This window comes from Telopea speciosissima, chromosome 5 (assembly GCF_018873765.1).
Source record: "Telopea speciosissima isolate NSW1024214 ecotype Mountain lineage chromosome 5, Tspe_v1, whole genome shotgun sequence".
Lineage (NCBI taxonomy): Eukaryota > Viridiplantae > Streptophyta > Magnoliopsida > Proteales > Proteaceae > Telopea > Telopea speciosissima.
Genome location: NC_057920.1, coordinates 64251787 through 64323875, shown reverse-complemented (window position 1 = coordinate 64323875; position 72089 = coordinate 64251787). Strand labels below are relative to the sequence as shown.

At 38.4% G+C, this 72089-nt stretch overlaps 2 protein-coding genes across 2 annotated transcripts; both read left to right on the top strand.

The window, feature by feature from the left end:
- The first annotated feature begins 11982 nt into the window (after positions 1-11982).
- LOC122663393 (ABC transporter D family member 1-like) lies at positions 11983-50424 on the top strand. The gene is made up of 26 exons (XM_043859069.1): positions 11983-12178; positions 12553-12742; positions 14980-15262; positions 20909-21133; positions 21898-22095; positions 22310-22764; positions 32275-32413; positions 32500-32578; positions 35503-35741; positions 35869-36173; positions 36266-36377; positions 36487-36645; positions 36811-36910; positions 36991-37099; positions 37330-37420; positions 37563-37687; positions 37839-37988; positions 38101-38173; positions 44924-45104; positions 45217-45375; positions 47667-47828; positions 47913-48149; positions 49272-49432; positions 49544-49596; positions 49696-49774; positions 49871-50424. Exons 2-26 carry the CDS (start codon positions 12681-12683, stop codon positions 49955-49957), a joined length of 4023 nt encoding a protein of 1340 aa, XP_043715004.1. The 5' UTR covers positions 11983-12178; positions 12553-12680; the 3' UTR covers positions 49958-50424.
- Positions 50425-60518: 10094 nt separating this feature from the next.
- LOC122661586 (transmembrane 9 superfamily member 1-like) lies at positions 60519-71154 on the top strand. Its single transcript, XM_043857030.1, has 12 exons — positions 60519-60740; positions 65209-65401; positions 65498-65602; positions 65795-65812; positions 65907-66001; positions 66098-66250; positions 66544-66678; positions 66874-67040; positions 68257-68351; positions 68513-68886; positions 69925-70198; positions 70732-71154. The coding sequence occupies exons 1-12, from the start codon at positions 60654-60656 to the stop codon at positions 70797-70799; spliced, it is 1764 nt and encodes a 587-aa protein (XP_043712965.1). The 5' UTR covers positions 60519-60653; the 3' UTR covers positions 70800-71154.
- Positions 71155-72089: the final 935 nt, after the last annotated feature.

Genomic DNA, 72089 nt, shown 5'->3' with positions numbered 1-72089 from the left:
CTCCACATTCAAAGTTCACACAGCTGCCCCCTTTAAGGTTATAGTAATAGTTTGTTGGGCAGGAGTTCTCCATGAGGGACCTTGGCCCCTCCAGGATCCAGATCCTCTACTGCCAAGTTGTCTGATAGGACCGTGCTGTTGAGACATACGAGATGGGGAATGACTGCCTTACCCCTACTAGGCTCAGCAATAGAGGATCAAAATTGACCCATGCACATGTATGGCGGGGTCAATTGGAGCACACGTGGCAGCATCAATATGACGATCATTATCGCATTTCATTTGATGAAGGCAGAGTGATCATTTCACCTCCTCTCTGTGTCTGGCTGTAAGATGCACACTTTCCCCCAGAAAACTTTCTTCTTAATTTTTTGTTTCCTTTAAAAGGAAGTCTTAATTTTTTGTTTCTTTTAAAAAGAAGTTTGGCCAGCGTTTGTGCAAATTTCAATATATTGTTTTCACATAATAAAGTGGTGCTCGTTCTGACATTTTTTCTCCTGGATTCATATAAGTGATATCACTTTCTACGCCCTCATTGGCGTTAACTAGCAAATTCTAACCTACACTGGCATGTGGTTTCGTGAGAAACTCTCCTCCCTTTTTTTTTTTTTTTGGAGAATGTTCTTTATGCCGCAGAGCAGGCTGCACCCAGGCACATGGGCAGCCTGTGCAGGAGAACAGGGTGATCATTGCGCCCACCCCCATGTGCTTTGGCACAGCCTGCGCTGCGGCACAGAGAACAGCACCCATATTTTTCTGTAGGATAAAAAAAATTCAAAATTGATCATTGTTGCCCTTGTTTCCCTTTACATCCCTCACCTACTTCAAGTCTCACTCATGCTTACCAAATCAAACCACCCCAACATGAAAACCCTCTCAGATGATCACATCTCATAAGTCGACATGACAGAAAGCAAGCCCACAGAACCATGCTTTTCCTCATTCATACACCTAAGCTGTGAGTGGGACCCAGATGTTTAATAGGATTTATTGAAGCAGTAAAGCTGTACGACTGTGAATAGGATTGCCTCTCTACATTAAATATGGACTTTCGATCTTTACATAAATTACAAGTTTCAACTAGATTTCATTACTATTAAATGGAATTTTCTCATTTAATTTCTGCCATAGGGTTGTTAGTTTTTCCAATTCAAACTTTTACACCCAAAAAAAAAAAAAATTTATTAAGGGATTTTCTTATTAATTTCTCCTAACGTGTTAAATAATTTTAATTTTACTTTTTGTCCTTTTAATATAACAGTTTTTCTAGAGGGGTAAATCTTATCGCACATATATTTCAAAAATGTGCAATACAATAATAACACGATAATTTTTTTATATTAATATAATGTTAAATTAATTTTAAATTATACTTGAAATCTTTTTTGCACTTTATTTAAAGAGCTGAAAATAAGTGAATGAGCATTCAAAAGAAAATATTTCGGGATTTTTTTTTTTGGGTAAAAGTTCTCTGAGCCATTAGTACACAAGTATCTTTGTATCCATCTCTCTCCTCTTAAACACGAAAAACTTTGTTTCCCTCTCATGTACAATACTGTTTTATCACACCTCATTTGTACGTTCCTATATGCCACTTGCTCATAAAACATTCTCCCCTTTTTACTTTTTACCATTGACTTAATGGGATTTTTTTTCTTTTTTAATATTCCACTAAATAGGTTTCAAACCTTTCATGAACGAATGCTGATTTGTGCTTAAAGGGAAAGATGTTGTGGTCCATGATCCAAGTGTATGCCAAGAATAATCTTAATGGCGGCCGAATCAAATATAATGAGAATCAAGGACATCACTCCATATGGATCAGGTTTAACACCAGAAAGCATGACTCTATTACACAATAATCACACAAAATAAGAAGTAATAGTAAAGACAGATAAAACTCTTTTGAACTCAGCTTGAGAGAAAGAAATATTCGTCAAGAATGATTGAATCAAGTGCATCAAAGAAGAAGAATGTAGGTGTTCGGTCCAAAGGCCTGCAACATAGATAGGCATAGTGAAATTACAAAAAAGAAAAATATATCAATCCGTTTCACAACCACTTCTACACAAAACACACAATCCATTATCCTGCAATTGCCAAGGAAGTTTAGACTTATCTGGTACAACACCCGAGAACAATTTCCACAAAAACATTATAAACTTTAGATGTATCTTTAAAAACCAAATCAAACACCACAATTTAGTAAACTTAGGAGCACATGACTAATTAAAAAAAAAATATCTTAAGTAACACATTTGTACATATTTTTATCGAGAACTTAACAGATCTAGAAAAGAGACAGATCCAATAGTCAGATAGAGCATTTCTACACAAAGGAATCTGAAGAATAACATGAGCAACATAAGAAGGAAATATTGACATCATTAAAGAAACATTCCAACTGTTATTAATAATCAAATCTCTCACCTTGTAGATCGAATAGACTTCACTAACTAATATTGCTCTCAATCACTGCATGAGGCTGAAACCCAGATAGAGAAAGGCACCTACCCGAGGTGTTCAGACCAAACATTAAGGTATGGTAGAACCGAAAGCCCATAAACATCCAAACTCAGTAAATGACGACAAGCCATAGAACTTGGACCAATTTTTAGGTCAGAGTAAGGGTTTTAATTGATTCGATTTTGTTTTTCTGTTTTTTTGTTTCTCGGTTTTGATTTGACTCAGGAATAGGATATAATATGTACAAATCAAAATTTAATAATTTTCATATTTTCAAATCGAAAATGAATTAGTTTGGTTTTATTTGTTTCTATTCGACTTCTTGTATTCAATTTTATTTAGCTCTTATTCGATGCAATCCGGTTTAAATGGAATAACTTGTTGAAACGAATCAAATCTGGTGCCTTTATATGATTACAAAACCTTACAAAGATATCTACGGTCCTAAAAGTCGATTAACCTTTTGGGATTGGTGTGTGGTTTGTATGATTATATTTTCATAAAAATAAAAAAAGAAGGGGTGTATTGGTTTAGTCTACATCGGTTGTGTGAGTATGGTGTGTGTTGTGTATGTTCGTCATTCTATGGTCCTAAAAGTTGGTTAATCTTTTGGGATTTGTGTGTGGTTTGTGTGATTACACTTTCATAAAAAAAAAAAAACCTTACAAAGAAATCATTTAATACTCTTAAGAGTCTAAGGGGAGGGGATTTATACATGGCAACCCACCCATACACGAATCTTCAAATAGGGGGACGTTTTGGTCATTTCAACCCACGATAGTCTCCATTGCACGGTTATGTGTTGTACCGTGCAAATAACCTTTGGCGATACTCTAAATATCAAATATCTTGAAAAGAGCAAAAATGCATAACTGTAACGAGAAATTTGCCTAAACACATGGGCCTATCACTTAGGGGGCAGGGTGGTCATTGTGCCCACCCCCATGTGTCTAGGCGCAGCTTGCGCCCTAGCACGGAGAACATGCTCCCAATTTGTATTTTAGCCTTTTAGAATTTAGTACTGTTTTGGTTCGCTTTGGTTCAATTTAGATCACACTTCATTCGATTCGGTTCCATTTATTTTGACTATTTTTAACAGAAGACCAAAACTGAGTCAAATAAAATTTTGACTTCTAAAACCAAAATCAAATAAAAAATTTTCGATATCATTCCTTAATAAAGAGGATTTGTTGAAGTATTTCACACGAAAGACGGTTGCCCCTAGAGAATCAGGTTGAGTAACCATTCTCCAACCAAGTTTCGTGACAAGTGCCAAGTTGTTGACCTTCGACATGTCCTTAGAAACCAAACCCCCTTCTCTTCTGGGTTTGCATTACTCTAACTAATTTTGAGAAGGGCAAGAGATCATTGTCTCGTCGCATGGCCCCTGCACCAACATGGGGTCCATTAGGAACATGTACAATGACAACAATATGGATGAGATTTCTTTTATTTTAAAAGGGTGGGATGATAATTTCCCATATTCTTGTGTCTAGGCGCAGAATTCATCGATCAAGCAACCGCCTTTTTCCTTTTTAGAAATAAATGTCTACCCCTTGCATCAAATTCCCACCAAAAGTTGCTAATAATTGCATTGAGCTGATTGCAAATATTTTCCAATAGTAGACAAGTGGGCATTATAGTAAATTCGTAGAGAGGAGAGTAGAGCTGCAACAGGGTTGGGTTGGGCCGGGCTGACCTTGATTGGCCTTGATCACGGGAGAGGGGGGAAGGAAGATGCATGGGCTGGCCAAGCTGGGAAAGGGAGATGAATGGACTGGCCAAGCTAGGGAAGGGAGATGCATGGGCTGATTAGGCTGGGAAGAAGAAGAAGAACAACAACAACAACAAAAAGAAAAGAAAAAAGAACAAGAAGAAGAAGACAGGGTCAAGTTGGGCTGAGTCGAGGCCTCAACCCTGACTTGACCCGGCCCTGACTCAGGACGAAAAATTCCCAACCCTAACCCGTCCTCAGGGTCAAAGTATCTAAACCGAAACCCTATTCGAACTCAAGACGGGCCAGGGCAGGCTCGGGCCATCAGGGCCAAACTTGCACCCCTAGAGGAGAGCCTAGTTGATGAGAATGGACCGATCAACCACGTGAGAAAATGCACTTTGAGTTTTATCTCCATTTATTCAATAATAACTGTTTTTTTTATTGGATTTATAAAAAAAAAAAATGTTTTTTTTAAGTAAGGTTAAACAATGACTTTAGAGGATAAGGAATTCATGGTTTTAAAAAATCGGATTGGATCAATCGATTTGACTCGGAATATTCTGTAGCTTGATTCCAATTATGCATGCATTAAGCTTAACTGAGTTACGCTGAGTTCTGCTGAGCCCAATCGATTCTTGACCAATTCTAACCAAGATTGAAAGAGATTGATCCTGTGCTTGATTTCAAGTTTTAAATGTTGTCGAGATTTGGATCATTCAAGATGAAGATTGTTGTATTTTAAAGCAGTTTAAAGTGAATTTTAGATTCAAAACACCTCTTGTATTGTTTTGTTTTCCAATCCTCATATGGTGCATGCATTTTTCCAATCTCATGGTCGACCGGTCTAGATGGGCGGTGGACCAACAAGTGTTGGTCGATGTTTTCCAACAGTAATGTTTATCAGGAAATATGTCCATTATGTGACCGTCAGAGATTCCCGATCAACTGGCTTGCCTAGGTGGTCGACTAGCTTCAGTCAAGTTGTAATATTTAATGACAGGAATCACCTCTCTTGAGGAGTTTTGAATAGGTATGTGTAAGGGACACCTTCCCTCTATGGCTATATATATATATAGAGAGAGAGAGAGAGAGAGAGAGAGGGAGGGAGAGAGAGAGAGAGTTTGAAACCCTCTTTCTCCTTGTTTTAAGAAATCTTCTCTTTTTTGCTTTCTTTTAGTGAGTTTTTCATATGTTGTTGAGTACAACCATAGGAGTTTTGACGGGCCAGTGATTTACTATTTTGATTAGCCTTCTATAGTACTAGTATCTCAAACCACCTATTTACTGATATCATTTACTACATATATCAACCCAAACCATCGGCTTAACATCAAGTCAGTACATTTGTAAAATCTCAAAACCGAACAACTTCTTAATGGTTTTGGCCCAAAAATTTTGCCCCCACCTAATTGATCGAAATAAGACGTGAGAAACATTCAAAGATGAGAATAAAAAAATACGAAAATAGTAGACATCTTGTTGAAGGCCTTAAGAGGGAGTGATTGATCCATTGGGGCATCCATTGACCACGACCACGTAAATTGGAGATGTAACTTAACACACTTTCAAATTAGGTTTTGTCTAGTTGCAAGTAGAAGGAAGGAATGGAATGGAAGTATTTTTTTTTTTTTTTTAAAAGTAAAATAATTTTTGTAATCATGTTTATCTAAATCTACGTAAAATTCTTGTCATATTTGGTAATTTGATCCTATACAAATTTTTTTTTTTTGGGTAAAATTTGATCCTATACAATAGGGAATATAAATTATTAATGGCACAAGAGTCTAATTTTAAGGTCACGTCACCAATGATGCAAAGAAAAACATATTCTTTATAAAAAACACAAAGGGGAAAACACTTAATCAAAGTATGGTCAATGATTTGCTTGTCCGGATCAATAACTATCTAGAGGATAAATCAATTTATTGAGGAGATACAAAATTATCTTATTGACGAGACCAAATTATATAAGTGGACTGGCATGAAATCGGCTTCTATGTTTACCCAAAAAGAAATCGTCTTCTACCACCTCTTTAATTTTGGGATTGAGAATGAAATTTTGTCTCCATCGATTGTGGGTTGAATTGTCTCAAAATTAGTAAAACTAGCCTTGACTTGGTCCAACTTTTTTTTTTTGGATCATGAAAGGGCAGCAATAGCTACCCAAATAAATTTATTAAAAACAACTTTGAATGAGAGTGCCTGCGAGAGAATGCAGAAGAACCAAGACAATCAGGTGGCGAAAGCCACCACACCTTAGACAAATAAAATCTAGACGCACCCGTGGCCAACAGAGGGGTTTCCCTATTGAGGGAAAGAGGAACATACAAAAACCTAACCTATGAAAAATGATTCCTGAGATCTACAATGTCCTATGCTACAATTTTAAGGGAGAAGGTCCCCTACATTGCCTAAGTGCAGTTTCACACGAATGAGGGAATCTCTTTTGGAATCTGACAATAAAGGGAAGGGCATTTATGACATATCACCCCTCACATGAACAGTGATATGTGAGTGGGTGTGCAATTTCGTTTTTGGTCTGGCACTGTGCAAATCTTTTACTTACATTTTGAAGCCATGATTGTTTTTAATGGGTACTGATATTTATGTATCTATCCTATGAGATTAAATCAGACACTTTTGCCTCTCAAAATTTTGATTCTTTTTTGGAAAATGTCAGACATATAAAGAGGTTGCCCAACATGTGTCATCTTCTCTCCCCCCTTAGAAAAGATCCCCTTGCCCTCCTCTGTCTAAACCTTTGATTAGAATATGCTAATAACTTATTGAAAACTAATGGCATACACAACCCTCTCTCCCTTACCCTCAAAATTGTGGAAACAATGTTTCAATAAAAGCCAAGTATTGATATTGATGTCAGCCAATTTTACACCGATTCCTAAAACAATGCACATGCCAATAATTCTTAGAAACTAAGCTTGAAAATAGTGGCTGATCTTTGTCAGTGGGGTAGGATTGTCATTTTTGCTCTTATGTGAGGGATTGGAGGAAATTGGAGGAAGCAACGAATTTGAGGTAATAAAAATTCAGGGTCATGTAGTAAAGCAGTAGAAAGTATGTTGGTTGGAAATTACACAACCAGCTTATTTCTTTATTGCCTAATATACCCTTAGATTCGTTTTGCAGATTGCAATTGGACCGGTAATGGACTTTCCACATTACTCTTCGTAATTGTCTTTGGTTGGATTACTCTGTCATAATTCAAGGAGTAATTCAATTTCAACGCTCTTTCCTCGGGAAAATGGATATGTTCGAGGTAATCATTTATCTTTTTTGTTTCTATTAATACCCCTCATCTCTAGCTTCCAGTGTGCGTCCGGTATGCATCGGACGGCTGCCCAGGCTGGCACCCACCACAAGGCCAGTGCCCCGCCGTCTGATGCAGGGATTTTACAAGTTACCGGTCACACGTTCGGGCACTTGCACCTGCACCTACGTACGTGCGAACTGGACTCCTTTCTCAGTTTCCCCCTCTCTCTCTTATTTTACCCACATCTCACACCTTACGGAAATATTGCATTTCACACAACCCACGTGGCAAGCAGATCGATTGTTTTTTTTTTGTTTTTGTTTTTTTTTTATTAAAAATGATAAAAGTATAAAACCCCAAATGGAAAATAAGAAAGATTAAAAAAAGAGTTTCTTGGTTGCTATCGGTCCCCTGCCACACTGACACCGCTCTCGTCGTTTCTCCGATCAATTTCTCCACAAACCCTTCGTTCTCTTTGCTACGGATTCTTCTCCGTTTCACGTTGATACTTGTTCGGGGTACCTATTCAAGAAGAATCGTTTCGGAATGAATTTAGGGTTTTAAATTTGGTTCAGGTGGATTGGTGATCTATTTACCCCAGAAGGTCTGTAATTCAAATGATTGTTTGAATTTTATTTATTTATTTTTTTTTACTGTTGCTGTTGTTTGTTACCTCAATACCTACGTTTCTTAACCTGTTCGGTTCGGTGTTCATTCAGAGGAAGAGAAGAGGGAGAGAGAGCTTGTTATATTTCGTTTCTGCTGTTGTTTCGGCTTCCAATTGCTTCGCATCTTAGAAAAGTAAGTAATTTTCTGTCGTTCTATTCCGTTCTTTTATTTTAGCTTTGTTTTTCTTTTTATAATTTGAAAGGAAAACTGGGTATCGATTGTCTTAAGCTGAACTTTATTCCCACTTATCTCTTCATTTGATGATCGAACACTTGTGGTTCTTCTGGGGAGAACTCAGAATTCTGTTTTATGGGAAATCTTGTATAGCTCTCTCCCTTGAAGGCTATCGTATGGTGTTTTATTAGCTGTCTATGATTGTTTGTGTTTTTTGAATTTGATATTCTCTCGGCTACGCAGTGAGGGCCTGAGGGGTGAGGTTAAGGCGAATATATCTCTCACATGTATGTCCTAAATGAACAACCATTGGCGCAAAAAAAAAAATTTTTTTGGAGGGGGGAGGGTTGACTGTCGTTTGCGTGTTTATGTAATTTATGGCAATATTGTTGATCATGTAACGTTTTTTTTTTTTTTTTTTTTGGGGGGGGGGGTGGGGGTGGGGAGGGGGAGAGGGGAGGAGGTTGGAGCTTTGTTTTAGTACATTATCTGATAGGATTTACACTAGAGTTTGTATAACAGGTAAATTGGGTCTGAAATGGGTCTAGACCATATGAATGTAAAATCGACATGTTGATTAGCTTCACATTGCTGAGATTTCGTGTATAAATTCTACATGTTGATTTGCTTCACATTGGTGAAATTTTCTTGCCTATAGTCAATTTATTTAAGGTAGCAGGCCCATTTGGAACTCAGTGCAACTAAAGTTACCATAAGCAATCAATGTTGTGGTTGATATGGTTCTTGGACGTATTGTCTCTTCTGGGTTCTGACTACTATACTATTTCTCTCCTTTCTTCTCTTATTCCAATCGGTATTGTATTTTTATAATTACTTTTGGTTGGGTGATGGACTGAAGGTGGCTTACTTAATGTTCGGGGACTTCTAGGCCTTCCTTTTCTGCTAAGTAAAAAGGAACCTTTGCCACTATTGTTCTGGAAGTATTTTTTATTTTTCTCTTTTGAAGGTTTTATTGGATTTTTTTTTGGGTAAATAGCTTTTGAAATTTTATTGGATGGGTAGGAGCCGATGCTTTTTCATTTTTTATGACAAAAGATATATTAGTGAATAGAAGGCCAGGAGCTGTAAGGAGGTGCCACTGTACTTTACAATACCAAGCAATAGAGAGAGTTCTTAACTTTTTTGCAGTCCAAATTGGATGTGATGCTCACAAAATATGAATTTCATTCAAAGTAAATAGGACACCCAATTTGTTTGCATTTGTGTTCTTTTGACCATTGCACCATATTGGCTCACCTGACTTAAATCTTTTAAGCCGACCTAGGTGTGTGAGCCAAAGGCTGTATATTAGATAAATATTTTGTGTAGGCTAGTTGTGTTACATTGTCATGTTTAGATTGCACCTTCGGGCCTTTGGGCAAAGCTCTAGCTTTGTTGTTGTATTACTATGTATCTTTTTGCTGTCCTTTGTAGTTTGTACCTTTATGTTCTTCTCTTTCTATCAATAAAATTTGGTTGCTTAGCCAGAAGGGGAAAAAATGTTTAGATTGCACCTTGGGTTTGAATTTTGATAGAAATGGAGGTGGGTGCAGCCATAGTTCGAGAACTCGCGAGATCTCGCCGAGTTTCTCGGTTTTTGGAAAAGTTGAGACGAGATTGCCTGCGAGTCTCAAAAGTGCAATATCTCGGCGAGATCTTGGATCTCGGTTTTGACCCATTATTTTAACCCACCTACCACTTAAATACCATACCTAACTGGACAAAACTCGACATATCTCGGTGAGATCTTGGATCTCGGGTTGACCCAAAGTTGAGGCTTCGAGTTGGGAAAAAAAAAATGCACCAACTCGGCTAGATCTCGGCGAGATCTCGACTCGTCTCGGTTTTTCCAAGAGCCGAGTTGGTACCGAGACCCGAGTTTTAGTACCTTGGGTGCAGCTTGAGGCATATAGATTTTTCTTTGTAGATTGGTGCAAAATGGTTTTTCTTCTTTGTGTTGTGAAGAGCTACTTAGTGTGCTTTCTTAGCTGTTAATATGAATGCTAGTTTAGTTGTTGAGAATTTAAAAAGGAAATCCTACATCGAGAGGACACATTATAATCCAATCGAGATTCTGCTGGGGTTATTTGTGTTTACTTTATGAATGTGTTTGACTGCTTAAGGTGGAATGGTAACTGAGCAACATTTTTCGGTTGCTTGTTTCATGGTCTAACCCCCCATAATATACCATTGGTGAGGTCCATTCCAGATGGTTCTGTTTGTGGTATGTTCAGCAACATGGAGAGAGTGTACTGGGACAATCTTTAATGATAGCTCTTGATTCAGATTACATACAGTTCAAAATCTATAATTTATTTTTGGAAGTTTGATTTTGGACGTGACATAAACGTCCAGAAGGTGGATTATGTTGCAATTCTCTTTAATCTTCTGTGCAATATTCAGATTCATAGGAGATCTGAAGACCAGATGGTGTTTGTACTCGAGAACTCAGGCTAATTCTTGTTCATATCTCAGAATGATTTCTGCTTTAGAAGCCTCTCTGTTGGACATTTTCTAGGAGGCAGTTTGGGTTGAAGGGGTTATATCAAATACTGAGTTCTTTATGTGAATAGTAGTAGTGAGGCCATTTGCTTCCCTATGTATCCTTCATGTCTACAGGAGTGGAGATCGTAATTCACTTTTCATCTTTTTACTTGCTGGTGTTTTGCTTTTGAAGTTTGGGAATCTGTTTTAACTTATCTCTTGGTGAGGTTGGTTAGGCAAGCTATTTTCTGGGAAATGCCAGAGTTGATTGTTAAGAAATGCGTCATCAAAGTTCCAAGAGGACTTTGCCTCTATTTCCTTTAGCTATGTCTTCGTCCATTTAGTGGAAAAGGAATTGTAGAGCTTTCGAAAGCCACATGGAATGGTGCACTGGTTGGGTGCAAGGGCTAAAAATCTTGTATTTTTGGGGTACAGGAGATATGTAGAAGCTGCTGTAAATTACTGTAGTTGACTTCGGTATCACTAATGACTTGCATATGTAGTTAGGTGTTAATAGTTTGCACACCAGCCCCCACCCTTGAGGGTACCAAATGTAGAGCAGCAGTTTGGGAATAGACTGGGCACATGCTTAGTGCTTAGATTGCAGTACATTATTTCAAAATCTCAAATAAAGATGGTTTCTTGGTGTGGGAAGTTGGGGAAATGGGTCTGGAGAATCATATTTTGTTGGTGAAGAGTGTTTCCTGAGCTTGTCCTCTTGATGCAGGCAAATCACATAAATGGACTTATTTTAATAGAAATAAACCTTGGATTGAGTTGCATATGTGTTGGCCTTGTAGTCCAAGGGGTTTTCATTGTAATTGGTCACTTTAATGGGCCTATAATGAATAGGAGTTAGGAATACATGATTTACCTTATTAGGTGGATTAGGAGTTATTTTGTTAATAGAATTCTATTTGGTGTCCTAGAGAGGAAGTTGTACTTCTAGGGGCTGTTTTAAGTCCTTTATTGGTCAATTAAGTAGCTAGTTTGATTAGTAGTTGGCTTAGGTTATTTCTAGTCATGTTTCGAGTCAGATAGCCATCTAGGCATACAAGTTTGAATTATTTGGTAATGAAGTTTTGCTGTTTTCCTACTGTGTGGATTCAGTGGTAAAAATTAAATATTTTGAGTCATTATGTCATCTAATCAGCTCATTTCATTGCTTTTTGTAAGTGTTGGTTTTGACACACTCAGTTACAGGGTTTGAATAATGGATATGTTATCCTTGGTGTTTGTGCCAGACTATCTCTACATGTGATGGTTATGAAGAAAAGCAGTAGTTGCTGTTTAAAGTTTAGAAACCATTCAAACCAAAGCTGCAATTCTACAGCAGGATGCCATTATGCCATCTTATGCCTTTAACAGAACATGGTTAACACCATTTCACCTTGAAGGTATGTTTTCTATTTTTAAATGCTGTATAGACGCTTATACATTGTTATGGGTATTTGGTGCGGGCCATATGGTTAACGGTTTTGTTTTATTGTGTAATGAATACATCTCTAGAACAGCTAAACTGACCGGCTGTTGTTGTATTTATCTCTTTATTAGGATTTTAATGGAATTTTATTTTCTTAAATTTCATTATAAAGTCCTCATGTTTATTTTCCTTTTATATTCAAGTAAGTATAGGAAATATAAAAAGTTTGGTTTTATTATGTTTATAACTCCCCTTCCCACCATGCGTGTTTTATGGAATTTGCCTCTACATATATGGAAGCATTTAACTCTTTAATTTTTTCATTTTGTTCCTGTAATGCTGCTGTAGGATGAATTGGCGACAGCTATTGCAGTTCTACTGTTTAGGGTGTTAGCAATGTTTATCATATACTTGTCGAGAAGTAGTTTCTTCATTCATTGATATATTTTAGCTGGGGAGGATTCACCCTTCAAACCATGCCTTCTCTTCAGTTATTTCAGCTAACTGAGCATGGTCGAAATCTTTTGTCTTCGAGGAGGTACTACCTATTCTTCCGTCTTTGCCTTTTTTATTGGTAAATTGTATAAGGATTTGTACTACTAGTTTTCATTGTTGTGTGCTTGTCAAGGTTTCAAGAATTGGGATCAGATCTGCTGCATCACCCAATTTGGATTGGGATTGGCAGTTGCTGATCCAGTCGATACCAACCGATACCAGCTGATGGTTGAAATCAGTTAGGGATTGGTGGATGCCAATCCGGTATCTGATCCTGGTCTTTAAATCCTTTGTGCTTGTGTTTACAGTTAACTTAAATGACCAGTGGTACCAATTTTGTACTATTCATGTGTTGATTTGATGGTTTAACCTTGTCTTTCCCTTGATGTGGGATGAATACAAATGTCTAATCCTAGTTGCTGATGGAATAATTTGATTATTTTAGCGAAGCCTTTTCCTAACAATAAACACTCTTATAATTGGGGCCCCCACTATTTGGTTCTCATAGATTGTAAATTGAAGTAGAAGTAAATATTTTCCCATACACTTCTGGTTACTTCTGGTTATACGTCGAAACAATTGGGAGCCTAAGGAGAGAATAAAAGGCCGGTTGAGACAAAAGGTTATAAAGATCACATAAACATGCAAATTAATTTCTCGAGTTGAGAATTTTTTGAAATAAAACTCCTAATATTATTCAAATTGCAATTTTAATTACTCTAATGAGTTAAGTGCTTTCCTTAGCAAAGAAGAATACCAAACTAGAAATAAACTCTAACTTGAATCTCTAATTAAACAAGAAATTGCAAACTAGTAATCTTGTTGCAGCCTGAATTTCTGACAGTAAATTGGCTGTACTTTATTTTTTTAAGCAACTTGGATTGTGAGGTGATGCAATAATAAGAAGGATCGATGAACTGGTTGAGAACTGGCAAGTTATAAGCCACTAGATGAGGACCTTTTAGTTTGAAGATGAAGATGAAGATGGAGATGGATGATGGTGGTTGATGATGATGATAATTGATGGAGGTTGATAGTTTTGGCTGCTAGATTCCACTAGAGTCCCACCAAGGAGATCCACCTTGGATATGATTACTGAATCCACAGCCCACTTGAGTCCACAAGTTAAATCTCACAAGTCTTCAAAATCTGGTGTTCCAGAGAACAGCCCATGGTTTCATTATATAGAGGGGAGGCACTAAAAGCCATTGGGATACATCAACTTATATTAAATAGACTTTTGGATTTTCAACACCTAGAAACCAAAATCAAGACATAGGGAAATACAACCAAGAAAGTGACTTAAAAAAACTAAAGACTCTTAATGACCAATAACTAATACCCAGGAGCATGAACAACCTCATAACTCCACCTAGGAAACTGAAAAGACACATAGTAAGAGTAAATACTAGCCTAGGAAAATGAAAAGGCAGAACCACTGGGTTTAATTTACCCAGGCCAGCATAGGTGTCGACCTATGTGCTGGGCCTTTTAGGCCTGGTCCTTCGGACAAGAATCTGGCCTTGGCCTGGGCCTGGTAGGCTAGGCCTGGAGGGCTGGCTGAATGCCCTGCATCATGAGGTCTTAGTCTTGTTAAAAAAACAACTATGCGAGCTTCGAGATGGCACCCAAATCATGCTAGACTGAGTTGTTTTGACCATTCAAAATATCGGGTTATTTTCAATGAATGAACGTGAAAGATTTTCTGATTTATTATCTATAAATTTGTTCTTAATGCATCTTTTTCAGTATCAGGTTGCTGAGGTTGTTTCCATGGATGACTGTGGAGCCAATTATTTTTATTATTGTCACCATCTTCATTATTACCTAAGGAATTGTATGGAGCCAGTCATTGCTTTATCAATTTCATTATTTATACACTGGCATCCTGAAACCTTGGCTTCTTCAATCCTATTTAACAAGGACATGGACACAGATTCAACATGGTGATCAGATGGCATCGAATGTTATATATATGTATATATATTTGATCGATTACTGTGAATATTATATATTGGAAGGGGAGTAAAGATGTCAGTATCAGATACATGTCAAAAATTTGAAAATGGCATGTCCATGTGCTATCTCTCTCACACATTCACACAATCGCTCTTGTTTTTATGATTCCATGTCATTTGTTCTGTCTTTTGGCTCTTATATTAGCAGGATCTTCTCTTTTTCTTTCACCATAATTTTTTTTATTTATCTACCACAAATTTGGCAATTTGTCGTATTATCATATAAACTTCTCAACCCTTACATCACATTGCATGTCCACAGGAGAACCCTGGCATTGGCCACTAGTATCTTAGTTGCTGGTGGAACAGCAGCATACATGCGGTCACGGTTGCGGGGCCAAAGTGGAAAACCTTGCTCTTCTGATCATTACTCTGAACCTGCTAATAAAGAAAAATCAAGTGCGGGGGATGCAAATGATAAGGTTGTGAAGAAAACTAGGCTGAAGAAAGGAGGTCTGCGCTCACTTAAAGTTCTAACTGCAATCCTACTGTCTCGTATGGGCCAAAGGGGTGCAAGTGACCTTCTAGCTCTAGTGTCTATAGTGGTGAGCTTCTTGCCTTTCTAGCATATCTCAGAACTTATATTTTACATTTTTTCTCCGGACTTGATGCCATATTGCTCATAATGGATAAATTGTAACCCTATATTCTGATGATGAGACACAAAGTACCAAAGAAGACCTTCTATTCATGGGATCTCCCATCTTATTGTGATCTTCTTATACTCTTTAATAGGAGAATGTCTAGTTGGCAGTGTGCTTTTGTTTTACTGGTCCAGTAGAGTTGTTTAAAATTAGAATGTGTCTATTTCATATCTATCCCAAAAAAGGGGGGGGGGGGATTTACACGTACCTCCTAATATAGTCCTAGGTAGGTAGGAGACTTACTAGGAGCCAGACAACAGGATCAATCGCAAAAGGGGTTGCTGGTTCGAATGGACAGCACTAGGATTTAGGTTAATTTTAGGGTTTAGGATGGGAATTTGGGAATGGGTCTTATACGGCTTTAATATGCAGGTCTAGGGGGTTATTATGGGATAAAAATAATTGGATTTGGAAAGGTTTTAAAATTCTGCAATTCTGGACAGAATTAAGTTGCAGGTTTTGGGTTTTAATGGAGTGGAGGAATGGAGGGGATATAGTGGGGGTTATGTACTGAGTTTAAGGTTGAGTGTAGGGAGAGGTGTGGGGAATATAGGCTGGAAGTATGGTTCGAAATTGATGGCCAGATCTGTAGTTATGAGGGAGTCCTAGTTGAGGTAAGAGTTGCAGGTTTAATGGAGATTAGGGCTTGATGGATGGAGGGGAATGTGGATTAGGTCTAAGGGAAGATAAAGGCTGGTAGAAGAAGGTTTAAAAACAAATAGCAGGTTCAAACTTACTGGATTGCAGAGAACAATGGCAGCAGCTTGATAACTTGAAGAAACCTCCCGATCTTCACAATGCAAGGAGTCACAGGAGTCCACCTACCCTTCACCACCTTGAGATCCACAAGGATATACACTCACAAAGAGCAGCAGCAATGGCAACAAGCATAAAGCTAATTTTTATTAATCAAATTCGTATCTAATGTTGGCCTCCCTTACAAACTTATATAGAAGACTCAAAAATAGACTTAGACACTAAAAAGGAATGGCCTAACCCTATCCCTAACCTATTAGGTAACTTAAACTGATTAGGAATTTAGAATACTAAAGGAAATAGACTCAAAACATGGCTGGACTTATAGAGTCCTAATCCAACCCAACTTACATCACATGACCAATTAAGTTGTCACATGACCACTTAACCAAGTCACATGATCACTTAAATTAAACCAATTGGATGCAACCAATTTGAATCGGTTCAATTAAAAAACATAAAAATAAACTAAGTATTGGGCTAATCCCGTATGCAACCTATATACCCATATTTTAGTCTCATAAAAGTGGCCTATTACATTAGAAACCCATGGGATCAAAGGCCCAACATGTATGTAACCCAACCCTAGACTTATTCCCAATGAAACAAGCCCTATTTGGTGATGAATCTGCATCACCTCCCCTGAGGTAAGGCCTTATTACAGATCCACCCATGAGTTTTGGATATGTACGCGTACCACCCCTGCTTTCCAAAATAATTAACAACCCACTCCTTAACCTGGGACTAAAACGTTGGAATATATCATATATTGACCCAGTCCTTCCTGCTAAAATAAACCTCTTCTTCCATTATTTCCCTTATTTCTACTCTTGAAGATCACCGTTACCTGAGGAGATGACCGGAGGAGATGGCCTGAGTTGGGTCTCTCGGAGGTGCTGGATTTGTGGTGAAGATCGATCATAACAGAAAATCAAAACAGCAGAGGGGGTGGTTTCCGGGTGCTGGGGGAGGTGGTTCAGGCGTAGGTTCAGGTTCTATTGGTGGTGGGTGGTGGTAGTAAGATCACCACAGGTGTCGGCTCGGGTTCTGGTGCTGGGGCTGGCTCTGACTGGTTCAGGTGCCTGTGCAGGGGGTGGTTCAGGCATAGGATCAGGTGCAGGCGGAGGAACCTCATCAACAACAACCATATTGGGAGGATCGGCGGAGGTGGCGGTGGAATGGTGGATCGGGATTGGTGGGTTTGGATGGCTCCTAATGCTTTTTCTCAACGATCTTTGAAGCATTTACTCCACAGGAACTTGAAATCTTCTTTAGCTGGTGCGGATTCTTCGTTGAGTCTTCCATTGTTGAGAGATTCTGATTCAGAGTCTGTTTCTATTTCTTCTCGCCTTTTGCTTTCTTCTTCGTCTTCTTCTGGCCCTGACCACGAAGATCTCCCAAGGCTGTCCCTGGATTCGGATAAACTTAATCCAAGCCAAAAAAGCCAGCGACGGCGATAGCTGTCAGTTTCTCTGTCAGCGAGAACATTAGGCCATATGCGGGCAGTATCCACCGGTGAGAGTAGGACAGAGCCCGATTCGCAGAGCACCTGATTCAACCATCATTCCTGCTAGAGGGCTCTCCATCGACAGTCCTCGGATGAACTCTTCTGGTAAAATCATGTTCCTGAACTTGGAGAGGAGCTCAAGCAGTCCGAGCAGCTTCAATGGCGCCATGGCTGTCCGAGGATTAAGCACAGGAGTGGAAAGATCTTATTCTGCAAATGTCAGTCACCCCTGTTCTAAATGTTCCAGTTTGTTCACTTCATGGATTGTCAAAGTCTGGTTCTCTCTTTGGATTTGGGCAGCTGTTTTCTTCTCCTCAGAAGAGAGATGGATCATCCACCAAAAGCCATACCAACAGAACTCGCACTGACCGGAATTGATTTGGTGGACAGAACTCGCACTTGCAATTTTTTGTTTTTAAACTTACGTTGGTTTCTTCAGGTAACAAAGATCATGTGTTTTGGTTTGCTTTCGGAGGTTTCAGGTGATGATTCGTGTTTGCCAGCGAAGTCTTCCGTTGAGGGTTTGTTGAAGAAGCCCAAGAAGATCTATTTCACCAGTGTAGGAGGTCTCGGTGATAATGGGTGAGGGTTTCAGTTGCAGGTTGAGATGAAAGGATATATTTGTCATAAAATTACTAAAACACTCTTACCATTCGCAACCAACGGGAACAACTAACGGAATGGGTTTACTTATTAATTATTTTGGAAGGCAGGGGTGATACGGGTAAATATCCAAAACTCACTGGTGGATCTATAATTAGGCCTTACCTCAGGGGAGGTACGTCCCCTCCCCCCCCAAGAAAAAAAAAAAAAAAAAGAAAAAAAAAAAAAGAAAGGAAGAAAGAAGAATGTGTTTATTTCCTTCTTTAAGCCAGTTTTCAAGTGCTATAACTTCTTTGTTTGCAGTAATTTTGGTGTCTTTTGGATGGTTATTGAGAACCTTTCTATTAAGACCATGGTCTCACAATCCTGAGTTGATTTGGGAGGGTTGTGGTAGTCCTACTGTTATTCTGTTAAATTGTCAAGCTGTGGGGGCATCATATTTGTCAAGGCGTCACCTTGGTTGCCTTGTTGGTCTCACCTTGCGTCCAGGACTCCCTCCAAAGCCTTGGGTCGACTAGACACTGTGACAACTCTTGTAGTTACCTTCAAAAATAGACTTCAAACTGTTGAAGTTATCTTCAAAAATAGACTTCAAACTGTTGTAGTTATCTTCAAAAATAGACTTCAAACTCTTGAAGCGCACAGCTACAAATTTGCTGCTTCTCTTTGGTAGATCTGATTGCAAATATGTGATGAGTACATGAGTTTTAGTAAGCAGAATGTCATAACTCATGAATTTTACCATCAGACCTGATGAAAGAATGAAGTAACTATGGGAGGGGGGATTCATTGATCTTGCAAAGCACAATCTTCTATTAGACATGATTCTGCCACTGTGAATGAGACTGTCTGGAACTAAACGAAGAAGGTACAGATTCTCTCTATTGTTGCGGGCATCTCCTAGACAACTGGTGAATCTGTTCTGAAGTGGTTTAACTGGTAGAGCCAAGTAGCCAGCTTAACTTCAACTTTACCAAGCCTTATCCTGACTAAATGGAATCGGCTACATGAGTCGACTCCCAAACATTGAACTTCTATTTAAATTGTCTGTCAATCTTTCTGCCACTATAAAACATATCAGGAGCATTCTCAGATTTCTCTTTTGGGTATAGGAAGGTTTAAAATCACAAGGAGTCAAGTCATCAAATAACTCAATTCATCTATTACAAATACAAAATTTCTCAAGAATTCAATTATGGTACACAATAAAGACTCAATGATTCAAAATCTCCAAGACTCAGTTGTTGTGACTTGCGACTCTGGTAATACCACATAGAGTTACAGGGTGGGTTGAAGCTGACACAATCAGGCCATCAGTGCCTCTGTTGAGCTCCTTCTTCAATTCGTACTCCTGCCATGGCTATTAACTACTGAAGGAGTTCTCATAATCCCTAACTTATATGCAACCTAATCTTCACTATGTAGAAGAGAAGCCAATATTTTGTATTGACCTTGAGAATGTGGAGGCTCATAAACATAGTTGTCACGGTGTCTAGGTGACCCAAGGCGTTGGAGGGGGCCTAGATGCAATGCAACAGCTCATGACTGGGACCAACAAGAGCGATCATCTTTGTCGACATAAAAAGCAACAGTTAGGCCCACAACTTAGGCTTGAGGATAGCAGTACTATATGAAGACAACCCTCTATAACACGTTTTTTTTCAGGGGTCATGGAACTGGATCCTAAAAATGCGGTCAATAGAAAATGTGCCATTCAATATTGGTTGTTTATATTGATATTCATATAGCGTAAGGTGTCTCACTGGGTTGGTTATTTAAAGTTTTATTCATACAACTTACCATGCCCTCACTGAGTATGTTATTTATACTGATATTTACGTGATGATGATTATACTACATGATATAGCGTAAGGTGTCTCACTGGGTTGGTTATTTAAAGTTTTATTCATACAACTTACCATGCCCTCACTGAGTATGTTATTTATACTGATATTTACGTGATGATGATTATACTACATGAGCCACATGTAGCATATCCACTACCATATGCAGTCTTTGGTTGAACTCCTATCTCCAATGCACATGCTGAAGTGCTGAACTATAGGCTGTATATCCAACAACTGAAACTTTTGTTGTCCCCAGCCTCATATGTACCCGTTAGACCATACAAATTTTTATTTTTTTAATTAGTTGTTTTATTTATTTGTTATGATTTCTGTTTTAGTTCCATTACTAATACATGGAATTTATTTTAATTTGTTATTACATGATTCCCATTTTTGGTATCAATACTGTGTCATTTTATTTTTATGATTTTCTTATGTTAAATTAATGGTAAAGAAAAAGATTTCCACCCGGTCATTGTGGGGATTCTTTCCCATGCCCTCTCACATCCGTGATCATGTGGGCCCCCTATTGACAACTGATTCCTGCACCTGGATTGGCGTGACATTGGAGATTCCCCCACAGTGGTGGTATTGGAAACCCTCTCCCTTATTGTTATTAATATGATGTTTATGAATATTAATGGAATAATTTATTATATGGTAATCTAATAATCTGTCATGATAAAGTTTTTCATCCATCATGTTTATGCGATAGTTACTTTTCTCTGTTTGATGTCAATCCTTTTTTTTTTTTTTTGAGTATTCAATGATTTGGACATACAAATAGGCACGTTTTGTGAGTTTTCACAATGTTATCTGCTATATTGTTTGCAGGCATTGCGGACTGCTTTGAGCAATAGACTGGCAAAAGTGCAAGGATTCCTATTTCGTGCTGCTTTTCTTCGACGCGTTCCATCCTTTTTACGTCTCATCATTGAAAATATTATTTTGTGTTTTCTTCAATCAGCCTTGTTTTCCACGGCAAAGTACATAACAGGAACACTAAGTTTACGGTTCAGAAAAATACTTACTGAGCTTATTCATGTTCATTACTTTGAGGTAATTGGCCACAACATTGAATGTAGAGTCGTGTGCATTTTAATTTTAAATTATGTTTTAGTTCTCTTATTTAATTTCTGTCTCTTTCATTTTAGTGATTGAATGGGATTCACTTACTGTTCTCCTCTTATTTTACTTGATAAAATTATCTGCTGTTGCTCTTTTTTTTTTGTTTGGGTGGGGGGAGGAGGGAGAGTTAATTTGAACATATTTCCTGAAATCTTTTTTCTCTTTGATCTTGAATCGCAATTTAGTACTGGCTATTAAGTGAACAATTCATGTTTCTTTTCACTTTCAGTGATGGATTTTAGTATGGTGGTCGCTGTATGCCATAGAGAAACATCTTATGTTGCTCTTATTTTCTTTTTTTTTGATAAACCTGTTGGTATGTTTTCCTTCCCCCCCTTCCCCCCTCTTTCTGGCGACTGAGCAGATAAAGCATTTTATAATATTAGGGCCAGGCAGGCTTTAGAGGAAGGAGAAATAGTAGCACTTGTTTTAGGAATTTATTAGGTTGTAGGATATATAGAACATGGATTTAATGTCTGTAAATTAATAAATTTAGATTGTAGTAGCCAGAATGATCTTAAAATGTACACTCAGAGGTGAAGCTAAGATTAATGTGTTTTGAAGTGAAATCATGGATGAACACTCCCCCCAACAACTGGAGAGCAGAATTTATGGTAGTTGGTCCTTAATTCTAGCTGTTTTCTCTCATGTATTCAAGCTTGATGCATTGCTAATGAGTCTGTCTCTTGTTTCAGAACATGGCATACTACAAATTATCACATGTTGATGGTCGAGTAACCAATCCTGAACAACGAATTGCAAGTGATATACCAAGGTTCTGTTCAGAATTGAGTGACCTCGTACAGGAGGATCTCACAGCAGTTACTGATGGTTTACTTTATACATGGCGTCTGTGTTCCTATGCAAGCCCAAAATACGTTTTCTGGATATTGGTACTTCTCTCTGCATAGACTGCTCTAATCTTGTGCATTTTTTTGTTCTTCTTCCCATGGATTTTGTTGATGTTAAGATGTTTTGATGCATTTATTTTGTTTAGGATGTTAGGTTGTTTTATCTTTTTAATTTCTTATTTGATATTTTCATAATATATTGTCACATTTGTGGGACATTCGTTGGTCAAGCAACAATCACGTTTTGCTTCTTCAGGCTTATGTAACAGGTGTTGGAATTGTGATCGGAAACTTCTCTCCTTCATTTGGAAAACTAATGTCGAAAGAGCAACAGCTGGAAGGTGAGTATCGACAGCTTCATTCGCGGTTGAGGACTCATGCAGAAAGCATAGCATTTTATGGGGGAGAGAATAGAGAGGAATCTCATATCCAACAGAAGTTCAAGACTCTTGTTAAGCACATGAAGCTTGTTCTTCATGACCATTGGTGGTTTGGCATGATTCAAGACTTCCTGTTGAAGTATCTTGGTGCTACCGTAGCAGTTATCCTTATTATTGAACCCTTTTTCTCTGGCAATTTAAGGCCTGATACTTCAACTTTAGGACGGGCAGAGATGCTTAGCAATCTAAGATATCATACAAGTGTGATAGTATCCTTGTTTCAGTCCCTCGGAATTCTTTCTATAAGTTCAAGACGGCTAAATCGTCTCAGGTTATTACTTCATCCGTTGCTGTTTTGTTTTCTTATTTTACGTTAATCATATGTGTGTACATTTATGATAGTATCTCTACCTAAAGTGTAACCGTGACTATTTTAAAGAGACAAATTTAAATATGATCAATCCTTTCCTACATTCTCACTGTTTTTGATAAAAAAATTAATATAGTGACTACTTAAGAACTGTCTGTCGTAATTAATTAGTTCTCACATTCTGATCCTTTAATAAATTTTAATAATCTTCAAATTTCAAGTATGTTTCTTGTTTTAATTACTAATATCTGCAAGTCTCTCTTTCTTCATTCCTTAACGGCAGAACTAGAAGTTTCCATCTGTAGTACCTGCATTATATCGAACCGTATTATATCATTGAACTTGCAAAACCCTGGAAAGATTTGTGAGAGGTATGGTCAGGCTGGGTGTTGGGGCTGAAACTGGCTTTTAATAATTTGAAGATTTAGATGTAGATGAGGCCATAACTTCTAGGGACCAATTATTGGCCATATATAGCAAACATATTTCACAACCTCAAGAGAGAGAGAGAGACTAGCAGTGGCGCCTCAAGCAGCAGAAACTGCAACAAATTAGTTCTCTTTTTAATAACCAAAATCTGAGTTTACTCTCTTTCAAAGACCAACTCCTAATAAGATTCACAACTTAATAAAAAACTACAGCTCCTTATAAGATTCACAATTTAATAAAGACAATAGTTGATGTTAATTTCAATATTTTGTAACTCCAATGAGTTTCACACTTATTTCCGAATAAAAGATTAACAAGTCAACAATGTAATGTAATTTAAGCCTTTGTATTAACTATAAACTCCTAAAATGAGAAGTTGCTCAAACCTTAACATGCTATCAGGAACTGGCTGCCACTTTCTGGAAGCAGTTCGGACTCACGAGATCTTGGTCTGGTGGGGAAGATAACTGCAAAAGCTTTTAAACAACACAAAGATCATGCTTAAAGGTTGTGTTAGTTATATGTCAACCTTTCTTCTTTCTTAGTTGTGTTTATTATTTCGTTTTAGTCCCACATTGATTTTGTAATCTTTTTTATTCATTCATTATGATTATAAATAGAAGAGCTTGGTGATCACATTGATTATCCAAGTCTTACCCTAATTCAGTCCTCTCTACATGGTATTAGAGCAGAATTCGAATTAGGGCCACCCATCATTAAATCTCGATCTCTCTTCTCTCTCCATCTCTCTCGGATTTCTCCTCTCCTTTCTCTCTCTTCTTCCTTGTTCTCTATTGTCACAATAGGGCAGCACAGCACTGATGAGGTGATCATACGATCCAGTTGCTGCCCCCATTACCTCATGAATGATATTTAATTCTTCTCGATAAGAACCAGCCATTGCAGCCTGCGGAAATTGGAGGTTCAGTTTTTTTTTGGGATTGCTTCTACTACTCATACAAGGAATCAACTCCACTTTTGAAGACCACAACCTGCTGGCAGTATTCCCTATTGGTTCAAGTTCTTATCTCAGTTTTTACAGCACTGTTTCAAGACCTCCTAGGATCGATCTTCATCAAATCAGGGTTTTTGAACAATTGTCGATCTAGGGGATTGGGCTCTCTATTAGTTCTGATTTTTTGCATGCTTCTTCTCCACTTATAAGGAGTCATTCGAATGCTATTTGGGCCTCCACAGTTCTGGTTTTTTGTGAAGACTCCTTGAGATCCATTTCACCATCATCAGGGTTTTTTTTCAAAACCCTGACAACTATCGATCTTAGGGATTGCTGCTGATTATTGGATCTTTTTTTTTAGGGTTATTTCCTCCATTATAAGGGCTATATTGACTTCAGTTGGGGTTATAATTCTGCAGTTTGGTGCCTTCTTATTCCCTTCATCGATCTCAACAAATCAGGGGTTTTTTCAAAACCCTGACCAATATCGATATAGGGATCCTACCTTGCTGCTGTTTCTGCTTTTTTAGGGGCTCATTCAGCCTAGTATTTGAAGACATTAGTGGACTTCTCTGCTGCCAGTATGGGTGATTCAGCCAACTCCACAACTACTTCGGATCATGATGGCAATAACAAGACAGAATATCACAGTTTTCCACTTAACCCTATTAAACTGGATGGCTCAAATTACCTTCTATAGTCCAGATCAGCCTCCTTTGCCATTGCTGGCCGTGGTCTCACCGACCATATTGATGGCACTAGTGTGAAACCCAGTGATAAAGGCCCTGCTCAGACTAAGTGGCTTGCCAATAATGGTGTTCTCATGCCATACCTAATAGGCTCTATGACTTCAGAGTTACAGCATAATTTTCTTCTTCTAGATACTGCCGACCAGATTTGAGATGCTTGCAAGGAAACCTACAAGCAGCTTGGCAATGATGCCCAAGTTTATGAACTTCGACAGAAGGTACTTCACACTACTCAGGGAGATTTTTCTGTTTCCAAATACTGTGCTACTCTCTGCAGTCTATGGCAATAGTTGGACCACTTCTCTGATTTTTACCCTACTACAGTTGATGACATTGCTTCCTATAGGAAGCATGTGGATAAGATTAGGGTCTATGATTTTCTAGCTGGTTTGAATGTGGAATATGATCCCATTTGTGTTCAAGTGTTGGGCCATAAGCCTTTTCCCACACTTGAACAATCTTATGCATTGGTTTCATCTGAGGAGAACCGTAGGGCTTCCATGTTTCATCCTCCTATTACTGACAGATCTGCTCTCAAGGCTGCTGCTACTCCCACTCCTGCACCTAGTTATACTGCTTCTCTTGGTGATTCTACTACAGGGACTGCTGTTTGTGAGCACTGTCACAAACCATATCACACCAAGGAGAAGTGTTGGAAACTTCATGGGAAACCAGTTGACTTTGAAGCAAAAAGGGCTGCTAAGACCAAGACAAAGATAAAGACCAAGGCTCATCAGACTGAGACTATTACTACAGCCCCTACTACTGACACTGGTCTATCCCAGGATGATCTACAGGCATTCCTACGTATGCTGAGGTCTTCCGTTGCTACTGCCTCCACTACATCTGCTACTGCCAATTCTTCCGGTCATTCAGGTTCACACTTTGCCTTGTTAGGTATTCCATTTGGAGGTCATTGTGCTTCTGTAGCCTCCCATCCTTGGATCATAGATTCTGGGGCTACAGATCATATGACCGGTTCCTCTAGTTTGTTTCATAGATATTCTCCTACTTCTGAGAAGGACAAGGTCAAGGTAGCTAATGGTTCCCTTTCATCTATTTTTGGAAAGGGAATCATCAACTGCACTTCCTCTCTTCCATTAACTTCTGTTTTATACATTCCTAATTTTACTACTAACCTTCTTTCCATTAATAGTATTACTCGTGATCTTAACTGCAAAGTTTCTTTCTTTCCTTCTCATTGTGTGTTTCAGGATCTGGCCTCTGGGAAGACGATTGGATTGGGTAAAATGCACGGTGGGCTGTACCTGCTTGATGATGGTCGCTTCTCTCCACCACCATTGCCTCCTCCCCTACACCAGAACTCCATGGTCTCTTCTGAACTCTACCAGTGGCACTCTAGGTTAGGTCACCCCCCTTTAGGAATTTTAGCACATTTATTTCCTAGTTTGGTCACCCTACATACTAAGGATGACTTTTTTTGTGAGGCATGTGTTCTGGCCAAATAGACACGTTCAAATTATCCTATTTCAAGTAAAAGAAGTTCTTCTTGTTTTCAGTTAGTGCATTCTGATGTTTGGGGCCCTAATCGTAAACCCTCTATTTCTGGCCATCGGTGGTTTGTATCTTTCATTGATTGTCATTCTAGGAACACATGGGTCTATCTCTTGCACTCAAAAAATCAAGTTTTTTTATACTTTCAACACTTTCATAAAATGGTCCAAACTCAGTTCCAGGCTACTCTCAAAATATTGAGAAGTGATAATGGAACAGAGTATAAAGAATCACAATTTAAAAAATATTTGGCTGACCATGGAATCATTCATCAGACTAGTTGTGTTGATACCCCTGCCCATAATGGTGTGGCAGAAAGGAAAAACCGCCACTTGTTAGAAATGGCCAGAGCATTAATGTTTGCGAGGAATGTCCAGTCTCAATATTGGGGGGATGCGGTTATCACGGCAGCCTATCTCATCAATAAGCTGCCATCTCGGGTCCTTCACTCCCGTAGCTTCTCTGATATTTTGATTGGTAATTCCTCCTTTATTGTTCCACCCAAGGTGTTTGGTTGTGTGTGTTATGCTAGAGATACCAAATCTCCAGGCAAACTTGAACCTCGGGGGCTACGTTGTATTTTCTTGGGTTATTCTCCAACCCAGAAAGGCTATAAATGCTACCATCCCCCTTCCCGCCGTACCGTGGTTAGTATGGATGTTATTTTCCATGAGTCCATTTCTTATTATTCTTCGCCACCTCTTCAGGGGGAGAGTGCTGGTAAAGATGTGGCTTTTGAAATTCTTTTACCTGAGGGGCCTCTGGCTGCTGCCCAGTCATCTTTACCACCCTCGGCTGTTGTCCAGCCCCCTTTACCACCCACGGATGCTTCCCATCCAACTTTGGATGCTGCCCATCCTACTTTGGAGATTGCCTAAGAACCTCTGGCTGTTCCTCCCTCACCTAATGGGAATCCTTTATAGGGGGAGACCATAAAAAATAGTTTTGTTAATATTCCTATTCAGGGGGAGCTGACTCCAGTCCAGAGAACTATTGGTGAATTTTAGAAGAGAATTGACAACTCCAACATGATCACCTATACAAGGGGCAGATCCACCAGAGGGCAGTTGCATCCCACTATAGCACCAGTACCCATCCAATTGTCGGCTCCAGACATAGATCCTACATCTCCTGGTAATCCATCTCCTTTCGACCTACCTATTGCACTTCGCAAAGGTACTAGGACTTGCACTTTACATACCATATCTCATTTTATTTCTTATAACTCTCTTTCTCCCTCTTTTCGTGCATTTGTATCTTCTCTTTCCTCTATCTCAATTCCTAGAAATTGGCAGGAAGCATCTACAGATGGAAAGTGGAAGGCAGCAATGTTGGAAGAAATGAGAGCACTACACAAAAATAATACGTGGGATCTTGTGGCTCTTCCTCCAGAGAAAAAACCAGTGGGATGTAGATGGGTCTTCGTGGTTAAACAAAAAGCTGATGGCTCGGTGGATAGGTATAAGGCACGTCTGGTTGCAAAGGGGTTCACTCAGACTTATGGAGTTGACTATCAGGAGACCTTTGCACCAGTGGCAAAGCTCAACACCGTCAGGGTGTTATTATCTTGTGCTGCAAATCTTGGGTAGGATCTTCAGCAGTTAGATGTCAAAAATGCCTTCATCCATGGAGAGCTTGAGGAGGAGGTATATATGGACATTCCACCAGGTTTTTCTGATGACAGGACTAAGGGCAGGGTTTGTAAGTTGAAGCGTGCCCTTTATGGTTTGAAGTAGTCACCTAGGGCCTGGTTTGGCAGATTTCATAAGGTTATGATTTCAGCAGGTTACAAGCAGAGCAATGCTGATCACACTTTGTTTATCAGACGGCTTGGTAACAAGGTTACTCTTCTCATAGTCTATGTGGATGATATTGTGGTCACGGGTAATGATGATGCTGCTATCAGGGATTTGAAAATTCTTCTTGGCCGTGAGTTTGAGGTCAAAGATCTTGGTCCCCTAAAATATTTTCTAGGGATAGAAGTTGCTCGATCTTCAAAGGGCATCTTTCTTTCTCAAAGAAAATATGTCCTTGATCTATTGACTGAGACATGGCTACTTGGCTGTCATCCTTCAGATACTCCTATGAAAGCTACTACAAAACTTAGGGAGAAAGAGGGTGAGCTTGTTGACAAGGGTGCTTATCAGCGGTTAGTGGGCAAACTAATCTACCTTTTTCACACACACCCTGACATTGCAGTTGCTGTAAGTTTGGTGAGTCAGTTCATGCATGATCTCTATTCCTCTCATATGGGTGCAGTCTGTCGTATTTTGAGGTATTTGAAGTCTGCTCCGGGAAAGGGAATCCTTCTATCTCCCAATGGTTACTTGAAGATTGAAGCCTATACTGATGCCGATTGGGCTGGTTCTCCTGACAGAAAACCTATCTCTGGCTACTGTTCCTTTGTGGGTGGGAACCTTGTCACATGGCGTAGCAAAAAGCAGAATGTTGTGGCAAGGTCTAGTGCTGAAGCCGAGTTCTGCGCAATGGCACAAGGAATTTGTGAACTTCTGTGGCTTAGAGGATTATTGCAGGATATTGGTGTTGCTGTCCATCTTCCAATGATGCTTTATTGTGACAATAAAGTAGCCATTAACATTGCTTATAACCCTGTCCAGCATGATCGTACTAAACATGTGGAGGTTGACCGACATTTCATCAAGGAGAAGCTTGAAGCTGGCCTCGTTTGTGTTCCGTTTGTGAAGTCTACTGATCAGCTAGCTGATGTGTTCACTAAGGGATTGAGTAGCAAGCTGTTTCATCCTATCTTAGTCAAGATGGGCATGCATGATATATATGCTCCAACTTGAGGGGGAGTGTTAGTTATATGTCCAGAATACCGTAGGGGTATTCTGGACCTTTTTTCTTTCTTAGTTGTGTTTATTATTTCGTTTTAGTCCCACATTGATTTTGTAATCTTTTTTTATTCATTCATTATGATTATAAATAGAAGTGCTTGGTGATCACATTGATTATCCAAGTCTTACCCTAATTCAGTCCTCTCTATAGGTTGACTCTGATTTGCACAAGTTATTGCAAAAATGTGGAAGTAATACAAATAAACTCAAGGAAAAAAGAGAAAGTGTCCCCCCGCCACATTTGACATTTGCTAGTAAATCTTGAAACAGAAAAGAAACAGTTTGGAAAATCCAACTTAGAAGCAATAAGCTCTTAAGAATTCTTGTCCAAGACAATTTCTAGAAGTAAGTACTTTCAATGGATTATGTGTGTTTGAAAGAACATAGTTACCAACCAAACCTAAAAAAAGATGGTTAGGAGTGTGACAGTGTGTCTGCAGTCAAATGCGTATCATTTTATTAACTGAATAATACCTCTTGCTTTTATCCTCATTGGACGTAGGACTAAGGTCTACAAACCTTATCCAGCTATAGGTGAGCCTATCATACTTTAAGACTATGAATCTAGCAATTTCAAGCAATTTTCACAACTCTAATGGGGAAAAGAAACCCATATACACCAAGGACCAAACACTATTCAGACAAGTTGAAATTGCAGTATAAGAAACTGCAGTTGATTAGGTTCCAATAATAAAAGTAGTTTTCAGATTGGTCCTCTATATATCAGCCAACAAGGTCAACAATAGGTCTGAAATGTATAGTTCAGGAATAACCCTGAAAACAGAAGCCATTTGGAAAATTCGAATGAAATCCTAATCAGCTGAAAAGTGCCAGATTCATCACCGTTTTGAAATATATATTGATATATTGAAGAAGGTAAGAGAATTATATTAATGAGAAAATAAAAGCTGTCTGGATAGTTAGAAAGCTACACTTTGCATAGCTTGCAGGAGCCCTCTACAAAAAGGAAACCCCTTAACAATATAAGGAAACACCCTCCCTTAAAATTATCCACTCATTCACATATTATCTCAACTATCCCATTTACAGAACATATCAACATTTCGACACCATTCTTTGAGCGGTCTTCACTACCTGGTCAGCTGGCTCCTCCTCCAGCTCAAATATTCTTGCATTTTGTTCTCATCAAATGACCAAATGCTGCAGGTTATTGTAAAAGGAATCCTCTTCATGGCCACCCTTCCTATAGGGCCATCCTGCCACTCCAACACAACCCAAAGAATTGAATTTGGAAATGCCCATGCCGCTTTTGTCACTGCTAGAAGCTCCCCACATAACATCGATGCAAAGTGGCACCCAATGTAGATGCCCTCCTGCTTCTCACCTTACAATGTGAACATAGCTTTATCTCCTTCCTATCTCTCTCAAGTTGTATGTCGTAAGATTCTTATCCAAAACCAGCGTCCACAATGAAGAAACATATCCAATGTAGCACCAATCTGTTCCAAATAATCCCATGAGGAAATGGATTCCTTCCAATGCAGCATTTCAAAGAGAGATTTCATCAAAAAGCTATCATTCCTTTCCCCACCCACAGCGTACACCCTTTCATGGGCTCTAATGCATGCCTTTTCCGACGGTTACATCAATCTAATCACTTTTTCCAACTCCCAATCAGTTAAGTTTCTTCTAAAATGAAGCGTCAACGCTTCTATCCACCACCTTTCACATATGTTTCTCCACCAATGCCTCTTGGGTCCAAGTAATAGAGAACAAGTCCAGAAACATTTCTTTTGATGGCCCACCACCACACCAAAGTCGTGCCAAAATTTGATACTCCCAACGGTATATCTTACCCCCTTCTTAAATTCTCCCGTAATACTCCAAATTACTTTCCACACCCACCCCATATGTCCCCCTTACCTCCCTCGTTTCTCAACCTCCCAAACCGTACTTAGCACTAATTACTTCCACAGTACTCCTTTCTCTCCTATCCGCAGCGACTTATCAATAAAGCCACATTCATAGAATTCACTAGTCTCGCCTCCAATCCTCCATTTTGCCTCGGCAGCACACTGTCTCCAGTGCGCTGGTCATCTTTTCCATACCACAAAATCTCACTGAAGCTTCTCCTTACTATTTACCACCGTCAATGGGACCTTGAATAAAGATAGAAAGCAAATGGGGATATCCGAAAACACACTTTTAATGATAACTTTACAAATTTTGGCTTTCGAAGTAGATAGCCTACTCTCCAACACCAGATTCCATAATGGCTTGGATAGAGGGTTTTCCCCAAATGGTTGGCCCAAATATACTAAGGCAGAGACCCCACCCTAGATCCCAGCATCCATGCCAATTCCTCCATATTGTTAACCACTGCCATCTCGAAAAATATTTTTTTGAAGGCCCAAACACTAAACTGGAAATTATCAAAAGTTCTGCTGATTCAGATTTACTGTGATTCTCAGAGTCGATCATAATGAGTCAATCTAAAACCATTTTAAATCACAACCAATTGGCAATGGGTTCAACATTATAAATCTGTACTGGTAATAGTAGCAATGTCTAAACTATTGAAGATTTGAAGTACAGTCAGAACAATGACTCTCCTGTTTTCCTCTTTGGTCTGTTCCAATTTTTTTTATCTACTTTACAAATAAATTCATTTTTCTTAAATAAATTCATCATATTAGTCTAGAAAGGAAGTAGATCTTTAATGATTTAAATACTACTTAAAATTTGGAATTTTTTTTGGGGGGGGGGGGGCAGTGTGGGATGGAGGAAGTATATTCAGAGGCTCAGCTATAGTGCGTTTTCATGTTGTAATTTTCAGTTTTATCCTTTCTCTAATGTTTTAGAGTTTTGTGGCCATAATTTAATAAATATTTTTGTTGGTCACAATTTAATAATGAATCTTTTATGTTCTAGTTTGTGCTATATGCTGACTTCCATATATATATATATAATTTTTTTTTTCTTTTTTCTTTTTCCTGGTTTACAGTGGCTATGCTGACCGCATTCATGAACTAATGGCCATTTCAAGAGAGCTAAGTGCTGTTCATGATAAATCTTCTGTTCAAAGAAATGGAAGTAGGAATTATTTTAGCGAAGCTAACTATATTGAGTTTGCTAATGTCAAGGTACTTGAAATTCACTTTACAGTTCTTTCTTGTTTTTGGATAACATTTTGGTCCTCTATATTCTGATAGTAAATTGGGTTTTCCAGGTAGTTACACCCACAGGTAATGTCCTTGTGAAAGATTTGACTCTTAGAGTTGAATCAGGGACTAATCTTTTGATTACAGGTAATGTCCTTGCCTTGTGTAAACTCTACATTACATTTTTTGCATTCTTATTGTAGATATTTATATTGGTTTATTCTTTGAACTATTGCCTTTTTTTTTGATAAGTGCCTTCTGCGTGGTTTTCTCCACAGTTTTGATTTTCTACAAATTTTGTCCCTATTTCTCTGAAATCAGAAAGCAGATCTAGTTTGAAATAACAGACGGTTCTTTGTTTTACACTCTGTTGGTATTGATAAAGTTTATAGCATTTGCAGTGGCAAATTCTCTCAAATTCTGAAGGAGCTCTACTGTTAATACAATAAAATTTTGAAATTCCTACATTTTATATTGGAACTAACTAATGTGTTACTGCCAATTCCGTGCTTAAATTTCAAAGAACAAAATAGACTGATTTATATCTTTGTTTGGTTGTAATAGAATATTGGCTGTGGATAATTTATTGTATTTTTAAAAAAAAATTATTAGAGCTGAATAGACACACACTTATAGTGTTTTTACTGTTGATATGCTAGGTACAATCCTTTTGAGGCTAATAAATTAAAATATTCTTATGTCATTGGGGGTATAAAGAAAGACTCGTAAAAGCTAATAGATGGCAATCTATCGAAAAAGTAAGGGGAATGATATGGGTCACCATTGTTGATGCTCCTTCGCCTAAGGACCTTTATGTTTTACCCATAGACTTGTTCTTTGGTTTTGTTTCTTCTTTTTTCTTTTGTTGGGGTGGGGTGGGGTGGGGGTTTATATTGGTAAATAGCTAATCCATAATTTTTTTTCCCATAAAAAATCCAGTAAAGAGAGAGAGAGAGAGAGAGAGATTTTGGATGATCTTCTATAAGGGAACAGTTTCAGATAAAAGCTACTCTGAATCTCTCCTTCTGCTTTCACTGTCCATGAGAGCATTCAGAGGTTTTGGATGAAGATAACGAATGTGAGGCTGTGTTTCTCATTGATGGTCTATAAAATCCAAGATTCAAGAACTCGGTTTCGGTACAGGTTTCATCCAGCCAAAAAACCGAGTTGGGCCGAGATCTCGGCGAGTTGGTGTAAATTTTTTTTTGAACTCGAAGGCTGGTTTTGGTGAGTTTAGACCTATTTTGGGCTTGAAACTTGGTACTCAGCCTATTTTAGGCCATTTAAATATAATGACACTATCAGATTTTACAAAAACAAAGTCGAAATACGAGTTTCACTTCGGACCCTAGGTTGATAGGCGGTGGCGTATTAATAGGCCCTATTCTACATATAATTTAGTAATTGAAAGTAATCAAATCATACAATTAATAGAAAACAACTTAAATAAACATTGCAAATGTAAAAGTGTACAATACATCAATCTTAACATATTACCTATATCTCTATCATAAACCACAGTCGAAAATCCTAAAAAATCAGGTCGCACACTTCTCTGTCGGGTTCACCAAGACAGTCGAGTTTTGGTCAGGTTATGTACATTATAAAGGTTAGTTTGGTCCAAATTTTTGTTGAACCGAAATCTCAAACCGAGATCTCGACCGAGTTGGGGTAGTATTTCATTTCGCCTCAAGTCTCGTCTCGCTTTTTTCAAAAAGAGAGATATTACCGAGATCTCATCGAGTTCTTGAACTATGATAAAAGCTACTCTGAATCTCTCCTGCTTTCACTGTCCATGAGAGCATTCAGAGATTTTGGATGAAGATAACGAGTGTGAGGCTGTGTTTCTCATTGATGGTCTATCTTCTACAGGGGCACGGTTTCAGGTAAAAGCTACTCTGAATCTTTCCTTCTGCTTTCACTGTCCATGGTTCAAAAGGTTCAGCCGATTAAGCCTGGACCTGAATTTAGAATGTGGTTTAAAGGTTTCAGTCAAAGGGATGCTTTGGCATTGGGCAGAAGCAGATGTAATCTGGCTGAAGTTCCACTCCTATCTTAGATTTTGAAATTTTAATTTTAACCTGACTGAATTTTCGGTTGGGTGGGTTCTGTTTGCGGCCTTTAGCAACTCATCCCGGCCCAAGCCTAGTTAATTACTTTGACTTCACTTTTATACTCTGACCTTAGGTAATGCTTATATAGAAATCACCCAGCCAGCCACCCCACCCCCCCAAAAAAAAAAGAAAAAAAAAAGAGAAAGAAAATAGATGAAAAGGTATCTGAAATCCTCTTAACACAATATGACGTGTGCCACTGATGCTGCAGTACAAGACCGAACATGTTTCATCTTGCTTGTCTGTTTCATATGGATGATGTCTCACAAATGGCACTGTAGTACATATGGGAGTAGGTGTCATCCTTTTTCATTTTTATGGAAGTAAAAAAGAAATTCCAGAATTCAAGAGTTTATTTAGGGGAAAACTGTAGCACCAAGCACCCTACAGGTGGCTGATGCATTGGCTTCCTTATCGGGTGAACTGTCTGGAATTAACATTTTAGTGTTTCAGATGGCAAAAATCTGTCAATGGACCACTTAGGTAGATTAAAGGAGGATTCTGTTCTTGAAAATACTGTTTTTGCACCTGGAGCTAGAAGATAGTAGTACCTTCCAAAATAAAACAACTTGATGCACTTAATAATACCAGTCTTTGTTCTATGGTGCAAGTTTATTTTGAAAATGAGCAACTTGATGCCCTGAGAATTTTTTTTGTTGTCCTTTTAAGTTGAGGTGGCTTTGCTTCTCTTGTTGCTTTTCCTTTGCGGACTTGCTGTTGTTTGATAAAGGAAATCCTATCATTCTCATCTGATGCATTTACGTTAACACTTCAATAACAACTTAATGATTTGGAAGTTCTGTAAACAAGTTTTTTTTTCATGGAAATTTTAGGGCTTATAGGAGAGTCAAAGCAATTTTTATATTATTTCATGCTGGGAACTTGCTTTATACTTTTACCTCTGTTATGGATATGTTCCTGGCGATGACTGCTTATTTTTTTTACTTTCCACTGAAGGTCCAAATGGCAGTGGAAAAAGTTCTCTTTTCCGTGTTCTAGGAGGTCTTTGGCCACTAGTATCTGGCTACATTGTAAAACCTGGGATTGGTTCTGATCTCAATAAGGAGATTTTTTATGTTCCACAAAGACCATATACAGCTGTAGGGACACTTCGGGACCAGTTGATTTATCCTCTTACAGCGGATGAAGAGATTGAACCACTTACGCGTAGTGGAATGGTTGAGCTATTGAAAAATGTATAATCTTTTCTCTCTCTGTCAATTCGGAGTAATGTTTCATTATGTATTTGGCAATTAGTATCAAACTATCATTAGAACTGCTTCAATATGTTTTCATAAAGTATGTCTTTTTAACATTTGTCAGGTTGATCTTGAGTACCTTTTGGATCGTTATCCACCAGAGAAGGAAATAAACTGGGGTGATGAACTTTCTCTTGGAGAACAACAAAGGTTGGGGATGGCCAGACTGTTCTACCATAAACCTAAGTTTGCTATTCTTGATGAGTGCACCAGTGCTGTGACAACTGATATGGAGGAAAGATTCTGTGCCAAAGTTCGAGCAATGGGGACTTCATGTATTACTATATCACATCGTCCTGCCCTTGTTGCATTTCATGACATGGTTTTATCGCTAGATGGGGAAGGAGGCTGGACTGTTTATCACAAGAGGTTGTGTGTATGAGTTATTTCAGTTAGTTCTGTTTATATCTTTCTTGTAAGCTTTGTATATAGATTAATGTTATACTTCCCCAAAAATACAGGGAGGATACTGCTCTGCCTATTGAAGCTGGATTGGAGGAAACAAAGTCATTTGAGACAGACCGCCAAAGTGATGCAATGACGGTTCAACGAGCTTTCGCTACCACTGGAAAAGTCTGAAAATTCACATTATTTTCCCTATAATAGTGTGTTTTTATTTGAATAAAGGTTCTAGGTTAGTAGGTTGCATGTCATGAAATTTGTGGATTCTCTTCTCTGCCAGGATACCACATTCTCAAATTCCAAGGCACAATCATACGTTGCAGAGGTGATTGCAATGTCTCCTACTGTGGATCATATAGAGTCATTGCCTGTTGTTCCACAATTGCAAACAACTCCAAGGGCATTGCCACTAAGAGTAGCAGCCATGTTTAAAGTACTTGTAAGTAGCTATCATCTAATAATCTGGATGACCTTTAAAGTTATTTACTTTTATTATTTAAGATTAGAAGGAGATTATTCATTTATTATGATTAGTTTGAAAATCAAGCGTCTGTTGGGGGACTGTTTGTTTACCCTTAACTTTTTTGTCTTTCTATCCTTCTAGGTACCCACACTGCTTGATAAGCAGGGGGCACAACTGTTTGCCGTAGCTTTACTTGTCATGTCAAGGACATGGATCTCAGATCGCATTGCATCTTTGAATGGTAAATGCAGTAATATTTTTTTGTTGGCAGGGAGAAATTTGAGGGATTTCCCTGTTACGTAACCATGGTGGCTTTTTCAGGGACTAGTGTGAAGTTTGTTTTGGAGCAGGATAAAGCAGCTTTTATTCATTTAACTGGTATTAGTGTTCTTCAAAGTGCTGCATCCTCTATTGTAGCACCTTCTTTGAGGTAATTCTTTTAAGTCGGGAGAAGATAGTCTTGAAATGTTTATTTCAAAAGTTCCTTTTTGAAGATTAATGGAAACTTTTCAAGTAAAGTTGATCTTAGGAGAAAAGATACTGTGAATTCTGAAATGCTTTTCAAGGCTTGTGTTTGTCCGTGCCTGTTGTTTACATGTCTTAATTTTGTTATAAAGATTATTTGTATTTTCCAAATCATACTTTTTGTTATTTCTGCAGATATTTGACAGCGAAACTGGCCCTTGGATGGAGAATCCGTTTGACTCAACATTTACTCAAAAACTACTTGAGAAAGAACACATTTTACAAGGTAATACAATGAGGTTCCAAAGTGTCTTTGTTATGAAACTGTACAATGAATTTGTTTGATTAATACTGGCTTCCTGTTTTATACTCACTGTTCTTGAATAGCTGCTGATGGTGAAACATGTCATGTGCATTTCTCTTTGTAGGTATTCCAAAATTCAGCTAAAGATATCGATGCAGATCAGAGACTAACACATGATGTGGAAAAGCTAACAACTGACTTGTCAGGACTTGTCACTGGGATGGTTAAGCCATCTGTGGACATTCTCTGGTGAGTCCTTGTTGCATTTTTACATTGCAGTTGATTATCAACTCAGGTTTGATTATAAGGATGTCACTCATCAACATGTGCCATATAGTTTTCTGTTCTGCCCTTTTCTCTTCATCCACTAGTCATTGCAAGTATTGCCAAAATTGTGCAGGTTCACCTGGAGAATGAAGCTGTTAACTGGCCAAAGGGGAGTTGCAATATTGTATGCTTATATGTTACTGGGTCTTGGTTTTCTAAGGAGTGTTGCACCTGACTTTGGTGATCTAACTAGCCAACAACAACAACTGGAGGGAACCTTCAGGTTATTCTACGGATTCACTCAATCGTCTCAAAACATTGGGTTGTTCTGAAATTGATCTCTTCTTATTTAATAATACCGCAGACTAACTCTGATTGCATGATTCATATATTAGGTTCATGCATGAAAGACTTCGTACACATGCTGAATCAGTTGCCTTCTTTGGGGGCGGTGCCAGAGAAAAAGCTGTAAGCTATTTGTGGTTATTTGTTACCATCAAGTCTATATTTATAGTCAAGTGGTTATAGCGTCTTATAGAGTCAATTTTTTCTCGTGCTTCTTGACACTGCCTGGTGACTATTTGGGTGTGTCTTGTCTTTCTACCTGTATCAATTTCTAATAACCGAATGTATACCAATGTTGTTGATTTGAAGGTCTGCATTTTCCCTTGCATTTCATTTTAATAGGCATCCTATCTATTTTCTTTACTGTATTCCAGCTCTTGGTTATAGCATGTACAGTTTTGTTTATTGCATAGTTATCAAGGCATCACCTAGGCATCCATTCCAGGCACCCTGGATGCCTTGTTGGTGTTGCCCTGCGTACAGGCCCTCTCTAATGCCTTGGGTTGCCTAGACATTGAAAAGTATAATTTATTGGATCCAGAATATATTAATTTAGTATCAGCATAAGAATGGGGAAACACTATTTTGAGGTTCACTGACGATGTCCCTTCTGATAATTGTATGGGAAATCTCATATACCATACTTATGTTATCACTGGTTCATTATTCACAAGTTTGAGAGCGTACATGGGAAGAGGATTTCCATTAGATTGTCTAATTTATGGCTTGTAAATATTTCTATTGGGTTGAGACACTTGTTAAGAATGTAGGCTAATCCCGAAGTTAGAAAAATCTAGCAAAAGATTAGTACAAACAGGATTGCAGAATTAGAGAAATATAGGCTTTGTAACTCACAACAAATAGATTAGAACTCAGGTCGAATGGTCTATGCTAATAGAACGTACCTACAGAATTTAAATATATTCTAACAATAGAATATGGAATTATGGGTAAGTCCTGGACTCCTAGTGCTACTCAGAAAACTAATAACAGAACTAGAACAGCAATATTGACCAGTATTTTTAAGAATCAGAACCAGAATTTCAGGGAGAACAAGATTAGCAACTAGTGTGTGAAATTTGAAGTAAAACAAACCAGTAACTAGAGAGATTGAAGAATATTGCAATGATTTATCTAGAACAGGGGTATCGCAGATTAGAATAAGTAATAACAACTTAACAAGTAGGAGAAGAAGAATTGTAGAAGAGAAGATAGCATCTGATTGGCAATAGAATTCAGAACTAAAAGAAAGCAGTAGGCCAGAAGAAGAGCTTTCACCCATGTTTGCAGACCTCAACAGCTCAATAACCATTAAACAAATATTAATTCTGTTACTTAAATCATGCTTTTAACAGATGGGGGTGTATTACATGTATAAGACCTTTTGAAATCCTTAAACTGACTCCTAATAAAAATCCTAATTACTCTCTTACGCCAACTTAAAGTAAATAGGCTCAAAACAGAACTCTTAAAAGCTATCATGTATCCTAATCAAGCTCAAACACTTAACTGCTAATCCCTTGTACTTATTTCACCCCCACCTTATAGCATAGTTGTCAAGGGGTTGCTTTGGCAACGCCTAGGCGTCCAAGCGACCATTTCTTGAAGAGTGCCGCCTGGGTGCCTTGTTGGTGTGGCCTTGATGTCCAGGCCCCTGCTATTTCCTTGGTTCGCCTAGACACTGGGCCAACTTTGTTTTGTAGGCTTATAAATTAGGCCCATTACATTAAAACCCAAGAAAATGAAAAGCCCAATCTATAATATAACTATCCAAAGCTTATTTTCAGCCTATTGGACTGCCACCGTCACCTTGTATGCCTTCCAACCTTGAACCGAGGCCTCCATACGGGACGATTTTGATCCAACCAGTACAACACAACTGCATCTGTTTGGATCAAATGAGGAAGCTTATTAGTTAATCAAAGTGGAATCATGTGTGATGTGGGTATGTTAAGCTGGAAAGGAACAACACTAACACACCTACTGAAATCCAGAATCACAGTAACCAAAACAACAGAATGTACGTACAGAATTTGGAAGAATTAATTTCTCAAAACCAAACCAACGGATGGGGCTGATTTTATAATCAAAGGGGGGGGGGGGCGCTATTATGCTGATTTAGCGCTGAGAAATTCAGATTCATCCAATGGGGGAATGGGGAGAAATAAACTGCCAGGGAATTTAGAAATTAAGAAAACAGGAAATTTGTAACTAAAGAGAATGGCTATAACTTAGCAATCCAACAGTCATATGGGATTCAAACCGGGATCGAAAGCAACACCAAGGGGCTGGAATAACATACTCCAAACCAAGGTTTAAAGTATCAGTATTGGATATCGTATTGGAAAGGTGATTTTAAGAGACGTATCGTACCATATAGTAGAGACGCAAGATATGCTAGATACGTATGGAAATGGTTAAGAAACTTTGGAAATGTTTAGTATATGTGCTAAATACAGTTTTTAAGCATAAAACACTAGAAACAAGTATATGTGAAATATATCATTTATAAAGTGAGAATAAAGTAGGACGAGACAAGTGCATTCAATTGACTGGATACGCATGGTGAGGTTTCTTACATGTACTAATACCAAATATTTTTAGGTTATCATATTGTATCGTATTGGTACCTTAAAGATATGATACATATCGGTTAGTATCGGTGGATACGGAAGGATACTTAAAACCTTGCTCAAAACTCAGGTTAATCTGATGGTTTAGGCCTGATTTGGTATGATTTCTATTTCAATTTCAGGGGGTGATTTCTATTTTGGAAATTGTTTGGTTTTATTTTTACACCTTATTTCGGCGAAATAGAAATCAAGTGGAATAGAAATTCTGAAACAGCTCAATTTCAAACTTGCTCTTTAATGAACACATGGTTAATTTGATGGGCAAAGTAGGAATTTTATGTTAAAAATAAATCACCACCCTTCTTCTCCTAATGGTCTCACCACCACCACCACTCCCATCGCCACCACCAATATCCCCCCCCCCCCGACCACCGTCTGTCCCAAAGAATTATGGAGAATCTGTTATCAGAAATTAAACTACCAAATAGAATTTTTTTATTCTTGAAATATTTCATATTGATACAACCAAAACAATTTCATTTTTTTGATAAGAAATCTATTTGCTGACTATTTCATGAAATCAATCTGAAATTGAAATAGAAATCATTCCAAATCTGGCCTTAATTCACAGAAATCCAGGGTTAAAAACCAGACTTAGATGCTGTTAAATATCCTATCGCTGGCACCAAAACTAGACTACTAATTGTCAGAACTTGAACAACAACATCAGTGAATCAATTAAACATTAAGGAGATACTGATATTACCAGATTAGAAGCCCACGAAAGTGAGGGATGGTTGCTAAACTTCACTGGATAGAATAGCAGTTGATATATTAAAAAAAAAAAAAAAGATAGAGAGAAGAAGAGTAGAAGATTGGCCAGGCTTCACCACCATAGACCAAGGAAGAGAGAGGGCTTCACCACTTTGGATATCAGCTGAATCACCACAGCAGCACACACTCACAAAGAGCCATATTTTTCATACACCAAAATCCGATAAGGGATGTTCTCCCTTTCTTGTATTTATTCAAATAAAGTAATCAAATTTCAAAGATGTAAGTCTCCATGTGTGGGAGAGTGTTAACAGAAATTATAAACTTCCTAGATGCTGTTACAATGAAAGAAAACTACTTTCTAAAACTGAAAATAGAAACTACTACTTAATAACTAGATTTGGTTGCCAAAATAGAATCTAAATACTGCCAATGCAAAATAGAAACTAAGCTAAAGCTGCAACAACAATAGATCCTTCCACTTGACATCTCCAAGGGGCCCACAAGATCTTCTAAAATCTCTCTTTCATGCAAAGAAACAATCTCACCAGCAAAGCCTCCACACAAAAGCATGGCTGGGCACCATGAAATCTGGTAAAGTCCCCTTTAATATTGCTGGTTGATAGCTATTTTGGGGGCAGAATAAATCTGGATCAGTGGGCTTAATAATAACCCATATATGGGCCTACAACTGAAGTAAACGGTACCACGACCACTGTTCACGTGAACGGTAACACGAGTAATTTTCTTCTTTAAACTGCATCAATGTGGTACAGCAGAAGTTTGTTCCTGAGGGTAGATTTCACTATGAACGTCGGTTGCTGCTAGAAAATTTTAGTACAACAATAGCCGAAGCATACAGAAATTGTTTCAAACAAAAGCCAAAGAAAAACCCTAGGAACAGGAGAAAAACACCTTTAACTGGTGTCAACAAGTCCTAATCGGAAAAGAAACGAAGGAATAAAGAAAAAATATCCAAAAATCTGACAACGAAGGAAAAGAAAGAGTCCTGATGGGGGCTTTTAAAACCCTAATTGAAATTGACTTCTGCCAGCCAAATCTGGCCTAGTTGACCAAACAGGCCAATATGACTCTAGGCAAGGTGTTTTCATAGGTGATGCAGTTGCCTAAGTGTAAGCTTTGGAGGCCCATAAGATGCAGGTGGTAGTCTAATGGACTGAAAACAAGCTTTGGATAGTTATAGGTTGGGCCATTTATTTTCTTTGGTTTTATTGTCAAGGGTCTAATTTATTAGCCATTAAATGGGGGTGAAGTTAGTACATGAGATTAGTGTCTTAACTCTTAAGAGTGTCTCAAGTGTTTAGGTTAGATTAAGATACTTAGTGACTGAGTCTTTTTTTTTTTTGTATTTTGTTGTGTGTGGAAAGTGATTAGAAGTCCCTTTGAGTCGATTTAGGAAATTTAAAAGGTTATTGATGCAGTAGTACTATTATGGCTGGACTGGCAAAACCTGATCTGAGAGCCCAAACCAAGTTGAAACCGAATGCAACCAGGCTTTTGCTCCAATAATTTGGTAGAGTTATATTTAGTTATTTGGGGATATTTTTAGAATTGCATTTTATGTTACCTTTATATTGAAGAGAGCTACGTAGGAGTTGTATCAAGTTTATTAGTTTGTTTAGTTCCTTGTTTGAGTTAGTTTTTTCCTAGTTTGATAGTAGTTTCCTAATTTGCCTCTTTCCTCTTACCTTCATCTCACATCTTTCATTTTTCTTTTTATTTTCAATCTTTCATTTGTCCTATTCCATTTTCCATTTCTCATCCCTTCATTCCTTTTTTTTTTTAACCTCAGTTTTCCTTAATTTGTTTTGTTTGGATCCATGTAACCGATCCCATTAAGTTGGGATAAGGCTGAGTTTGTTGTTATTGTGTTCTATTTTGTAGAAGTTATATATATATAACCCACGATGGGATTTCAAGATGAATAAATGAATGATGTTTTAGTTGAATCACAGCATATTTACTTGTTGGAGCCAAGAGTTGGCTGAGTGATTCTCTTCCTCTTCCCCCATCTATCCAGCTTTCCTCTGTTTCAGGTAAATACTTCTTCCCTTCCCTTCTTTCCTTCCGTTTATTATACTCCTCTATTCTTCTTTTTTTTTTTTTTTCTCTCTGCTTTCCCTTCTGGTTTTCTCTTTTCTTTTTCCCCTGCCTTGCCCCGCTCCAATGTTACCCACAGCTAGTCACAACTGGCCATTGATCCACCACACCACCCCCTTCCTTTTCTTCTACAACGTTGGGATATCAGCCATTCAGCCCTTACCTTAGGGCGATTTCACCTGCAAATCCCCAAAGCAAAACCCTGCTAGAGTTGAGAGAACCAAACCCTCAACCAGTCCTGGACCTGTGCTTACCACCAGGTTTAGTTTTTGACCTTGAATGCTTATTCTTCACTTGCTGATTTGGATGGTCATTATTGCATTCAAGATGGATTGGAGTTGACATTCATACCCCAAAATTTCAGAGCATTCAAAGCTCTGGTGATGTAGTTCCTTCAATTCATACCCTTGCTGGTTTATTGCAACCAGTACTGTATCATGGGTTGAAGAAGAAGGTGTTTCTTATTAAAATTACAGAAAAGCCCTTATCTTCTACAATTATTTCTGTTTAGTCTGTCTTGTTTTAATTTCCATAAATACCCTCCACCTTAGTAATTATTCCCAGTTGAGCCCTCAATCAAGTTTCCGTCTCCAAAAGGAGCCCTAAGTTCATAGTATTTATAGAATTGCCATTACCTTTAATTTTTTAACTGTATATCAGTTGGGTGGACCCATAGAAACTCAGAACTAGGGTTTTGGAACCCGTTGTTGTATCTATCTATCTACCTATCTATCCATATATATATATATATACATACATACATCCCCCATCTATTGGACTTATTTTTATTAAATAATTTTGAGTTTTCATAAGAGTTTTGGTGAATGGAAATTTATCAGTGCATATAAGGGTACGTATGGAATTTTATTTATGAGTGTCTTATGGGAAAATATGATTATATGCAGGGTGTATTGGGAACTTCAGTTTAATTTTATTAATAACATTATGTAGAAGGGATTGATTGAATCGATTATCCAATTTTCCCCGTTACTTGTTCTTCTTCTTCTTTTCTCTCTCTCACTCTCATGACCTACAAGGAGGATTCCAACCAGAACCAGCAGGGATTGAACTTGAACTCTTGCCTGGAACTATGTCCCCATATTGATGACTTTGTTAGGATAACACTGACACAGGCTAGTCCATAAATTATCTTCTGCTGAATAAGTTACTGTGAAACTTCATTTAAGCGTATATGCAATTTGGAATAGTTTATAATCAAGGTCTTCCAATGAATTAATTAGCATTCCACATGTACAACATATCATGGATTGTGTTTGATTTCAAGTTCTCTTTGGGTGTCATGTCCTTGTTCGTAGGCTTCATCTATTTGTTGGTTCCTTTTTTTGTCTGTCAATCTTTACATTGACCTTTCTTTAAGTCTCCCATAACTCGTTTCATTCCATAGATGGTTGATTCAAGATTCAGAATGCTGCTTGGTCACTCTAAACTTCTGTTAAAGAAGAAATGGCTGTATGGCATACTGGATGATTTTGTCACCAAACAACTCCCACACAATGTAACATGGGGGTTGAGTTTGTTATATGCTCTGGAACACAAGGGTGATCGAGCATTGACTTCCACTCAAGGTAATATGGATAGATTATATGAATTTTTTATAGATAACATGGAAATTAAAATTTTAATGAGTACTTGTTAAAATTATTGTATCTATCTTTTACCTTTCTGTAACTTATTCAGGTGAACTAGCACATGCATTGCGGTTCCTTGCATCTGTTGTATCACAAAGCTTCCTAGCTTTTGGTGACATTCTTGAATTGCATAGAAAATATCTTGAACTTTCTGGTGGTGTCAATCGGATTTTTGAGCTGGATGAGGTTCTTGATGCTGCCCAAAATGGTATGTCTATTATTCGTTTTATCTGAGAAATTTCCTTCACAACTATAACTTTTGGGGCTTTTATTTTTTATGTTGACTTTCTTTGGAAATTTATTTCTCAAACTCATTCGATCAGCCTTTCTTTCTTTTTGGTTTCTTTTTTCTTTTTCCATTTTCTTTTACTTCCTCCTTGGCTGCTTCAAAGCATGAAACTGTGCATAATATTTTTTAGGGGGAGAGGGGTAGAGGAGAAAAAACTAAAATTGAAAGTGAAATGAAAGTATACCAGAGCCCTTATCCCATTGGACTGATAACCAATCATCTTCAACTGCTAAGAAGTAAATTGTTCAAAACTTCTACTGCCAAGATAACAAAAGAGAGCAAATCAATCCCTGTTTCTAAATTCTAAGACTTAAGGAGTTTCTGAGAAATTTTTGTTACCCACTTGCAATTGCAGAAAATGATCCATTGGTACACATGCCTGCTTCCTTCCAATCAACTTTATTACCCAAAATGAGCCATCATACACATGCTTGCATCCTTTTGATCAACTTCTCCTGAGCCCATTTTCATAAAAATTTTCAAAAAAACACCATCACTTGATTATAAGCTTTCTCCATTTCGTTTTTTAAAGTATATTTGTATTAAAGAAAGGAATGCTCAATAGAGTATCGCTTTCTCCATGTCCTCTTGCTATTAGATGTGGACTAACTTTTCTTCTTCTTCTTGAAATATTAGAGAGACAGAGAGGCATCGGTTAATTTGCTAGTGAACAATTTCCTATCCAAATTTTTGCTCAATTTTTTATCGTGTAACATCTAGGAAAATTGGTATTGATGGTTTAGTGTTAGATCCAAAAAGGGAGATAAAGACGTCAATTCACTTATGAGTTTGCTGTGATGTGCATAGATAACCATTTGCTACAATGTGCCCCTCAAACCTAAAGACTGATAGGAATATTCATTTCCTTTAGGAAGGATGTCCATTAAAGGTGGGCATAATCTTTTATTTGGTATTAGGAGTAAATTTATTGATCTGGAACTTGTAAGGGTAGCTGGTTCTTATCTGTAAAGGCATAATGGAGAACCATTGTTTTAAAACCTTACCTACTTGGTGTCACAAGCAAGTGAAACCTGGGACTCTGGCTCCCATTAAAAGTTTGGCACTAGGGATTAAGACCTCGTTAAAAATAAGACTAGGTAGTGAACCAAGTAGCGTGGACTGGACTTGTAAACCAATTTTAAAATATCTATGACCTCATAGCCTCTGTCTGTCCTGATTGACACACAACCTGGCAATTTTCTGCTTGTCATTGAGTCCATTTAAATTACTATGGTGAAATTCTAAACATGAAGGTCGTGCTTGGCGCGTTGGTCAAGTGCTCACTTGCTGAATGCTTGGTCATGGGTTCAAGTCCTGGAAACAGCCTCTCTGGAAACAGGAGTAAGGCTGCGTACATTTGACCTTCCCCAGACCCTGCTAAATGCGGGAGCCTTGTGCACTGGGTACAGCCTTTTTGGTGAAATTCTAAACATGTTCTTTATAGAAGTATCTCAAATTTTCTAGCATTTTTATTTTTTATGCAGCACTTTGATGTCAATGTCTACTTAGCCATAACAAAGGCTGTCCACAATAGTCTTCTAGCTTGCACTATTTCTTTTTCTTGCAACATTTTTCTGGTAGGTGTTTCCGGGCAAGAGTGGCATGGAATTTCCAAGCAAAGTTCAATTACTTCTCTTTTTATTTGGGGGGGGGGGGGGTGTTTGTATTTCATGGCTTAAAATTTGAAAACAGTAATTGACTACTTCTGCAATGCTCAGATTACAGTTGGTCTGCACTGGAATCTGTGTTAATGTGTATTCTTTCCTGGATGGCCTTTAGATAGTTAAGCTTCTTGGTTGATACCCCTTCCCATCTTCCCACCCCTCTCTTTCTCTCTCTTGATGAATGCTAGCTTGGTAACCTCTTGTTACTAGGGTGAGGGTTCTCTTGTTCTTTGGCATACTGCCTCTTCACTTTAGAAAAGGTTACAATTATTTATAATGAAGGGGGGGGGGGGGGATAACAGTGCTGGTGGTGGTGGTGGTGATTACAGTTGTAAATTGAATTCATTATCATTATTCTAGGTTTCTAATTGTATAATTTGCTAATTGGATCAGAGTAAGTTTCGGCATTACCAATGTTGATATTGTTCTGCTTTCCTCATTTGATTTTTCTATTTTGCTTCAATTCTTCTTCCTTTTTTCCCCGTATATTATGGCATTTTCCTCGACATGTCCAATTAAATGTTTGCACGTCACATGATGATGCAGAGGTTCATTTGCATGATACTCCAACATCACTTGAGAGTAGTGATGTTCCAGCTGAAGATATTATTTCGTTCTCAGAGGTGGATATTATCGCCCCAACACAGAAGTTATTGGCTAAGAAGTTGACATGTGACATAGTTCCAGGGAGAAGCCTGCTTGTTACTGGTTAGTGTAGAAATATACTCTCTTTCATGTAATTCAGGCATACTGTTTACCTATGATTCACCAAGTCTTCTTGGAATTTCCAAGGTCCCAATGGGAGCGGAAAAAGTTCCATTTTCAGAGTTCTTCGAGGTTTATGGCCCATTCCAAGCGGAAGATTGACTAAACCATTAGGAAGTATCAAAGAAAGGTCAACCTCAAGGTGTGGTGTGTTCTATATTCCTCAACGACCATATACATGTTTAGGAAACTTGAGGGATCAAATTATCTACCCTTTCTCTCGTGAAGAAGCGAAGGTGATTGCAGTAAAGATGTTTGGGCAAGGTAAAATTTCTTGTAAGGCATTAAATGTTCTTAAATGTTATTGTATGCTTGCCATTGCCTCCTTCCCCCTGTTGTTAAATAATCACTTCTCTAGCCAGGAGATATTCCCAACTACCAACTGATTGACAAAATACCAGTTATTCAATGCAGTACGAGTTTTTTCATTGACAGCAAAAAAATATAAGTTGAGAAGAAACTGTTAATTCTAGTTAGGGTAAAAGATTTGCACAACGCCAGCTCAATTTCAAACTTGCATGCGGGCATTCCTCATAAGACTCAGATTACTGTAGCACCACCCCCTGTAAATTGTCTAATATACCCCCTTATTGGGAGTTTGCATAATCTTTCAAGAAAAATCTTGCAGTTCACGGCTAATCTCATAGATCACACGCTGAAGGACATTGTTGCACAACTCTTTATTGGGAAAGTACATCCTAGAGAATTTGTTGTGCAGAAAATATCTTACGACTCCTTTCATGAAATAAAATACTGCCAGTATTCTTTGCTGGAATACCCTAGGAGGAAAAAAGTCAATTTTTTATTGCTGCTTTACTTGGGAAAAGTTGAACTGGTTTTGGTATTTGCAATCACTCAAAACACAGGCAAACATGAGGGGAAATTTCCTCTTCATGGTCCAGTCAAGATAAGCTTATCTTGACGGCCTACCATTTTGAGCCACATTTAAGGCTGATTTTTGGCAAACTGACCATTGAATGGGTTGATACCTCGTGGATTAGCTGTAATGTCGAATTTGGTTCCATCTCAAGAAAGTTGCCGCCATGTATTCAGCTTTACCCTTGATTTTCAATGGTTAACTAAAACTGCCTTTGCTGATCTTTGAATCAGTTTTGAAAGCTTTTAATTATCCATGTGTGAAAATCAGATTTGGCTGAAACATGCCACACTGATGGATGATCACATGGACAACAGACCCACCAAATTTGTGTCTAACAGAAATTTCATGTGGCAGATATTTGGGCTGTCAAGACTAACTTCTCTTGACAGACTGTAAAGAAAACCTTTTCCCTATCATGATGATGATGTTCCTCCAAATAGTTGCTGTGCAAAACCATGTTTATTTTCTTTCTTATTTAACTCTTTATTGAACATTATGCAACTTAGGTGAAAAGACCGAGGATGCTGGATATTTACTGGATACACGTTTGAGATCGATTCTTGAAAATGTTCGATTGATTTACCTTCTGGAAAGGGAAGGAGGTTGGGATACCACTGCGAACTGGGAAGATGTTCTCTCTCTTGGGGAGCAGCAAAGACTTGGCATGGTTAGTTTAATTTATTTCATGATTTTGAACATTTTTATATAAGAATATGTAGCTTGAATATTTCTGATTTAGTTTCTTCTAACTGATGGGTATGATTGGTTTGCATACCAGGCCCGCCTGTTTTTTCACAACCCTAGATTTGGTGTTCTTGATGAGTGCACCAAGTAAGTGACAAAACTTACATGTGTTTGAATTTTCCCTTTTTGGTAATTTTGACATAGATGCATGCTATGTGCATTTCATAATTTTATATCTGCTGTCAGTGCTACAAGCGTCGATGTTGAAGAGCACTTGTATAAGCTGGCACAGGAGATGGGTATCACTGTTATTACCACCTCGCAAGTATGTTCTGTATTTATTCAGCATCTCAAAGTTCATTTTCAGTTACCTGATGTTATTTGTTTAGTAACTTTTTGACATATTTGTGTATGATCTCAGCGACCTGCTCTGATACCATATCATGCCACGGAATTGCGATTGGTTGATGGTGAGGGTACATGGGAGCTACGTTCAATTAAACATTAGCTTGATTTTTCTGCTTTGCAAAAACTAGCTCCTCCATACAGTTAGGCTCTGTTGCCTGCGGCCCAAGTAGGGGTTGCCTTCTGTGTTGTGAACTTATTGATCAAGCATCAAGAGCAAGAAACTATAGTAATTCATGCATCAAGTATATGCCATTGGGGGGCCCAAAGGCAGAAGCCTGTGAGAACAACATTCTATGAGATGCAGCGAGAAACGAAATAGGTACATAATTTCATAGAGGATGCGGCATATAAATATGCCAGTAATTGTATGTAACATATAGCAGTAATTCATGTACAGGCATGTGCCGGTTTATCGATAAAATTTGGGATGTATGATTTTATTAACCATCCCACAAATAAAATGGAGAAGGCTGCAGTCAGTCACCCTCATAGATCACGACTGATTTTGTGTTAAATTAGTAATGTAAAAACATCAAGATGAAAGTATATATATCATTCATTTCCAAATTTTTTCTATGAATAAACAATGTCTTCCCTCCTGTTTGCGTAATTAGGATCCTACCCAAGAAACCAGTGTTCATCTCATGTTTTTGTCCCAAATTTTTGTGACATGGCAATGTTTTTGTAGCAAATTAGATTGGTTATGTAACATGGAACCTCAGGGTGAATGATGCTGTTCACTGAAATGCATTGTAGTTGCTGGTGTATTGTAGACCATGATCACTACTGATAGCTGATCCATTATCTTAGTGTAGACTGCAAACCTGTAGTCTTTTATATATTTTATTCAAAACTGGGTTAGTCTTCTTGCTTTAAAACTGGATATTAATATGTAAAAATATGTTTGTCTTTCCAATGTATCCAATGGATCATCTGATTTGTAGGCTTCACAACTGTGGCAGTTCATTTCTGTGTCTTGTAAGTTTGCTATTTTTTATTAAAATCTCATACCAGAACAGCTAGGTCAGGTTTCCCCACCCTCATAAGAACCAATCTTTTGCTGGTAGTGTACTAGGGATGATGTCTAAATAATTAACAATCTTTTGTAAGTTGTTAAAAAACTGCACTTGCCATTTTTTAAGTTGATGTATTATTGGTGGAGAATGCTTACCTGGTATAAATCTAGCTTTCCTGGGCATTCAAACCTATTATAATACTAAAGTACAGAAGCCTTTCACAATAAACTTTAACTTGGTTGACTCTGCTGGTGTTTGTGCAGTGAGGTGGTGAAGTGCTTTTCCTCCTGTAAAGCCTTATTTTGTTTAATGCCCATGCTGCTTTCCATTACAATCAGCTTAAGGTATTTAGTTTCATAATAAAAAATTCATGGAATAACTTTGTTGTTACACCATTAGAGACAGCTTCATTGCCTCCGGACTCAAAGAAGTAGAAGCAATTGAATTAGTTGCAAGTATCGCAGATCGGATGTGATCGGATCCGGATATTTCCTTGCCGAATACGGATTCCTCTAAACAAATTCGGATTTGGATTTTCGGCCATTTGTTTACTTCTTTGCCTTGTGTAACCCGGACATTTCTCTCCCTAGCGGATACAATTCATTCTCAATCCATATCTCTTAGATCACGATTCTCTTTTCATTATATTCTAGAACATGTTGAATTTTCAAAAATCCTCAAAATTATTATTTACTTAATTTTTTTTAGACGGATTTTTAGCGGAGTATTCGGATCTTTTTTGGGATAACTCTAAACAAATATGGATGTCCCTATACGGATACGGATGTGAATTTGGATTTCGATTATCCATTTACATCCCTAATTGCCACTTGGCTGGTCCTTTGCTATGAAATAAGGATCTATCAAAAATAGTGGATGATTTTAGTGATGACCAAGGATTTTAAGGAATTATTTTAATCAAACTTCATTTTCTCAAAAATCTTTATTGTATTTTTTTCAAAAAAACTCTCTACCTAAGTCCCTCAAGAGTAAAGTAAAATTGACTTAGTGCTAGTGAGATTGTTAAGTGTTGATATGATTATCTTAGCAAGTCTAAGATATGGCATCGTGGTATTAGAGTTTCGGTTACCAAGTAGTCAAGCTTGTGGGATTTAAGCATCATGTCGACCTAAGGAAATGAAATCCTTTTTCATTTCAATTATAATAATAATTATGTATCCTTAAGGGGGGGTGAGGAAAGGTGATCCACTTTCTTCTACCTTTTTCATTCTAGTAGAAGAAGTTCTGAGTAGAGGATTGAGGTCGCTATTCTGTGAAGGAAGGGTCAAGTTCTTTAAGGTGCCAAGGGGATGCCCGGGTATCTCTCACAGCATATTCGCCGATGATACCATCATCTTTTCGCAAGGATTAAAGAATTCTCTGAAGCAGATCATTGGCTTTATTGATCGTTATGAGGGGTCCTCTGGGCAATTGGTGAATAAAAATAAAAGCTGCTTCGTGGTGGGGAGCAAGGCACCTGACAAAAGATGTCGCATGATTGCAGCAATCACAGGGTTCTCCAGAAGGAGTTTGCCTCTAACCTATCTAGGAGTTCCCATCTATGCTGGCCGATTGCGAGTGAGTTTTTTTGAGAACTTCCTGGCTAAAATTAGCAAGAAAGTAGCGGGTTGGAAGGGTAAAATGCTGTTCGCTGGGGGAAGACTTATCCTTCTGAGGCATGTACTTGCATCTATGCCTATTCACATCATTTCTACGCTGGATGTCCCTAAAACCATCATTCGAAGATTTAACAGCTTGTGTGCCAACTTCTTGTGGGGAGAATCGGAATGGGGTAATCAGCATCATTGGGTTAATTGGGAGAAAGTTTGTCGCCCACTGTCAGAAGGAGGGCTTGGCATTAGGCGCATGGAGGACACTGGAGCGGCCCTTAGAATGAAGGGACTATGGAGAATTCTCACAAGGGATACCACGCTGTGGACAAGGTTTTTTAAAGCAAAATTTTTTAAAAATCTGCATATGGTGTTGGCAGCCCCTCCTTCTGCAGGTTCGATCTCATGGTGTAGGATGCTGACTTTTAAGGAGTTGATCCTCACTAATTCCCGATGGCTGTTGGGGAGGGGAGATGTTGGTTTTTGGATTGATAACTGGTCTGGTTGGGGACCACTACTTGACCAGGTGGATGGAGCACTGAACCTTGATCTCTCTTTGCGTGTGAAGGATGTCCTACACAGGGACGGCAGCTGGGATCAGCTCGAATTGCTCAAAATTGACTCGGATGAGGTACGTAGCAATGTGTTGAGTGGTAAGTTTAACCTCTCTGAGAAGGATGATTTTCTAATTTGGACACCAGAAAGCAATGGTAGGCTCTCTTCTAGAGCGATCTGGAACACCATTAGGAGCTCGGTCCCTAGCATGGAGTTTTCTAAATGGGTTTGGAACAAAATGGTCCCCACCAAGATCGGGTTTTTCTCTTGGCAGATTCTATGTGGGGTGATTCCAACTGATGATTCATTGAAGAGGATTGGAATCCCTTTGGCCTCAAAGTGCTTTTGTTGTGGCGACCCCAAGGTTGAAACTGCATCCCATTGCTTGGTGTTGGGGGGGGGGGGACGGTAGCAAAGGTCTGGGAATTTTATTCCAGATTGCTTCATGTGGAGATCATTCTGTGGCAAGAGGTGAGAAGTAGATACTATTCTGGCAAGGTCATGCGAATGGGGGAAGCTTGTGTGCTATTATTACAGGCTTGGTGCCATCGTTTATTGTATGGGAGTTATGGAAGGAAAGGAATGGCAGGAAACATGGTGAGAGAGGCCGTTCGGCTAGGATGATCGTGGAAGCAGTAAGGGGGTGGATTCACGAGATTCCCTTTAAACAAGCTGGAACTAGGATGCCGTCGTTGCAGGAGGCTCTAGTCCTTCAGTTTTTTGGGTTGTCATATCAACCCCCTATACGTAGGCCCCCTAAGGCGGTTTGTTGGTGCCCCCCTGCATCCTCTGTGAAGCTTAACATTGATGGAGCCAGCAGGGAAAATCCGGGGGTAGGAGGGGGAGGGTGTATAATCCGTGACAGTGAGGGGAAGGTGGTGGCGGCTTGTGCTAGATTTTATGGGGAGAGCACGAACTCCTTGACCGTAATGAGAGCACTTCGCGATGGGCTGCGGCTATGTCGAGAGCTAGGGCTCTCGGGGGTTTATGTTGAGTCAGATTCGGCTTCTACCATCCATAGTATTGTTAAAAAACAGTGTATAGTATGGAAAGTGTGGTACTGGTTCCAGGAAACACTAAGATGGGTGGAGGAGATGCGTCCTATGCTTGCATTTACGTACAGGGTGAAGAACAGGGCGATAGATTGGCTTGCAAATTATGCTTGCAACACCTTGTGTGACACTGATTTTGCTAGTGACAGAGAGTTTCCTATCGAGCTAAGACGAATAACTAGGGAAGAGTCCATAGGCCTACCAATCCTACGTGTGTAATATGTTCTTGGGATGGGCTAGTTGCAACTCAGAGTGGAGTGTGTCTTGTAATGATTGATTTTGGGTTTGGGGTAAGGCGGGCATGTCCCCCCCAGTGTATTTATCATTCTTTGACATGGTTTAATAAAATTCTAGGGGCCGGCCCAGGTCCAGATAATATTTGGGTTTAAAAAAAAAATTTATGTATCCAATATTTTGCTCCTTTGTTTACATGTTAAATTTCATCTCAAGTGAAGTCGACCATATGGCAAAATAAAGCTTTGAAAATCTATTATTACCAAAAGTGTGTCCACTAATACATGGATTACTACTAATAGGGTGCATGCTATGATTTTGAAGCATAGACGATATATTTGTGCTCTAATATTTGACACATGGTTAATCCTCACTTTGCCATATCTATCTACTTAGATGATCTACTTGTGCTCTACTTAATCAGATTGAAAGGTACTAGATTTGACATTTTGAGACTGCTCCCCAAGGTTTACCTTCCTTCCTAACTTTATTTCTTTCAATAGGTTATGAAAAAAAGAAGGCTGCTTGGGTGCGTCCCCTACGCTGAGAAACATGGGTGGCAAAATGACCATGTTGCCTCCTATATTGGATGCTAGGGGATGTGCTCCCATTGGTCCATGCACTGGTGTAGGGGCCACGTGACCAAGTGGCGTTCTCTCTCCCATAGGTTATTTACACTTAAAACCAAATTTGAATTGAAACCATGTATAAACTAAATGAAGCCAAATTGAACTGAATCGATTTGATTTTGATAAATTGGTTTGATGTAAGGTCATGAAAATTATTCAATTTGTACATATTATATCTTGAACCAAACCGAACCTATTGACACCCCTTCTTACAGGTCTGGTGTCTACCCACATGGTCGATGTGGATGGCTTTTTATTTGAGCAGAATGCGTGATTTCCAGCATAGGACAGCAATTGGTCAGATGCTTTGACCGGTCAGTAAAAATAATCTATCTTAAACCATGACCAAGACCAAAGATGCTTTGACCGGTCGGTCATCCTCAAATTAAACACAGCCCGATTGACCCGAGAAACATTATGGATAGAGACCAGACTCACCGATATATATGGTTCTAGTAAGGCCACCTTGAGACTGATTAATAGGGGTTTTAACTGGTTGGTTTTGGTCGGGCCACATCTCGCACATCTAAGATACTGGACCCAAACCGACCATTTATGTAATCAATCCTTAAAACCAAAACTAAGATCGATTATTAACCGGTTGATTGATTATCGGTCTTAATCATTTTTTAGTTGATCGCTTAATCTATTTTTTCAAAATTCTGAAAATAGTTAAGGAGCTGTTTCAGAATTTCTATTTCTTTTGATTTCACTCTCGCCCTTTAACGAGCACATGATTAATTTGATGGTGTAAGTAGTAATTTCACATTAAAAATAAAATACCACTCCTGTCTCCAAAAAAACAAAAAATAAAATACCACTCTTCTTCTCCAAATAGTCTCACCATCACCCCACTACCACCATTGCCACCCCACCACAACCATCACCACCATCACCACCATCACCACCTCCTAGCACCATCACTTTCACACTATCACCACCATTGCCACTACCACCACCCCCCCAACACCCCCTTCCCTTCCCAGCCCAGCCCACCCCACCCCCTTACCACCACCTTTCCCAAAGAAATATATAGAATTTATTGTCAGAAATTGAAATATCAAATATATTTTTTTATTCCTGAAATATTTCATTTTGAAACAATCAAAACAATTTTATTTTCTTGATCAAAGATCTATTTGTTGACTATTTTGTGAAATAAAATTGAAATTGAAATATTTTTTAAAGTCCAAGTTTCCAAATTGGCTATAGAGAGCCTGGGAGAGAACCCAATTTCAGGTTAAGTTGTTTTCAAAACTTGAGAATAGCTTAGTAGTTGGGAACCAATGAGCTGGGTTTGGGGTTAGCCACCCAACCAGGGTTCACTGTTTACCATATAGACCGGCTCAAGCTGTACCTATATTAAAGTACATGTCTCCCAAATTCCAGAGACTCTGAAGCCAACACATCAACTGATTGAACAGTGATAACATATCAACCACCAAAACTGCCCTCTCCCCTCCCTAACTGACTCCTACAATCCCCATCATCAAGACTAGACCTTCTTTGTAAAGGCTGTCACTCTCTTTGCCCTTCTTTCTTTTTCTCTCTCTCTCTCTGACAATCCAGAAAAGCAACTCCATTTTGTCCAATAACCCATAAATAAATCCATCAATTTTTGAAAAATGAAAGAAAGAAAGCTTTGTTAATAAAGCAAAAATTCCTAAATTATCAATTCTTATCTCTACAGATTACAGCTTTTTACTGTTTTACATTGGAACTCGATTCAAAGAACCATAACAACTTGAAAATTGAAACCCAGAAAAAGGGACAAAAGAGGGAAAATTGAAAAGAAAGAAAAGAAAGAAAAGAAAGAAAGAAAGAAAAAAAACCCTCAATCGATCGCTGCTTGCTTCCTTCCATGGATCACTGCAGAAGAGGGCTTGTTTTCACACCCAAATCATCATTCTCTTCCTCACAATCACCAAACCCTTCTTCATCACCACAATCATAAACCAAACCCACAAGACCCAATTGATCTTCCAAGTACCTCTGCAAAAGTCTCCCTTCTCTCACCTCGATGGGTTCTTCTCCTCTACCCTCCTCACACCTGCACAACCCACAACCCCCATCTTCTTCCTCGCACTGATCGTTGCAATCCTTCTTTTCCCTTCTATGTCTCCACCTACAAAACCTTAAGCAGAGCTCGGCGAAACAGAACAAAGGGAAAACGAGACACAGTAAAGGCAACAAGAAAGGTGAGCAGAGAACAAGAAAGATAAAGCGTCTCCGGCGACTACGCAACCAACCCATAAGCATTCTCATCACCATCATCAGATTTGCCGGCGTTTTCTTCGGCAAAATCTCATTCCGATTCAAGCTTTGCCTCAGTTTTGCTTTTGCTTTCCACCACCGTGAACCCTTTTCTTCTCTCTCCCACATCTACCTTTATTATTAGATATTTATATCAGACAATAAATCATTCTCTTATTTGAACAAAAATTATTGTTTTGAGGGTGTCTAGATATATATAAAGAATTAAAGATCACATGGGAATGGGGATTGAGGAAAGTTGTGAATCTCTCTTTGTTTGGAAAGTTTTAGTGAAGTTTATGAGGAGAAAGGGGGGGGGGGGGGGTGAGGGGGTTTGACTGATTAAAGAGATACTGGCCATCTGATGCTTGTGATGCTTTTTGATGGTTAAGGCTCAATTTGGATCCTCTACTGTAGAGCGGCCCAGCAGGACTCTTTGTCAAGACACAACAAGGTGGGGAATGACTGCCTTACCTCTAGCTTGGCAGGAGAGGATCTGAATCCGTTAAGACTTTTAACTTCTTAATCACCTAACAAATGTCATGTTTAATCCATGGGCCATGGCCCATTCATACACTAAGATTGGAACTGGAACTGCTAATACAGCTAGAGATCTATGCCTAAAGAGGCAAGGTTAATGGTTTAAGTAAATCTTAATGTTGAAGACTTTGTAATAAAAAAAAATCCCTTATTAAAAAGAGGAAGTTTCCTATTCCCAAAAATGAAAAAATTGATTTGGTCTTTGGTGAAGAAAATTCTTTCTTAACTCTTATTACTTAGTAGGCATCAAAGAAGAAAAAGTCCAATGCAGCCACTAATTATATTCTTTATGAGTAAAGTTATTTTAGAGAAGTTTTCCATATTCACTGCTTCACCTACCTCCTTTGAGGTCTTGGACACATTTCATTCTGAATCTGGCTCATCGTGTGGTTAGGGAGCTCCGGTCCATACGTTAGCATACATTTCGACGTGCTGGCATGTGGATCGAGGCCTCCCCAGCCGCACAATGTGCGCTGCACATCGTGCCGCACGTGAGAGGAGCTCAATCTATTCATTCTTAGTTGAGCTTCCTTCTCTATAGTACATATATAGCTTCTTTCACAGCTATGGCTTCAAGTACCTTAATTGTACAAGCTATAGTCTACAATCTGTTCCTCCTCAGATAAACCATCCTTTATAACAATCTTATTGTCCTTTCATTGCTGTAAAGTTACTAAGTTTTTAATCAAAGCTGCATCATAGTTTAACAGGGGGTTTTGTCATTTCAGTTCCTTTTTGTGAGAGGGGAGACAGGATCGGGCGTGGTGTTCAACCATGCATGGAACCTTTTGCCTAGTTTAATTATGAAAAGGGCAAAATACCTAAGGTGAAAGGTTCACTCACAAAATCTAAGGCCATCATCTCTTCCCCTTATATGTTGAAGTTCTGAAATGCCCTTAAATATTTCCTGACACAAATTTGAACACAATGGTAGCCATTGGTGAAGGAATTCATCTTTCACCGTGGCTTAAAGAGAACTCAATTCCATAGGTTACAAGGTTGAAATAATAAAGAGGGTCCTAAACAAAGGCAACAGGACTAAACAACATAACACTTGGGAACTAGATTCAACATTTCACAAGCAAAGTTACATTGATAAACAACCTACCTACATAGAACCATTGATCAAGCTCATTTTGAATCCAAATTGGGCCTTAGTTGTGAGCTAATATATATATAGAGCCAAGAGTAACTCAACCTAAGCAACCAAATGGCTTACAATCAATTGACTCACCGCAACACACTCGCGATTCATTCGATGGCCGAAAGAAATCATAATGTACGCAGTCTTACCCTTGCTTTCGGAGAGAGGTTGTTTCCAGACTTGAACTCATGAACACTTGGTCACAATGGAGCAACTTTACCGTTGCACCAAAGCCCGGCTTCAATACCTTAAATTGATTCACCATTGTTTGAAAAATATAGAGGTATGGTTCATGGGTTGTGTCAAATTTATGTTGAATCTATAAATTCCATATAGGTTCGAAGTTCTTATTTAGCTTATTGTCCTTTCATTGCTGGAAAGTTATATAAAGGCTATGTCGTAGTAAAAGTAAAGGTTGAATGCAAAACTGGCATCTCTCGGACTTGAACCAGAGACCTTTAGTGTGTTAGACTGACGTGATAACCAACTACACCACGACACCAGGTTCAAATTGTTTCATAATTATAAAGAAACAGTTAAATTTGAGTGTGTTGAGATTTTGAGTGCCCAAAACCATTAAGAAACTGGACCATCCCGTTATTAAATAGGATCAAATCCTAGTTTTGTGATCGTTTAGTATGTGAAATAGTTCTAGGGTTGGTATCTTGGAACTGAAACCAGTAAGTAACCATCTCAATTATCAAGTACTATGGGATTGTCATGTTGGAAGTAAAAGGGAATGGGAAGAGAAGGGAATTTCTGAAAAGCCAAAAAGACTTGTAATTATATTGTATAACCGAAGGTATTAATGTATAACTTTTAACATTTCTGGTAATTATATTTTTCAGATGTAATATTTATTTGGGAATTAAAATGAACTGTGTCTGAGAGTGTGGCTTCTATGACAGTGCCTCGACCAATGAGAGTGCGTGTGTGGGTATCAACGAGGAGGGGTGTTGTGGTCATTTCACATGCCTTTGTGTTTATGCATAGGGGCACACTCTTGGACATAGAACACTTCCTATTTATTTTACCTTTCAAGGCAAATTTCTAATGTAAAATAAAAAGGGAGGATGATCGTTATGTGAGATTGCATGGCCCTATGTCAGCATGGGAGCCTATGGGAGCGCACCACAGGCATCCAACATGGGGTAGAGGTGGTCATTTCCCCCTTTGTGTTTGGGTGCACATAATACAGTCGGGCAATAATCTTTTTCTTAGAATAAAATTAAGAGAAAAGATCGTCTATACCTCCCTTATCTCTCTCCTCCTTCCTACGAAAATGAAATATGAAAAAATGTTCTCTGTATCGAGGTTGGTGCAGATTGCACCAGACATATGGGGTGACCAAAATGACCACCCCACCCCTTTGAATGATGGAAATGCCGGCCCACTGTCTGTGAGTGCCGAGAACATTTTCCCATGAAATATTATTACCCCTTTATGGGAGGAGAGAATTGAGTCAATAGACACAGAAAAACACTAGCGTAGGCTACGCAGCCCACCATTTTATACAAAGAAAGTCAGAAACTAGAAAGTAATCCATTATTTCATCCGATTTCCCTCACATTCATAGGAGCCCTTCTTTCCTAATCAGTAATTCGGAGCGAGTAAAACCGGGGTCTCTCTCCTTCCTCCCACGCTCGAAACTACTGACTACCCACCACGGAAGAACGGAAGCAAAGAAACAAAGAGGGAAAGAAACGAAGCAGAAGAAAGACAGAGAGGGGCTTTATCACTGTTTAGATCGGACAGCCTCAGCTATGCTTCCTACCGTCCGATCCTTCTCTCTGTTATTCGTTTTCTTTCTCGTCGTCTCTCTGGCTTTCGCTTCTGAGTCTGATCACAAGGTAATGTTTCAGACTTTACCAACTCTACCAGAACCCTAATTATCTCACTCTCTGAGGAAATTCGCTTCTTGGGTCCTGGATCTTTTTGTTTGATTTGGTATTTCCCCACTTGTTTTTCCATTACATTAGATCTGCAAACTCGTTTATGTGGAAAGGCTTGAGTTTTCTGGGCATAGTGTATATTTGTTCGACTGGGTTCAGACGATATTGAGTTAGTGCTCTTTGTCAGGCTGGTTCAAGATTGCAGCTTGGGGACTAATATGAGGTCTTAGTCGGGGAATTGAACTCAGTGGTGTTGTTTGATTAGGGAATGAGGATCTATGGTTTGATTTCTTAGGTTGGAAAGGGAGGATTGTGGTTTTATTTCTTAGGTTGGGAATTTCATTGTGGATCCATTACAGAGTGATAATTTGTTTGGGTTTGATGGCGTTGGATTCATTTTGTGGATTATTTCTCAGATCATTTTCTGAATTTTCCGTTTCTGATCGTATAATGAGTACTTTGTAGCTCGTAGGAATTTTGTATGGTTTACTTTGTTGCTTTGAACTGGATATCTCTTTCTGGTTATGTATCGTTTTTTGCTTCCAAGGATTAGAAAAGAGATTGACTTGAAGAGAAATGTAACCATTCTCTGGGTTCTTTGTAGTGTTAGGTTCTAACCGTTGTTTGAGTGTGAGGATCCAGGTGTGTTGGCTTTGAGGCAATCCATTTGTTTGTGATTTCAGTTTTACACTACTTGTTACTCTTTTAGTGTTGAGATGTTAATCCACTTTTAATTAAAGTTTCAAAAAATTCTAGATGTGGAGGCAAATGAGGAGGAAGGTAAAATCTTAAATTCCATTCGTCAGAATCTCTTCATCCCATATGTTTTCCTTGTTGTTCAACCATTTGAAAACCAAAGTCATTAGTTGATAAACTGTCATAATGAGTTAAACAGAATTTGATCCATCATCCTAACTCCCCCCCGCCTCCCGGTCATTAAGGCACTGCACTAAACCAAGAATTCTTTTTGTTCACTTTCATAATGGACTGAGCTGTCATTCATACCCCAGGGTTCTTTCTTTTCCTCTTTCTTATCAGTAATTTATATCTCTTGCACAATGTAGGCATCTACTGTTGAACAAGTGTGCTGATATTTATCAGGCTGATTTTCAATTTTTCTACGTACACTATGTTGATTTGAACCCCTGAATGGGATAACCACCAAATGTCAAAGAGACTCTTTAACAACAAAGAATCCTGTAAATACGTATGATACCTATCCAAACTTTCTGCAACTCGATCAAAACCAATTGTATCAAGTTTCTCATATTAGTCCTCTTCTCTACTATTTACAATTAAAGTATGATTCTCAGGAGGCATCGGTTTTTTTTTTCTTTGTGGAGCATATTCAAGTCTAAATATTTCTCTCCAAGCCACTCTACTAAGTTTTCTAGCTTGCGTGTTTTGTTTCATCATTTACCTGCTATGCTGCAGTTGCTTTTTTCCTTGTATTACTGTTTGATTATGCTGTTCTTAGCTTCTTATTCCATTCATCTCTCTCATCATCATTCTCTTTTTTTTTTCATCTTCAACTTCATCGTCTTCTTTTTGGTCATCATACTATTATAGTTTCATAAGATTGCGATTTCATGGTTGTCAGCTTTGCCGGCAATCATTAAGGATCCACTTTAGAGTTTTAGTTATACTCTTGTAATGATTCTGTTTTTCTTTTCAAACATGCTTATCATAGTATATGATCTTCAAACTAAACAGTTGTTTTAGTGTGGCATGTGTATGATCTTAGAATATGATGATGATGCAGTTATGCGTAGGAATTAGGACTTGTCTATTTTTTTTAATAAGTTTATTTTCTTATTTTATCTTTTGGTAGAGTTGTAGATAGAGTTAGAGTAGAATTTGTTTCAGTTTGAGTTCAAGATTGAGTCAAACTATATTTCAATTTCAAGATAGGAATAGGATAGGAGTCGATTTCTCTTTAAATACTTGGCCGTACCCACGATTGAGAATTCACTTTTAGAAAATTGAATGAAAAGTGGGGTTAATACCTTGGCTGCGAAGAGCTGTGTGCGCAGATCTATCTCCTTTCCATTATTTTATCCTCTGATCTTCTCTCTTGTTCCAGGCACAATCTACCTCTCCCTTTTCTCTGCGATTCGTTCTCTTTCCCTCTTTCTGTGATTTTTCTCTTCTCTTCTTCCCTTCTATTTCTTGCTATTTTTTTTTTTTTTGGGTACATATACTCTGTTCTGGCCATAACTAGTTGGTGCAGTCAAATAAATGGCTGCTGCCAGGGTTGAGATCTGGTTTAATGGAAAGTAAAGAAAGGGCCACTGTTGGAGGGGTTTTATGAAGGGAAAAGGCTTTATATGAAAGGGGAATGAAAAGAAAAGATTGTGATGAAGTTGTGATTGATGGTGGGTATGGTAGGGATGATGGTTGAAGTTGAAGAAAAGATAAACAGAAATTAAAAGATAGTTTTGGCTGATAGAGATCCACTAGAGCCCACCTTAGGAGTCCACCTAGGTCCACCAAAAGAGATCCACTTTTGGATGTAGTTGCTGAGATCCACAGCCCACCTGAGTTTCACAGGATATCTTCAAGAGAAGTTCTTTTTTTTTCAATTCTGGTTGCCAAAGAAGGCTCCCACGATTTCTTTATATAGGGGAGGAAAAGGTTCGGTTGAACGTCTTTTGGTAACATGCATGTTAATAATTGAACTGTTGGAATTCCCAAGCTAGTGGAATTCCTATACCTAGGAACAATCCCCCATACATAGAAACATTCCCCAAGAAAATAGAAAATTGTTCCAAGACTTTGGAACTACAAACAAGACCAAAATAAAAGAAAGCAATAAACCTGCCTAGGAATATGAAAAGGCAATTAACTTGAAACTAGGAAAATTAAAAGAAATTTTGTTGGAACTGAGGAGTCACTGCTGGAATTATAAAAGTCAGTAGACTGTTGTTGACTTGTGGGGCCAGACTTGGCAGTCCCAAGGTTCCACAAATTTGCTGTGAGGGACAGAACTGAAATCAGTCCAGGTTGGACAGATCTGGGCTGGTCATTAACTCGGGCTGGGCCAGCTGCTGGTTTCATGAACTTGGGCTGGGCCTGGTAGGCTAGGCCTGGTGGGCTGGCTGAATGCCCTGCATCACTAGTAGCCCCTCTTAGTGTGATCAAACTCCTTCGAGAGCTATCTAGTAGTTCTGAAGTTCTGCGTGAAGGGCATGCTCCCCTAAGCGATCAGAAGCCCTATAACTTTGGTTGTTGAAATCAATTCTATTGTGATCACACGCAGCCCTCCATTGCTGGACCTGAAACTGCTGCAGACTCCGTTTTCAAACTCCTAATCTAAATACCACTCGGTTTTCCGGAGGTCTTGAGAGTTAGATCAACTCTATAGTCCCATGCAATTCTGGTTCTGAATTCTCTGAACCATTGGAGATCGATTCACAGGACTGTAACTCACCAATGGTTCTTGAGGTTTTGTGTTTTTTCGGTTTATAAAAGGATTGCACTTGGGAAAAGCTGATTTATATGAAAACAATGTAAAACATATGTATTTAATATCTGAAAACAAGAGATCTGTGACAGCCTAATATTTTGTTTAAAATATTAGTATGGAAATGTTGGTCAGTTTTGAGTTGTAGGAATTGGAGTTTCTATCTTATTAAGGAGAGAGAGAATTTGTTGGTTGCTAAATCCCATATTACCTGGACTCCTCAGATTCTCATAATATGCCAAATCAACAAGTTCACTGTTTGTTCAGCTGTTACCTACGGTAGATATTGCTGGTTAAGGAATATCTAGTAATGAGTAATGACTTCTAAAAGATCATAATATTGAAGTGGTCGTTGTTGGTTGCTCATGATTTAATCTTGAATACAACTTGAGCTAAGTTTTAGGTCTAGAACGCTTGGTTTCAGTATTTCACTGGCAGATGGGTATTGAATATTTGTAGTAAATGCAGGCCCTTTTTTCCCTATTATGTAATTCTTTCTGCATCTATATTAAAATTTTGTTATGTAGCAGTAATTTAAATAAATGTGAAGGGTGAGGTTTTATAGGATACCAGTTCACAGTAGTTAGATTGATGAGCTCATGAACTCTTTTCGAAATCTCTGGATGCTTTTATTCCAATTACCCAAGAGGAAGTTGACTCATGGATTGAATTGAAGTCCCAAGAGGCAGCCAAATCTTGTTCCTGATCAAAAGGTTTTGGGACATCTGAATCCGTCCAAGCACGTACGCCTTTACATGATTAGCGGCTTTGAATTATCAATAATTCCATTTGGCCGATAGGTTTGTGATGTCTGAGATGAAGTGATGCTAACCACCTTTTTTCCCATTGAACTTGCTAGAGAAATGTTCCTCAATTCCATCCACTTCCCTATTATTGAGATGAATAGGCAGCATTATGCGTCCTTTTGGATTTTGGTGACAAGTTTGGGTCTTCTGCCTGCAGTATCAACCAGACGATCCGGTGACCCTTTGGGTGAACAAGGTTGGGCCCTATAATAATCCACAGGAAACATACAACTACTATAGCCTTCCATTTTGCCAGATAGCTGCCAATGCTGCTCATAAATGGGGTGGGCTTGGTGAGGTTCTTGGTGGAAATGAGCTTATCGACAGTCAGATTGAAATAAAGTTTCAGAGTATGTAATACACTGTATTTTTTGGTTAATTTTGTTATTTAAAGTGGTCGAGGAACTCAAAGTAGGAAGTACATTATTTGGAATTTGTTCTGGCAGAAAATGTGGATAAGGCTTCCATATGTGAAATCGAACTTGATGCAGCAAAGGTTAAGCAATTCAAGGATGCAATTGAGAATACTTACTGGTTTGAATTCTTTATGGGTATGATAATCTTCCTTTCCTAGCAACAAGACTCCAAGGACTTTATGTTTAAGTTTAGTACATTCAAATGTTAGGATTTTTGTTTTTTTGGTCTTTATGTTCCTTGGTTGCTGATGAATTTTACTGGTCTATTATATTCCTCCATTGGACCGTTTTTGCTCTGCATCTTCCTCTTGACAAATTTTACTCCAGATGATCTTCCTTTGTGGGGTAGGCACTCTTTTCACTTTTATTCAGTTTATGAGTCCTTGCTTTTTATCTGATTCCATTGGCCCTCTAATTAACCCATATCATTTATGAGCAGGTTTTGTTGGTGAGCTCCATCCTGATAAAAACAATGATAACAAGCATGTGCTTTATACGCAGAAGAATATTGTTGTCAAGTACAACGGAGATCAGGTTTATGCATTTTTAAAATTTTCTTGTTTATCATTTTTATTAGATTTGTTGGGAACTGACTGTGACATTAATTTTAGAAAATTCTTTCCCTTGCAGATTATTCATGTTAATCTCACTCAGGACAACCCTAAACCCTTGGAAGTGGGGAAATCACTGGATTTGACGTATTCTGTCAAATGGATTTCAACAAATATCACTTTTCCTCGGCGTTTTGACATTTATCTGGACTATCCTTTCTTTGAGCACCAGGTGAGTAATGGGTCTTGTTGAATACATTCCTTTTCATGTAGTCACTGGACATTTTCGGTTATTTAATATTCAGTTGCTGCATTGATAACCTTTCTCTCTTTTCTTTATTTTTTTTCTTGGAGGGGGGTGTTTAATTTGTTGCTAACTTAATTTTGAGATTGTTGAAGATTGTCTAGATGATGTTGTTAAATATAAACCACTACTAAAATTTGTCTGATTTGATTATTGTGTTCTTTGCATTTACAGTAGAATTCTGATTCTTGAATGGTTTAATTTTGTTCTTCTATGTGCAGATTCATTGGTTCTCCATTTTCAATTCTTTCATGATGGTTATCTTCCTCACGGGCTTGGTGTCAATGATTTTAATGCGAACTCTGAGAAATGATTATGCAAAATATGCTCGGGAAGATGATGATCTGGAGACTTTGGTGACACTACCTGAACTTTGACATGATTATCTTCTTAATCTCCTCTCTTTCACTTGTTGGATACTTGGATTTACTCTTTTTTTTTTAACCATCCATCTTTCCAATTTGATATGGGTTTTAGTTGCTAATTCTTAGTAAATGCCAATAACCCAAGGATTGATTCCCCCCCCTCCCCCTCCAATGCTTCATGAACAGGAAAGGGATGTGAGTGAGGAGTCTGGCTGGAAGCTTGTCCATGGTGATGTTTTCCGGCCTCCTCGCAATGTGGTTCTACTTTCGGCTGTTGTTGGCACAGGTGCTCAACTGGCAATGCTTGTTCTCCTTGTTATCCTATTGGCAATCATTGGCATGCTGTATGTCGGGTACGTTGTTGTTCCTGACCTTGGTGAATAATATACCCATATTTTTATTAATGGTATTTCATATGCTATTTAAGAATATCATGTCTTCATTTTGTGTATTCTACTTCTTTTGTTTCTCTCTCTCCTTTTTTGTTTTTCTGTATCTCCTTTCGTAGGGGTGCAGCTTTAGCCTGGCTCAAACCAACCTTGAGGCTGCATCTGATGGCCTTAGATTGGAAATCGATCTGCAAACATGGAGTGGAATTGGTTTCGGTTGATTCCTCGGGCAACCTGAAGCAATTTGAATTTGGTATTGTATATTTGCAGTGCTGAAACTTTGAGGACCATCCCGACTCATGTGGGTTGACTAGAACCCAGAGAAGGTCACGTAAATTGGGCATTTTCTAACCAACAAGGTTTTTGGGATTTTAAAAGATCCCATTTTATTTCTTTGACCAAGTGTCTTCGGAGAGTTGAAGTGTTGAGTCCAGAAATGTTTGATGTTTTCCCAGAAATGATTGTGGGCAGGCTAGGTTTTACAACATTAATTCCTGTGTAAGAAAACGAATAGCTGAAGTATTTGTTAGTTAAATTTCCCAGCTGAACTGCTCATTCTCTTTGATGCTGAAATTGATGAATCAAGAAGCTGATGATTTGGCTAAAGAAGGGAGGGGTGGTTAAACCTTATCATTCTTTTGGGAGAATTTAATGCCGTAAAATGTGGTTTTTTTTTCTAATTATATGTAGTTTCCTTTATTGCCCCTTCTGGAGCTGTATCTTATACTTGCAGCAATAAATAAATCCATATTACTTAAAAAGAAGTTATTTTTTTAGTGGAATTAGTACTGCTGTGAGCATGGAGAAACTTTGTACTTCGAACTTTATAAACCTCAGCTTTAGCAAATTAGATCTTGGTTCGGTTCAGATTGGTGCTTGGGTTTGGTCAGGGTGTGGGGTAACTGTTCCCTTCTTATGCTGTCTCTTGGTTGGCTTTTATTCTTCAGTTTTTTTTGTTGGGGTGGGGGGTGGGGAAGACGGTGGTACAAATTGGAATGTATCTTTATATATTTGATTCTTATCTGTCTATTATGCTGGCCATTTTCTGTGATCTACTTGATGGTTTTATTGGTCCTGTCATTTTTAAGTCTCTTGCTACCATGTTTTATAATTTTATCCATGCTCACTTTATTGTATTAGTTTGTCTAATTATTGTCTTCTATGTTATTATTTGGCTCAGACGAGGAGCAATTATCACCACTTTTATAGTATGTTATGCTCTTACTTCATTTATTTCGGGTTATGTGACCGGTGGATTGTATTCGCGCAGTGGTGGTATGTTTTTCATCCATCTTCGTTGGTTTTCTTTTTGATGGCTGCCTACTTTTCTGTCAGATTTAGGAATACTTCTTTGTTCTAGCATGCTGTTTAGATGATATTCTTTGCTATATTGGTATTGAGAAATTTAACCATTTTTAAAAAAATTATATTCTCAGGTAAAAACTGGATAAAATCGATGATCCTCACAGCATCGCTTTTCCCTTTTATGTGCTTTGGCATTGGCTTCATCCTTAACACAATTGCTATATTCTATGGTTCTCTAGCTGCCATTCCCTTTGGGACGATGGTAGTTGTGTTCGTAATTTGGGCTTTCATCTCCTTCCCTTTGGCACTTCTTGGTACAGTAGTTGGAAGAAATTGGAGTGGTGCTCCAAACAATCCTTGTCGTGTCAAGACCATTCCCCGTCCCATCCCTGAGAAGAAATGGTATCTCAGACCATCAGTTGTATCTTTGATGGGAGGGTTACTTCCCTTTGGCAGCATCTTCATTGAAATGTATTTTGTTTTCACTTCATTCTGGAATTATAAGGTAAATGTTACATTTTTATTCAAATTGGGTGATAAAGGAAAATGTTTGGAGCCATTTGTATTTTTTTACATATGGATGTGTTACATATCTCCCTTCATATATATTTTTGTCCTCTCTGTGTTGATGTATTATTTAGATACTTTTGTATTATTTAGATACTTTTGTATTATATATGTTCTTCTGAAATGATAATAAAGGGTGAATTATTTCTTTTAGTAAATATTGTGAGATAATTTTTTGAAGACCTTGTAGTGTTTTATGATAGACATAAAAGGCACAGAAAGATAAATTCTTAGATTATTTCAGAATATTACAAAACAAGAAACGCAATAGTTTCTCTGTACTGCACAGTCAAGCGGTATATCTTGACTGTGCAGTCTGGTTGGACCGTATATAAAAGTTCACCATTTTCAATCCTACCCTCCCTGTATTGGCATATTCCCCTTGTTTTTTCAGAATTTCAGACGTCTAGCCTTTTGAATTGGCATATTCCCCTTGGTTTTTCAGAATTCAGACGTCTAGCATTTTCAATCAGTTTCAATTTTCAACTGGATTTGAAAGCTTTACTTTGGCACTTGGCCACCACATGTCAGCAGCGGACCTTGGGTCTTTCTGTCTAAAATATATATATGCATAAAAGGGAGAGGATTCTCTGAGCAAGTGGCATAGAGAAGTGCACCAATAAGGTGCGGCAAAATGGTATCATTTATTGAAGGGTAGCAAGGTCATTTCATGTGAGGATGAAAGAGATATATGCAAATGTGTTAGCATACCCTACCCTAGCGGCTCAGAGAACTTTTTCCCATAAATAAAATAAAAATAATTGAACCCCCATTTAATGTTTCTGGTTATTAATGGCAAGATTTTACTGATTAAATCATTTGGAAAGCGATGTACTTTCAAATCTTGGAGCTTTTCTCCGTACAAAAATGCCAAGAATGTATATTTTTCTATTCTAACTTCTAGTTATAATTTAACATAATTTAAATGCAGAATAGTTCAGACCTAACATGTTCTACTTTGCTGCTTGCTTTGCAGGTGTACTATGTCTATGGCTTTATGTTGCTGGTCTTCTTGATTCTCATTATTGTTACTGTTTGTGTCACAATTGTGGGGACATATTTCTTGCTAAATGCTGAGAATTATCACTGGCAATGGACTTCGTTCTTATCTGCTGCATCAACCGCCGTTTATGTGTACCTCTATTCTATATACTACTACTATGTTAAGACTAAGATGTCGGGCTTCTTCCAGACCAGCTTCTATTTTGGATACACTCTGATGTTTTGTCTTGGTTTGGGAATCCTCTGTGGTAAGTTCTATGCTTCATATTTTATTTTTCATGGGAAAAAGAAGGCTGCCAGGCTGTTGGAGCCTGCACCCCGACACAGGAAGGGCGAAATGACCGCTCCCCCCCCCCCCCCCGGTGAAATGAAAACTCCCACCCTTGTTGGATGCCCCTGCATGCGTTCTCATTGGTCCCCATGCTGCTGCAGGGAATGCGCAGCTTGGCAAGTGGTCCCCCTCCCTCCTTTTTATTACTAGTTGGAAATATCTGGTTGATTTCTTTTCCTGTCTAGTTCATATAAGTAAACTCTACTTGGACATTAAATTCTCTTAATTGTAGAGAGTCCCATAGATGGCAGATCGACCTTTGTTTTTGGTACAGGAATAATGGTTTTTATGACACATGAGAGGTTAGAAATTTCACCTCCATGAGCTTAAAACCCTTGACAATGCATGGAGTACGCATCAACCATGGCATTTATCTTTGGTTTATGATGTGCTTGGTTCTCATGTTCTCCATGTTGCTGCTTCTCTGAATCATCATCTTTTGGAATGCAGGGGCTGTAGGTTATCTGGGCTCTACTTTGTTTGTGAGGAGGATTTACAGGAACATCAAATGTGACTAGTGATGCTCCGAGGACAGTAGATGTTATAGTGATTAGCAGAGTCTCGTTCACGGAGGCTCGAGTGTTCAAGAGGAAGCATGGTCAGCTGATCAACTCCCGGTTGTTATACGGATGGAAATCAAAGGGTTTGAGGGATGCCTTTTTTTGTCTCAGGACTTGGGGAAGGCTTTGCATTTTGATCTTCTCCCGGTCGCAAGTGAAAGCCCTCTTTAATTCCAGAGTGCAGGGATTATCATATTCTAGAAATTTAGAACAAATCTTCATCAAGCTTTTTTTTTTTTTTTTCTATTATTATTACATGTGCTATGACATGACTGTTGGTCTCAAATTTTACCTTCTCCCGCCATCAATTAAATCCTGTCAATGGCTGTTGCACAAAGTTCCTGCATCTAACATTATCTTCTACACCCCCCCCCCCCTCCCCAACCCACCCCACCCCCGAAAAAAAGAGAGGTGGCTAGGGTTGTATGCTTCGTGCAGATTACATGGTCTGTACCATCATTTTCCACCATGTGGCAGGTTGAATAAGGTTGACTTTGGTGTACAGGTAGACCCAAAGCCCCTTTGCTTACATGTCAATTTTCAGCCTCAATTGAGTTTAACATTTGGCAAAATAAGAGTCGGATGCATGGACATTCATGGAAGTTTGTAATCAATTGATACCGCTTGATAATCAAGACCTATTAGATATGCATTAGGGGTTGAAATCAATGGATGAGCATTAAGGTTACCACCGGCATCGTCTTCTCCGGCAAAGGCTACTATCGAAGGAACATTTCAGCCTCGGTGTGGATGTCGATGAAGAGTCTTTATGGTTTTTATAACATTTGATTTCATCAAAATTGCAAAACTTATGTGGCCTTTCATACATGATAACAAGCTCAACACAAACTTCAAAACGGTGACGAATGGGAAGAATAGCTTGGAAAATAAATCTTGGAGAGTAATAAAATATATATTTACCAGCTTCCATTAGAGAAACCTCCACTTCCACTTCGCCTTGAGCATTCCATGGAGACTTACACTTCGGTCACAATCTGCTTGCGATGAGGCTTACTCGAAAAGACTCATCCCACTAGAGAATTATTTCAGGTTATTGTGGTGATATCTTCAAATTCTTTTTCTACCACAAACTCGTCTTTGTCTACATCGACGTCTGGTTCTATTTTAGAAACCTCCATCTCTTCTTGAATATTCTATGCTGAATTATTCTAGGCTACTACAATGCAGTCCTCAATTCGTCCCCTACCATGAAGTTGTCTTCGCCTTCATCTTCATCTACATATTCTT

What these genes read in the sequence shown, in the direction of transcription:
- LOC122663393 (XM_043859069.1), top strand. Translation starts at nt 12,681, where the DNA reads ATGCCTTCTCTTCAGTTATTTCAGCTAACTGAGCATGGTCGAAATCTT. An exon ending in CAGCCATGTTTAAAGTACTT is followed by an intron (nt 36,646 to 36,810) that starts GTAAGTAGCTAT and finishes CTATCCTTCTAG; the next exon opens with GTACCCACACTGCTTGATAA. An exon ending in GTTCTTGATGAGTGCACCAA is followed by an intron (nt 49,597 to 49,695) that starts GTAAGTGACAAA and finishes ATCTGCTGTCAG; the next exon opens with TGCTACAAGCGTCGATGTTG.
- LOC122661586 (XM_043857030.1), top strand. Translation starts at nt 60,654, where the DNA reads ATGCTTCCTACCGTCCGATCCTTCTCTCTGTTATTCGTTTTCTTTCTC. An exon ending in CTTCTGAGTCTGATCACAAG is followed by an intron (nt 60,741 to 65,208) that starts GTAATGTTTCAG and finishes TTCTGCCTGCAG; the next exon opens with TATCAACCAGACGATCCGGT. An exon ending in ATTGGCATGCTGTATGTCGG is followed by an intron (nt 67,041 to 68,256) that starts GTACGTTGTTGT and finishes TATTTGGCTCAG; the next exon opens with ACGAGGAGCAATTATCACCA.